At 33.0% G+C, this 54,794-nt stretch overlaps 4 protein-coding genes across 5 annotated transcripts; 1 reads left to right on the top strand and 3 right to left on the bottom strand.

The window, feature by feature from the left end:
* Positions 1 to 21,685: 21,685 nt before the first annotated feature.
* On the bottom strand, positions 21,686 to 24,735 carry LOC107889680 (protein SUPPRESSOR OF npr1-1, CONSTITUTIVE 1). 2 transcript variants are annotated; one of them, XM_016814200.1, is made up of 4 exons: positions 24,388 to 24,735; positions 22,493 to 24,276; positions 22,261 to 22,369; positions 21,686 to 22,106 (listed from the first exon to the last, which is right to left on the bottom strand). In XM_016814200.1, exons 1-3 carry the CDS (start codon positions 24,697 to 24,699, stop codon positions 22,363 to 22,365), a joined length of 2,103 nt encoding a protein of 700 aa, XP_016669689.1. In that variant the 5' UTR covers positions 24,700 to 24,735; the 3' UTR covers positions 21,686 to 22,106; positions 22,261 to 22,362. The 2 variants fall into 2 exon arrangements, with proteins under 2 accessions (XP_016669689.1, XP_016669690.1); XM_016814201.1 differs by having other exon boundaries at positions 21,686 to 22,073.
* A 290-nt stretch (positions 24,736 to 25,025) lies between these two features.
* On the bottom strand, positions 25,026 to 26,956 carry LOC107889681 (disease resistance protein RUN1). The gene is made up of 2 exons (XM_016814202.2): positions 26,259 to 26,956; positions 25,026 to 26,174 (listed from the first exon to the last, which is right to left on the bottom strand). Exons 1-2 carry the CDS (start codon positions 26,876 to 26,878, stop codon positions 25,040 to 25,042), a joined length of 1,755 nt encoding a protein of 584 aa, XP_016669691.2. The 5' UTR covers positions 26,879 to 26,956; the 3' UTR covers positions 25,026 to 25,039.
* A 10,630-nt stretch (positions 26,957 to 37,586) lies between these two features.
* Positions 37,587 to 42,421, bottom strand: LOC107889679 (disease resistance protein RUN1). Its single transcript, XM_016814199.2, has 5 exons — positions 41,693 to 42,421; positions 40,525 to 41,608; positions 39,893 to 40,210; positions 37,927 to 39,729; positions 37,587 to 37,836 (listed from the first exon to the last, which is right to left on the bottom strand). Exons 1-4 carry the CDS (start codon positions 42,307 to 42,309, stop codon positions 37,975 to 37,977), a joined length of 3,774 nt encoding a protein of 1,257 aa, XP_016669688.2. The 5' UTR covers positions 42,310 to 42,421; the 3' UTR covers positions 37,587 to 37,836; positions 37,927 to 37,974.
* Positions 42,422 to 47,696: 5,275 nt separating this feature from the next.
* On the top strand, positions 47,697 to 49,709 carry LOC121208143 (disease resistance protein RUN1). The gene is made up of 3 exons (XM_041078640.1): positions 47,697 to 48,172; positions 48,524 to 48,990; positions 49,081 to 49,709. Exons 1-3 carry the CDS (start codon positions 47,697 to 47,699, stop codon positions 49,644 to 49,646), a joined length of 1,509 nt encoding a protein of 502 aa, XP_040934574.1. The 3' UTR covers positions 49,647 to 49,709.
* Positions 49,710 to 54,794: the final 5,085 nt, after the last annotated feature.

The raw sequence follows: 54,794 nt of genomic DNA, 5'->3' as shown, positions 1-54,794 counted from the left end.
GTTGCAAACCTCGAAGTTTTCTTCTTATTCAAGCAACATTGAATCCATTCGGCTGGTCATATAAATTCCTCTTCCAAATCCCCGTGTAAAAAGCTGTCTTCAATCAAGGCTGAACTAGTTCAAGATCGATTGCGCAAATCAAGGCTAGCAAAATTCGAATAGACGAATGCTTCACAACTGGAGAAACCTGGTCATTGTAGTCTATTCCTTCTTTCTGAGCGTAACCCTTTGCTGACGAATGCTAGCCTTGTATCAGAATTTCATTTTTACGCCAGGAATACCATTCTTCTTCGCATATACCATTTTGCATCCAATTGGCCTTCTTCCCTTTGGGCAGTCTCACAACTCCCAAGTCCTATTTTTATGAAAGAGACTGCATTTCTTTTATTCATAGCTTGCTTCCACTTTACACCATCAGAGTTACTTATTGGCTTCTGTGTAAGTGAGAACATCATCATCTGCAATTGGATAGTGCGTGACTTGGGCTTACGAAATCTCTAGTCTAATTTCATTTGTTCTTTAATATTAGCTGGATCATCATAACTTTTCAACTCCACTGCTGCAGTATACTGGTTTTGTATCCTTTTGTGAATCTCGTCTTCATCATGGTTGATTATCAAAAGTTACATCTCTACTGAAAAAATCTTCCTTGTATCAGGACACCAGAGACGGTATCATTTTACACCACCAGTTATACCCATGAATAATGCTTTCTTTGCTCTTGGGTCTAACTTAGATTCTTTTACATGATAATATGCAGTGGAACCAAAAATATGTAAAGAAATCATAATCAGTAGCAGGTTTACCAGTCCACATCTCCATAGGAGTTTTTCCATTTATTGCAGCTGATGGCAATCGGTTAATTAGATGGCACGCATATGTAACTGCCTCAGCCCAAATTCTTGCCATCCAGATTGACAACATATATCGATTTCTCCAGTATATCCATTCTGCTTCCCCATTCTGCTTGTGTATTACTGGTGTCAAATCCTCTTGAATACTTGTAGAAATGGATCATTTTGTACATTATTATCGAATCGTTTGACTTTCGACTTTGAGTCTCCACCATCTTTCACTTAGAAATGCATCCAAAACTTTTTTTTTTTTTCACCATACTTTTCTTGAATAATCATCAAAAAATGACAAAATAGTGCATACCTCCAAAGAAGCCACTTTGGTAGGTCCCCACACATCACTGTGAACATAGTCCAGAATTCCTTTCGTATTGTGAATTGCTGAACCAAATTTTACCCTCGTCTGCTTGCCCAGAACACAAGTTCACAGAATTCCAATTTGCAAGAATTTGCACCTTTCAACAAGCCTTGCTTCGCCAAAGTCTGCAAAGCTTTTCACCAGCATGTCCCAATCGCCTATGCCATAACCTGGTAGCCTCTGAATCTGCATCTTTCGCAGAAGCTGTTGATGTTGATCCAATAACTGTACTTCCATTAAATAGTACAAGTTATTCTTCTAGTGCCTTTCATCACCGCAATACCCCAGCTACTACTTTAGTAATCCATCTCTCAATGATTGTGAGCCTTTAGATTCTAGGGCCCTAATGAGATGAGATTTTTCTTCAAGCTGGGTACATAGCGAACATCTGTCAGAACTTGGATTGAGCCGTCATGGTTCTTCAATTTGATTGTACTACACCATTGTCTTACAGGCACTATCATTGCCATAAAAACAACTCCACCTTCTAGTTCTTCAAGACTAGAAAACCAGTCCTTATTAGGACACATATGGTAAGTACATCCCGAATCCAATATCCACTCATCCGTTTGACATGCCATTGCCATGCCAACCAAGCTAAAGTCTGACTCCTCATCATGCTCCGCTACACATGCATTAGAAATAGACTTGCCCTTTGTAACTTAGGACAATTCTTTTCCAATGCCCTTTCTCACGACAAAAGGCACATTCATCTTTGGCGGGTCTCCCTTTGGACTTACCCCTTCTACCAGGTTTGCTGCTGTGTGAACGACCTCTTACTGTTAAGACTTCTGCAGTTGTATCTCTGTGATCTCTTTTATCTTTCTTTCGAGTCTCAGATCTATACAACGCACTACAGACTGCATCAAATGTGATTGAATCTTTCCCATGAAGCAATGTGGTGGTAAGATGATCATATTCATCAGGAAGGGAATTCAACAACAATAATGCCTTGTCTTCATCTTCAAATTTCTCATCCAAATTTAGCAAGTCTGCTAAAATTTTATTGAATGAGTTCACATGGTCATTCATCGACATACCGGGTGCATACGTGAACCGAAAAAGTTTCTTTTTCATATAAAGCCTATTTTCAAGACTTTTCGTTAGAAACTTTTCTTCCAATGTATCCCACAGCTTCTTCGCTGATGTCTCCCTCATGACGGAGTACTTCTGCTCTTTGGCCAAACATAGGCGGATTGTACCACACGCTTGTCTATTGATCTTGGCCCACTCCTTGTCATCCATCTTGTCAGGTTTTTCTTCAAGGGCTATATCCAGCTCTTGCTGACATAAGACATCCAGGATCTCACACTGCCACATACCAAAATTATTGGTACCGTCAAATTTCTCTACTTCAAATTTTGCATTTGTCACAGTAGTCCTTGCTGATGACGATGCTGCTGCCATTTTTCTCCTCAATCCCAACTACTGTATACGTGAACAGTACCGTATACGTGAATAGTGCCGTATACGTGAATAGTACTATATACGTGAATAGTGCCGTATACGTGAATAGTACCATAAACGGTCGTATTCCCCAAGTACGAACCTGGCTCTGATACCAATTGTTGCGTGGAAGCGTGTGAAAGAGTAAAATTATTGTACTGAAAAATCACACTAAGTTCAATTTCCAGGAAAGAGAGGTGGATCACGAGGATCGCTTACATACCAGATCTTTCCTAGCCAGAATATCCCTCTATCGTAATTTAATAGCACAATAAATCACTACAATGACACTTGCAAAATATGCAGAACAAAAATAAAGAACACTAGAATTTTAACGAGGTTCAGCAAATTTTGCCTACGTCCTCGGGCACTACCAAATATATTTCACTCCAAAAATACAAGTGAAAGTTTACAAATAGGGAGAGAGAACAATTGCCTTAAGTAGAGAATGGCAAGTGTGGGATGAAGAAAGTAAGAAATGGTTAGGCCTATTTATAGTTGAGGTTCAAGGATCAACTTGCAATGTCCCTATACAATTAGGGACCAAAATTGCAATTATCCCTTGCCAACTTTTAACCCAACTTGCCAACCAATTTTACTTTCTACTTTCGGTGCCCACCCTTTTTGACTTTCAAACAATGTGTGGGTTCCAATAGTTTGGAAAGAAGTTCGTTTCGTAATGATTCCATCCCCTGTGTTTTAAATTTCTCTCTAACATTTAGAACAAAGTATTTACCTTCAAACTCATGACAGATTTCATTGAATATAACATCAGAGAGGGTAGTTTTGCCTATACCACCTTGTCCCCAGAGTCCTATTAGACGACTGTCTTCCTGCTCAATTAGCCTCAAAATCGTCTTTTTCTGATCATCTATTCCAACCAACTCTGCAGAAGCACTTCTAAATTTGCTATTCATCAACTTCTTTATAACATATTCAACAATATCCTTGATGTACTCAGTTTCAGATCTACCAAATAATAAAAAAATATAATTATATACGAAATCTAAAACAATGATTATTAATATAAGATGATGAGAGAAATATAGTTACCTGTCGAATTTGCCTCCTTCTATATGCCATCCTTTTAATTTACCGAGTTCAGCGAAGGCAGTTTTCCATCGTTGTACTTGAGGTAGCCTATTTGATTCATGGCCATTAAAGGATGTTTTGAAACTGCCACCAAGATTCCGCACATGAGAAGGATCAACATGGTAAAATATGGGAAGAACAATATGTCCTTGAGTGTCCTGGCGGTGCATGATGTCATAGAGTTCAGCCAGGCATGATTTTGAAGAAGCATAGTCTACTGACAACACAATTATTGAGAGATTTGAGGCTGCAATTCCTCGAGAAAGTGCTTGCAAAAGTTGCTCCCCTTTTCTAGTTTTTCTTCATCGAAGAAAACATTCATTCCCGTGTCTTTCAAAGCTTTGAGTAGATGAGCGACGAAATTAAGGCGTACGTCTTCACCTCTGAAGCTCAAGAAACCCTGATGCTTCAATCGAGTAGAAGAGGAAGAAGAGGCTATTACTGGAGAAAGTGATTGTGAAAGTTGCTCCGGTTTTTCATCATGGAAGAAGACACTCATCATCGCCTCTTTCAGAGCTTTGAGCAGATAAGTGATGAAGTTAAGGCAAGTGTCTGTTGAGGAGAAGAGGAAGAGGAAGCAGCCATGAAAGAGTATTGATTGTGTGATTGAAGCAGGGGAGAGCAAAATAGATTTGTCAACCTTTGAAGAACACATTCAAAGTATTTTGCATTTCATTTCTTCTGTGTGTTTTTAATAAAAATCTATTTTATAATAATATTTGCCATTACTGGTATGGATATGTGAACCTTTCAGTAAAAATTGTTTACTACTTTATATAATAAAAATGGGTAAAGAAAGGGGGTAGATGCAGTTTATTATTATTATTTTGCTCAGATGGGTTTGTAATCTCGAAGACAATGTTTTCCAATAGGACAAAGAGCATCTAATGGTTAATATAGTTTTTAAGATATAAATCTATCCAATTATTTAATACATTAATAATATGTTTTTTTTCATGTGATAGTATAGTTAAATATAAATTGAAGGGTAAGAAAATAGAAAGATCTAAATATATATATTTATTTCCTAAGTTTGCTTAGCAAGAAATATTAATGAAAAGGAAAGTAGAGTTAAAAAATTAAAGTAAAGAAAATAAAACATTTGAAAAATACATAATTTTGAATTAATATATACGTGATTCTCATTTTTTGTCATCTCGTAATTGGAATGATTAATTTTTGTATGTTAGGATAGAAAATGATTATCTCTCCTATTTACTTTCCTCTCACTTATTTTTTCTACTAAGCACATTCAAAATTTTTTTTTCACTTTTCCATCCTCTCTTCCCATCTTTTTACTTTTCCATCCAACCAAGCACACTCTTAATATGAATAAAAATTTTGTAAATATAAATAAATTTTAATTTTAAAAATATATAAATAAATTTAAAGTATTTTTAATAATATTAAACCTTTCAAAAGCAAATTTAGGTAGGAGATGTTTGAAAACTTAACAAAAAAAAGAAGAAGTCATTTTAATTAAGTCATTGTGTTTTTACCGCTTGAGTGCGGGGGTCTTCTATTACCCCTTAATCAGTTTGTAGAATGTGGAAGATTAATTACTGGACTTGTTTCAGTAAATACTTTAAAAAATCAAAAAATATATATATAAAAGATTTAGAGTTTAAATTCTAATTATGACTAAATCATATTTAAACAATTTTATTCTTATTTTTCTAAAAAAAGAAAAATTAATAAGATAAAGGTGTTTATAGCTGAACTGGGTTTATGTCAATTGTTAGCTTACTTTATATTTGTCTCAGGCTTGCTTGATTTGAAATATGGATTCCACATTTTGCTGAAATCCTACTATATCTGTATATTACTAACTAATAGATTATTTGCAATAATCCAAACTAATTTGTCCAAAACATTAAAAAAATAGATTATTTGCATCACAGTTTTGTCCCCTTGGAAGACCATGACTTTAACTTACATAGCAGTCACCATTTTTCAATGAAATTAAAGTAATGTTTTATAGAACATTTTTCTAAAAAAATTCTTTAGCATCATACCTAACATTACAAGTATGTTTAACGATTCTTCGGTAGTCACCAAGCAAAGCTTCTTAGTATTTTTGCTTCTTCCTTTTTTACTCTCAATCACTAAATCCATTACTTCATTTGTCTAAACACTCTTACCTTTTTCATGGCTTCTTCTTCTCATCAAATGGACCATCAAGTTTTCTTGAGCTCAACATAAGCTTTTTCATGGCTGCTTCATTTTCTTCTCATTTGGTCTTTTATTGGGTTTCTCTATGGGATCAACATAAGCTCACCAATTTATCTTGGATTTATTCCTTTTAAGTCACTTCACCGAGACTAAATTGCCAGAACCCAGAAAGGTTGTTGGTTTAGCAAAGACTTAATTGAAGTATAGAACAAAAGATGAAAATGAAGGGATGATTTAATTCATTATCAATGCAGCCCTTATATACAAGTCTCAAGTAACAACCTCAACAAAAATTCAAATCGCTGCTCCTACTAACAAGCTAACAACTCCTACTCCTACTAACAAGTTAACAAATCTCCCTAGTACTTAGTTTTATTTTTTTAAAAAATAGTTGCAGCCTTGAGATACTAACATTCTCCTCCTAACTCAAGTGCTGCAAACACCAAGTTTATTCTTAAGAAACTCAAAAACGACTAACATGAAAAATTTAGTAAAAATATCCATCATCTGATCTCTGATTTGTAATAAACCAGTTTCTTCAATATTCGCCTTCTATGAATTCCTTCTTGACTAGTGTAGCTTCAAGAGTTGCCTCTAATAGTTTCTTAGCATGCAATGTCATCTAAATCAAAATTCCATAATTCAAAATCATCACAAGCTGCTCCAAAAAAGCCATGAGAGTGGCCAAAGTGCTTTCTCTTCTTCCAAGGTTTTGTGTTGTCACTATACTTGCTATTAATACCATTTATAGTTTGATTAACAAATCTTCTCGCAGCTAATAATTCCTTTTTCAATTTTGTATTTTGCACTGAAAGCTTGATCACCTTACCAACTAAATTCTTAAACTCAACAACATCTACAGATGTCAATTCTTTCACATATGAAGCTTCTTCAGTCGGCTTTTGATTTTGGAAACATAACCCACTATTCTCTTCTAAAAGTTGCACATCACTCTTGATCTCCTGAGATAGATTCTTTTTACGTGGCTCATCAGCATGTTCTTCAGATATTTCATGTGCAAAAGATGATAGTTTATCAGAGAGAGATGTCAACTGCTGCTCCAAGAGAGTTACTTTTGCATGCAACTCCTTATTCTCAAAACACTTGATTTGCAGTTGTCCTTGCACGATACGATTATTTGTCGATTTTATCTCAAGCTCAAAACTCTTTTCATTATATTGTGCCATCAATTTCACAATTGTTTGTTACATTGATGTCATTCCTTCCTGACACTTGGATGCCATTTGCTCCTCCTCAAATGGATTTAATGAGAAAATCTTCTTCTACATCTTGATCCTAAACAATTCATTGCCTGATTAGACACATTGTAACACCCCTAACCCGTCTCCGTCGCCGAATCAGGGTTACGAGGCATTACGAAACCAAGCTCACATAAACATAACTTTAATATCTAATTCCAAATGCAAGTCCAATTCATGAACATATATAATCAAATTCAAGCATGGAAACTAAACTCTTTTCCCATTGCTATTTACACAATAGGATTCAAAACTAACCAAAACATTATCAAGCCTATACATGCCATAAGATCGAGTTTAAATATTTAACAAAATACCAAAAGAAGTCGATAGTGTGATGGACTGTGCTGATGATCCCCGAGCTCGTAACGCGTCTCCAAATCTATAAAAACGAATGAACGAAAGCAAACGAAGTAAGCTTTTATAGCTTAGTAAGTCTCCAGCATAACTAAATGTATAATTATAAACACATAATTATTATAACCTTTTTAATCTATTCTACTGAAATTTCAACTAACACAACCAACTAACATTCATACATTATTCTACTCAGACCATTTCATTTATAGTCAGATATGTATACCTGTCGGATGAATTCAGTTTAATATATATATTATACAAAACAACATTACAATTGAATGTATACCACCGAGCATATATATACATATTATATACATATCAAACCGATTGTATATGTACACTCATGGTATGTTCTAAATCAATTCAAATCTAACACAAATATATATACATCAATCACATCTTATATTTGTTTGTATATAAATATACTCATTATGAATTTATACCTGAATACCTAGGTAACACATACATTCGAAATACACACACATATATATATATATATATATATATATATATATATCTCAAATGCATACATGATTAATTATCAAACACATAGGCTCAACATATATATGTTTAACTACCACATATCACCATATGCATTTATAAATTCAGCAATCACATATATCTAATGTACATATGTATTCATCGATTTCATATAATCACAAATCATAGATATATCCATTGCATATTCTAACACAATTTAAACAGATTCACCGGCATTTTGCCTGCTAGGCTTAAAGCCTGATTCAGTACACCGGCACTTAGCCTGCTAGACATATAGTCTGAAATGTATCACCGGCATTAAGCCTGCTAGACATATAGTCTGAAATGTATCACCGGCATTAAGCCTGCTAGACTTAAAGTCTGAAATGTATCACCGGCATTTAGCCTGCTAGACTTAAAGTCTGAATTACTTCACCGGCATTAAGCCTACTAGACGTAACGTCTGTATTATATTCAATCACTTTATAATAATTCAAACTAACAATTTCATATCTTCACTACCATTCAAAAACTTTTACGTGAATATACATACAAAATCGAAACTTTCACATACATATATAATTCCATACCAAATTTCGATTCAAGATTTTATACATGTGCATTTATACATATTCGAATCTACCATATGAATGTATAATTTCATACTCAATTTCAAAACAAAAACTTGTACATATATAAATGCACAATCAATCCTCGCATACTTATATAATGACATAACTAAATTCAATACACAACGCATACATGTATATTTGCATGCTTATTCGACTTTATATATATATATATACATACTTATATAATCATTCAAACCATATATATATATATACCTATATCTTATACATACCTTTGATTAATCCAATAATTTATACAAGATCATACTTGTATATTCGAACATGTTATATACAATATCTATAGTCCAAAGTTTATTCAACTATTATACTTTAAATTATAGCTCAATCATAAGATAAAATTAGTATGCATGTATAAATATTAACTTAATAACTTTTAGTTGCTAATAGACTTACCTCGGATATCAGCAAACACGATCGACTATTCGATTACCTTCGATTTCCCCCGATCCAAATTCGTTTTCTTCGTTCCTTGATCTAAACATAGTCAAATTTAACCCTTTTATTCATCAAATCATTCAATTTTATCCAAAAACACTTAAATGGGCAAATTACCATTTTGCCCCAGACATTTTACACTTTTTGCAATTTAGTCCCTATTGCATAAAACACAAAATACACAAAATCTCACAACACTATAGTTAGGCCGAATCTTCCTTGTATTCATACAAGTCCATACATTTCATTTATTTCACATTTTAGTCCCTCAAAAATTTATTTTCACAATCTAGCCCTAAATACTCAAATTCATCAAAAATCCCAAGACAAAACATGTTAATCTAAGACATATCTTCCATTATTCATCATCAAACATCCCAAAACACAAATATTCATCAATGGCATAATTCAAAATATTCATCAATTCACAAAATTAAGACATGGGTTTTGAAGTATTCAAAGCAACGATCTCAAAAACGTAAAAATCATCAAAAACCGAAACAATTTCATACCTTAATCAAGCTAGTAAAGTGCCGAAACCTTAAATGCCATGGATGTTTTCTTTCTTTGCAACATTCGGCCAACAAAAGAGATGATAATGGCTTGTTTTATGTTTTGTTTTATTATACTATACATTATTTATTAATTTACTTATTTAACCTTTAATAATTAATAAACAAAACATATATAATAAGGTCATATTAGTCCTTTGCCACCCACTATCTATGTTTTAGTCTAATTGCATCATTAATCCCCCATTTTAAAAAGACAACAACAATTAGGTACTTTTAGATTTAACCCCTAAATTTTTATTTTAAGCGATTTAATCCTTTTATTTAATCGGACACTCAAATGACAAAATTAAAACACGAAAATTTCACACAATTAAATTCACACATAATAAACACACAAAATAATATTAAAATATTTTTTTGACTCGGACTTGTGGTCCCGAAACCACTATGTCCTATTAGAGTCAAAACCGGGTTGTTACAACTCTCCCCCCCTTAGGAATTTTCGTCCCCGAAAATCTTACCAGTGAATAGGTTTGGATAACGCTCTTTCATTGTATCTTCTGACTCCCAAGTTGCTTCTTCAACTCCATGTTTATGCCACAACACTTTAACTAACGGAATTTTCTTATTTCGTAATTCTTTGATCTCACGAGCCAGAATGCTAATCGGTTCTTCTTCATATGACATATCAGGGTTAATTTCAATCTCCGTCGGACAAATCACATGTGAAGGATCAGATCGGTATCTACGGAGCATCGAAACATGAAATACATTGTGAATCTTTTCTACCTCAGGTGGTAACATCAATCTATAAGCAACCGGTCCGACACGCTCTATAATCTCATACGGTCCAATGAATCTTGGACTCAATTTGCCTTTACGACCGAATCTGAGTACTTTCTTCCATGGTGAGACTTTCAAAAACACTTTATCGCCGGTCTGAAATTCTATATCTTTTCTTTTCAAATCCGCATAAGATTTCTGACGATCCGATGCTGATTTCAGACTGTCCCGAATCACTTTCACTTTCTGTTCGGTCTCTTTAATCAAATCAACCCCGTGTATCTTATTTTCACTGAGCTCGGTCCAATACAGTGGTGTACGACATTTACGACCGTACAAAGCCTCATAAGGTGCCATTTTGATACTAGATTGAAAGCTGTTATTATAAGCAAATTCAATCAAAGGTAAATATCGTTCCCACGTACCTTCAAACTCAAGAATGCAACATCTCAACATATCCTCAAGTATCTGAATGATTCGCTCGGATTGACCATCTGTTTGCGGATGGAAAGCTGTGCTAAAATGTAGCTTCGTACCTAAAGCATCTTGTAATTTCTTCCAAAATCGCGATGTGAATCTCGGGTCTCTATCTGAAACGATAGAAATAGGCACACCATGCAATCTCACAATTTGAAAAACATACAATTCAGCAAGTTTATCGAGTGGGAAATCCGTGCGAATCGGAATAAAGTGCGCCGATTTTGTCAACCTATCAACAATAACCCAGATTGCATCTTTCTTACTCGGTGTCAACGGTAAACCGGATACAAAATCCATCGTAACTCTGTCCCATTTCCATTCAGGTATCATGATCGGCTGCAGCAATCCAGAAGGTACCTGATGTTCGGCCTTTACTTGCTGACATATTAAACATTTCGAAACAAAGTCAGAAATGTCCCGTTTCATTCCATGCCACCAATAGTGTTGTTTCAGACCATTATACATTTTTGTGCTACCCGGATGAACAGAAAATCGACTATTGTGGGCTTCATTCAAAATCATCCGAATTAACTCTGGATTTTTCGGAACACATAATCGGTTTCTAAATCTCAAACAATTCTCAGCATCAACTAGAAACTCTGAATCAACATTTAAGTCACACTGAGCTCGTTTTGCAATTAAATCATCATCGACTTTCTGGGCTTCACAAATCTGTTGAATAAATAACGATTTTACTTTCAACTCAGCTACTATCACACCATCGTCAGACATAGCCATATGCGCGTTCATTGCACGCAAAGCAAACAATGATTTTCGACTTAGGGCATCAGCAACAACATTAGCCTTTTCCGGATGATAGTCAATCACAAGCTCGTAATCTTTCAACAATTCCAACCATCGACGCTGTCTCAAATTCAGATCTTTCTGAGTCATCAAATATTTCAAGCTTTTATGATCGGAATAAACATGGCATCTTTCGCCAAACAGATAGTGACGCCATATTTTTAACGCAAATACAATAGCGGCCAATTCCAGATCATGCGTTGGATAGTTCTTTTCATGCGGCTTTAACTGTCTCGAGGCATAGGCTACAACTTTGCCTTCCTGCATCAATACACAGCCCAAACCATTTAAAGATGCATCACTATAGATAACAAACTCTTTACCCGATTCGGGTTGAACTAGGACTGGAGCTTTGGTTAAAAGAGCTTTCAACTGATCGAAACTTTTCTGGCATTTTTCTGACCACTCAAACTTAACGTCTTTTTGTAGTAGCCTTGTCATCGGGGTCGCAATCATAGAGAACCCTTTCACAAAACGTCTATAATAGCCAGCGAGCCCCAGAAAGCTTCGAACTTCCGAAACATTCCTCGGAGGTTTCCAATCAAGTATAGCTGAAATTTTACTCGGATCAACCCAAATACCCGATGCTGATACAACATGGCCCAGAAAACTGACTTCACGTAACCAGAACTCACATTTACTAAACTTTGCATACAACTGCTTATCTCGCAAAGTTTGTAACACAAGTCTCAGATGTTCAGCATGCTCATTTTCGTCTCGAGAGTAGATCAAAATGTCATCAATAAATACTACCACAAACCGATCCAGATACTTCCTAAAGATCCGATTCATCAAATCCATGAAAATAGCAGGTGCATTAGTAAGTCCGAAAGGCATAACAAGAAACTCATAATGTCCGTACCTCGTTCGGAAAGCAGTCTTTGGCACATCAGAGTCTTTAACTCGCAACTGATAGTAGCCTGATCTCAGATCTATCTTTGAAAACACAGTAGCCCCTTTCAACTGATTGAACAAATCATCAATCCGTGATAACGGATACTTATTCTTTATAGTCACTTTATTGAGTTGCCGGTAATCAATGCACATTCTCATCGTTCCGTCTTTCTTTCTCACAAATAGAACTGGTGCACCCCAAGGAGAGAAACTCGGTCGTGCAAAACCTTTATCAGTCAGCTCTTGCAACTGTACTTTCAATTCTTTTAATTCGGTCGGTGCCATACGGTACGGAGCTATCGATATGGGAGTCGTCCCTGGTACTAACTCAATACCAAACTCTACCTCTCGAATAGGTGGCAAACCCGGTAATTCTTCGGGAAATACGTCTGAATACTCACACACTACTGGTACAGATTCAATCTTCTTTTCGGTCACTTTACTATCAAGAACAAATGCAAGGTAAGCTTCACAACCCCTTCTCACATACTTCTGAGCCGACATCGAGGATATTATTGCTGATAAACCATTCAGATCATTAGATTCGATCCGAATAATTTCATCATTCTGACACCGTAGATCAATAGTTTTCCGTTTGCAGTTTACAATAGCATCATGCAGAGTTAACCAATCCATACCCAGAATTATATCGAACTCGTCGAATGGTAACAACATCAAATCAGCTGGAAAACATAAATCTCGAATCATCAACGGACAATTCTTGCACACTTTGTCAACCAAAACACACCGGCCCAGGGGGTTCGATACTTTAATTACAAACTCAGTAGACTCAACAGGCAAAGTCTTACTGAATACTAAAGTCTCACACACATAAGAATGAGTCGAACCAGGATCAATCAATGCAATAACATTAGTATCATAAAGAGTGAAAGTACCAGTAATAACATCTGGAGAAGAAGCCTCCTCTCGAGCACGGATGGCATAAGCTCTGGCAGGTGCACGGGCCTCAGATCGAATTGCTGTGTCCCTGGTTCCTCTCTGACTACCACTTACATTACTCAATTGTCTCGGCGGTCTACCTCGGACTGGCACATTACTCGGTCTGGTATCCTGCACAGTGTTTTGCTCAGCTACCATCGGACACTCTCGAATGAAATGATCTTTTGAACCACACTTGAAGCAAGACCGATCATGGAATCTGCAATCCCCAGGATGCCATTTCCCACAATGCTTGCACTCTGATCTATTTTGTCGAACACTACCAACGCTAGCAACTGAAGTAGCTCGTGAACTCACAGGGGGTCGATCTCGATCATACTTAGGAAACCCTGCAGTAGCTTTAGATTGGCTATGATCCGCTCTGAATTTCCTTGAGGTCGACTGAAATGATTTACTGAATGATCTTTTACGAGAATCTCGAGCTTCATAGTCAGCTTTCCTCTTCTCTTTCCCGAGCTCCTCAGCTTTACAAGCTCGTTCAACAAGTACTACGAACTCTTTTATCTCAAGTATACCAACTAACAATTTAATATCTTCATTCAGCCCATCTTCAAATCTTCTACACATGATAGCTTCAGTTGAAACACACTCTCGAGCATATCTACTAAGTCTCACAAATTTCCGTTCATATTCTGTCACTGTCATACGACCCTGTTTCAATTCAAGAAATTCCTTACGTTTCTGATCAATAAATCTCTGGCTGATGTATTTCTTACGAAACTCAGTCTGAAAGAATTCCCAGGTCACTCGCTCTTTCGGAACCACCGATACTAGTGTATTCCACCAGTGATATGCAGTGTCCCGTAGCAAGGATATGGCACATTTCAAGCACTCATCAGGGGTGCAAGACAACTCATCAAACACTCGAATAGTATTATCAAGCCAGAATTCAGCTCGCTCAGCATCATCATCATCAGTAGCTCTGAACTCTTCGGCCCCGTGTTTTCGAATTTTGTCAACCGGAGGCTTAAGTAATCTCATCGGATCACTTACTTGGGGTATAACAGGAATCGAAGATGGATTAGTCGGGGGTGGAGGTTGTTGTGTAACCGGATTAGTTCGGACATAATGAGTAAACCAGTCATTCATCATTTGGTAGAAGGCTTGTTTAGCCTCTCCCTCCTGGTTACTCGAGATTGGTCGAGAATCTACTGGCTCTGTCCCTTGCGCGGGAGCAGGCGCTATACTCTCAACATCATCAGCTACGGCTCGTTCGGGATCCATTACTATACGAAAACACATTTTTAGACGTCAGCAGTCATCACACTATCTCGATATAAAAATATGGCATGTATAGCTAGACTCATACACGCTACGCTAGTTCCGAGAATCGACTAAACCGTAGCTCTGATACCAATAAAATGTAACACCCCTAACCCGTCTCCGTCGCCGAATCAGGGTTACGAGGCATTACGAAACCAAGCTCACATAAACATATCTTTAATATCTAATTCCAAATGCAAGTCCAATTCATGAACATATATAATCAAATTCAAGCATGGAAACTAAACTCTTTTCCCATTGCTATTTACACAATAGGATTCAAAACTAACCAAAACATTATCAAGCCTATACATGCCATAAGATCGAGTTTAAATATTTAACAAAATACCAAAAGAAGTCGATAGTGTGATGGACTGTGCTGATGATCCCCGAGCTCGTAACGCGTCTCCAAATCTATAAAAACGAATGAACGAAAGCAAACGAAGTAAGCTTTTATAGCTTAGTAAGTCTCCAGCATAACTAAATGTATAATTATAAACACATAATTATTATAACCTTTTTAATCTATTCTACTGAAATTTCAACTAACACAACCAACTAACATTCATACATTATTCTACTCAGACCATTTCATTTATAGTCAGATATGTATACCTGTCGGATGAATTCAGTTTAATATATATATTATACAAAACAACATTACAATTGAATGTATACCACCGAGCATATATATACATATTATATACATATCAAACCGATTGTATATGTACACTCATGGTATGTTCTAAATCAATTCAAATCTAACACAAATATATATACATCAATCACATCTTATATTTGTTTGTATATAAATATACTCATTATGAATTTATACCTGAATACCTAGGTAACACATACATTCGAAATACACACACATATATATATATATATATCTCAAATGCATACATGATTAATTATCAAACACATAGGCTCAACATATATATGTTTAACTACCACATATCACCATATGCATTTATAAATTCAGCAATCACATATATCTAATGTACATATGTATTCATCGATTTCATATAATCACAAATCATAGATATATCCATTGCATATTCTAACACAATTTAAACAGATTCACCGGCATTTTGCCTGCTAGGCTTAAAGCCTGATTCAGTACACCGGCACTTAGCCTGCTAGACATATAGTCTGAAATGTATCACCGGCATTAAGCCTGCTAGACATATAGTCTGAAATGTATCACCGGCATTAAGCCTGCTAGACTTAAAGTCTGAAATGTATCACCGGCATTTAGCCTGCTAGACTTAAAGTCTGAATTACTTCACCGGCATTAAGCCTGCTAGACGTAACGTCTGTATTATATTCAATCACTTTATAATAATTCAAACTAACAATTTCATATCTTCACTACCATTCAAAAACTTTTACGTGAATATACATACAAAATCGAAACTTTCACATACATATATAATTCCATACCAAATTTCGATTCAAGATTTTATACATGTGCATTTATACATATTCGAATCTACCATATGAATGTATAATTTCATACTCAATTTCAAAACAAAAACTTGTACATATATAAATGCACAATCAATCCTCGCATACTTATATAATGACATAACTAAATTCAATACACAACGCATACATGTATATTTGCATGCTTATTCGACTTTATATATATATATATATACATACTTATATAATCATTCAAACCATATATATATATATACCTATATCTTATACATACCTTTGATTAATCCAATAATTTATACAAGATCATACTTGTATATTCGAACATGTTATATACAATATCTATAGTCCAAAGTTTATTCAACTATTATACTTTAAATTATAGCTCAATCATAAGATAAAATTAGTATGCATGTATAAATATTAACTTAATAACTTTTAGTTGCTAATAGACTTACCTCGGATATCAGCAAACACGATCGACTATTCGATTACCTTCGATTTCCCCCGATCCAAATTCGTTTTCTTCGTTCCTTGATCTAAACATAGTCAAATTTAACCCTTTTATTCATCAAATCATTCAATTTTATCCAAAAACACTTAAATGGGCAAATTACCATTTTGCCCCAGACATTTTACACTTTTTGCAATTTAGTCCCTATTGCATAAAACACAAAATACACAAAATCTCACAACACTATAGTTAGGCCGAATCTTCCTTGTATTCATACAAGTCCATACATTTCATTTATTTCACATTTTAGTCCCTCAAAAATTTATTTTCACAATCTAGCCCTAAATACTCAAATTCATCAAAAATCCCAAGACAAAACATGTTAATCTAAGACATATCTTCCATTATTCATCATCAAACATCCCAAAACACAAATATTCATCAATGGCATAATTCAAAATATTCATCAATTCACAAAATTAAGACATGGGTTTTGAAGTATTCAAAGCAACGATCTCAAAAACGTAAAAATCATCAAAAACCGAAACAATTTCATACCTTAATCAAGCTAGTAAAGTGCCGAAACCCTAAATGCCATGGATGTTTTCTTTCTTTGCAACATTCGGCCAACAAAAGAGATGATAATGGCTTGTTTTATGTTTTGTTTTATTATACTATACATTATTTATTAATTTACTTATTTAACCTTTAATAATTAATAAACAAAACATATATAATAAGGTCATATTAGTCCTTTGCCACCCACTATCTATGTTTTAGTCTAATTGCATCATTAATCCCCCATTTTAAAAAGACAACAACAATTAGGTACTTTTAGATTTAACCCCTAAATTTTTATTTTAAGCGATTTAATCCTTTTATTTAATCGGACACTCAAATGACAAAATTAAAACACGAAAATTTCACACAATTAAATTCACACATAATAAACACACAAAATAATATTAAAATATTTTTTTGACTCGGACTTGTGGTCCCGAAACCACTATGTCCGATTAGAGTCAAAACCGGGTTGTTACACACATTCCCTCTTCGAACATCACATTGAATCTCTTCTCAACCAATTGCCCCACACTCCACAAGTTTTGATCAATCTCAGGTACAAACAGAACATCTGAAATCAATTTAGTTCCAGCACAGCTCCTTATTGCTACTGTGCCTCTTCCCTTCACTTCTAGGTATTCTCCATTTCCTATCCTTACTTTCGACTTCAATGACCTGTCAGGGTCTTTAAACAGCTTCTCATCATAAGTCATGTGATTGGTACAACCACTATCTACTAACCAACTGTCATATAAAATGCTTGATGAGAAGTAAAAGATGACAAACAAATGGTCTTCTTCTTCTTTAACTACAGCATGTGCTCCTCCTAGCTGCTGATTTCTCAGTTCCTTTCTGAACCTCTCAATGTGCCCCATCAAGTTATACCTTCTGCATTTCACATCTGGCCTTCTCCAACACCTAAAATGGGGATAATTTCGTTTTCCACAATACTTACATGAAGAATACTTATTATAATTTTCAGTACTATTACCTTTTGCAACAATTTTTGCACCACTATTGCAACCACTCTTCTTCCCATTCCACTTCTATTCCTCTCTCTTTTTCCTTCCTGCATCTTAGCTTTCAATGCTCCTTCTATGCTTCTTTCTATGCTTTCTTCCTGCCTCATTAGCCTCCTTTGCTCTTGTGCTTGTAAAGCACTGATCAACTCCACTACTCTTAATTGAGTCAAGTCTTAATGTTCTCAAAAAAGGCAATTGTTGCTTCATATTTCTCAGGCACAGAGACAAGTATCTTCTGCACCAGTCTAGAATAAGAGAGATCAGTCCCAAGAACTCTTACCTTGTCGGCAATATCTATCAGCTTGTCTGAGTATTCTTTGATTGACTTAGACTCCTTCATTTGTAGCCCCTCGAATTCTCTGATCAAGTTCAACACCTTCATGCTCTTGATCCTCTCATCTCCTTGATACTCAACTTTGAAGTAGTCCCATATCTCATTCGCTGATCCAAAAGCCATAATTCTATTGAATATGGCTGGTGAAACCGAAGCATAAAGACAAGACTTTGCCTTAACTTTCCTGGTGGTTCTTTCCTTGTGCATTTTGATCTGGTTTATAGTTGGATTGTTGGGAAGTGGAGTCACCTCATAGTCTTCCTCGACAGCTTCCCAATAATCACAACCCTCCATGTACGCTTGCATTCTCACGGCCCATGCTTGATAATTCTCTCCATCAAACACAGGTGGGGCCAAGATGGACAGGTTACTTGATCACGATTTCATTTTCCTCAAAAACTCACAAGTGTACCTCTCAAATTTTCTCTCAAAACTCTCACAAAACTTTTCTCACAAGTCCTTTAAGAAAAATGGCTCTGATACCACTGTTGGTTTAGCAAAGACTTAATTGAAATATAGAACAAAAAATGAAAATGAATAGATGATTTAATTCATTATCAATGCAGCCCTTATATAAAAGTCTCAAGTAACAACCTTAACAAAAATTCAAATTGCTACTCCTACTGACAAGCTAACAAATCTCCCTAAGACTTAGTCTTATTTTTAAAAAAAATAGTTGCAGCCTTGAGATACTAACAAAGGTCTTCAAAAAATTACTTCAAATTTGTGTTGAACCATCATGAATAGAATCAATAAGGCAAGTCTGTTAACAACTTGCATTCTCTCAAAATATTAGTTCAAACACTTGTATAAAGTGCTTCATTTTTTATCCTAGGCAATGCAGAAGTTAAAAACTTACTATTAACAATGGTAGAAAAATATGGTAATATCAAAAATGAAATGAGAACCACTTATACAACTGAGCTCTTAGGTTTAGTGCATGGTGCTTTGGCCTTCTAAGTGAACACTACATTTCCTCACCTTCATATAATGGACTTTTTCAAAGAGTTTGGTTTCTTGAGTTTCTTCTATTGCTAGATTGGGATTTTGTATAATTCAAATGAAGCCTCCTTATAATCTTTGTATTTGTTAACCATATTCTTACTAGACATAATCAAAACAAGATAACTTCTTTTTTTGTCTTAAATTATATTCGGTAGCATCATTCACTTGTGATATTTTCATAACCATTATCACCGGCAGCTTTAAGTTGGTATTCGTAGATAAATGCAAGTTTATCATAGTGATGGCAATGTGACTTAATTAAAAACTTTGAATAGTTTAATGATTTAAAGGAGATTTTTTGTGATTATTTTATTACTTTTTGAAGTTATATTATCAAAAACATAAATTTACCAATAGTTTAGTAACCTTATCAATTACATTAAATTAACTGACAAAACAAATGGTTTGATAATAATAATTAAAATACATTTGTTAAGATCCGCTTCTAATCTCAAAGTGAAGGACTTTCAATGGGACAAATATTGTGAAGAGAATAATCTATTTGTTAATATTTTCTGAAATAGAAATCAATCCAATTTTTTATTAGAGCAAATTAAACCATTAATAACATAAAATCTGAATATGTTTTTGTAAGGAAAAAATATAATAATCATTGAAGGAAAATTCAGTGAGTATAGAGATACCATAAATTAAATCGTAACTATCCTTTGATTGCTTAAAATTGAAGCCTATGAGCTGAATTGAGCACCAAATCTGGAAGCTTTTTTATGAACTCTTAACTTGAAACCCCTCCAACTTTTTTTGCTAATGCATTCAAATCTCCAAACACCATAATTGAAATTTTCATTGCAATATTCAACAGCACTATCTCTGCAAATCCCAAATAGATAATGGCCTCAAAATCTCAGTTCAAGCACAAAGTATAAAGCAAGCATTCATTAGAAGAAATTAAAAGCTTACTTGTTCCTCCTATTATGTACAGTTAAAGTTCCAACTATAATGGCCTTTCCGAAGACGTACCATTAATTCCCTATGAATTAAAACCAATCCACAAGTAGTCAGTATGAACCGTAAATATCTTAATATCTCCTCACTACAATGCTCAAACAACTTGAGAGGCAGTTAGTACAAAGAAATTTAAGCCCAAATTGATAAGAAAAGAAAATATTAAGTTGCAGCAGGTTGAATAGAATCAAGAAGGCAAATCAGTTCAGACACAGGAATAAAGCAAGCATTAAGTCAAAGAAATTGAAGCTCTTACAGCTTACTTCTTCCTCCTTGTATGGCTAAAACTCCAATTCAGCAGTGGCATTATTAAAGCTCTAAAGATCTTCATTCCCTATTGTCTCTGTCTTATGTTATCTTCATTACCTTCATAGAATCAAATTTAGAATGTCAAAGCTTAATCTATAAAATCACATGCACCATGGTCTCTAAGTCCAACGGGTCTACCATGCAGGTGTGAAATGTTTTCTGGGTTTGTTTCGAAAATAAAAGTCAAATTTCAATAATTAATATTTTTGAATGATTCAATAATTATTTTTAATCAATATTAATAAATATGTTTATTTATTTTATGTAAATAAATTTGTATTTATTATGAACAATTATTATATTTATTTTGTGTAAATAAATTTGTATTTATTATGAACAATTATAATTGTTGCACGTTACTTCAGCTAATTTTTTTTTATTTTTTAAATTAATATAGTTCTAAATTTGTATATTATTTAAAACAAATGTAAATTATCATTTTCAATGATAACAATTAAAAATGTGTTATTTAAAAACTAATTCCAAATTAAATAAATAAAATATGAAACTAAAATAGGACATTAGAAACTACTAAAATATGAAATATGTACTATATTAAATGAAAATAAATTTAATTAAATTGTGAGTAAAAATGAAATTTAAAGTACAACAAAATTAAAATTTATAAAAAAGTATTAAAATAAAGCTTTGAGTGATAAATTTAAGATTTTTTTAATACAATTAGTATGGCTTCAAATCCTACTATATGCATACTTTTTATTTTTTAAATATAAAATTATGGTAACATCGAATAATTTAGTTTATTTTAAATACAAAAGGATATTTTAATAATTTTCTTAACTGAATTGATGTCCAATAGACCCATAACACCAATTTAATCAAGTGTTTAAATAACAATATAGATAACATGTTACTCATCTGTTTTTGTTTTTAAAAACTCATCCTAAATTGATATTTAGTCTAATTATCATTGTAAAAACGAAGCCCCAGCTTCTAAAGCTGAATAGAATGGTGTAAGCTCTGCCGTCATTATAGATCTTGTTGACCGAAGTGAATGACCTGTAATTCCTCAGCATATGCTCATCCCCGACGACCCTGAAGCTCAATGCACGCTTCACGTAGTCAAAATTATCGATCCTCTCGGTACTCGTCGAATCTGGAAGAGTCGATACGAAGGTGACTTCCCCAACGCTCCCCACACTTCCGTAGCCTGCGCTCATGTTGTGGCTCTTGATTAATTGATCTGATAATCAAAATCCAAGAAAAGAAAATATTAAGTTGCACCATGATGAATAGAATGAAGAAGGCAAATCTGTTGACAACTTGCGTTGTCTCAAAATATCAGTTCAAACACTTGTATAAAGCAAGAATTCAGTAAACCAAGTTAAAGTTCTTACAGCTTAATTGTTCCTCCTTGTATGGCTAAAACTACAATTAAGCAGTGGCATCATTAAAGCTCCAAAGATTTGTCACTCACTATTGTCTCTATTCTGTCATCTTCATTCCCTTCATAGAATCAAATTTAGAACGTCAAAGCTTAATCTCTAGGTTATGGCTAACTTATACTACAAAAACTACAGATGAAATAAAGCTCACTTATGCAACTGAAGAATTAGGTTTAGTGCTTACGTGTGCCTAGGACTTTTATGTTGTGGGGTGGTGCTGGGTTCTTCATCCATATAAGATACATGTACACCACATTTCTCCACCTTTATATATTCTTCTTCAATTTCTTCTCCTTCTACATTGTATTTGGGATTTTCAATGTAGAATTCAAATGAAGCCTCCTCATAATCCTTGTCTTTTTTAACCATATCCTCTCTAAACAGAATCAGCACATGATCACCCATGTACTTCCACTCCGTCTCATCCTCTATAAAGGAACTCCACTCACTTGTGAACTTTTCATTACCACCACCACTGGCGGTTGTCAATTGGTATTTACAGATAAATTTAAGAGATTCATGGTGGTGGCAGCGCGTGAGATCAACCACAAGGCAGATGGAAAAGACCAAGGATCTGCTCCCACTGGACTCGTTTGGGGCTATCTTCAAAACTAATGAAGAACTCATGCTCTGACACTCGAACTTATTTGCCGAAATTTTGTTTCCTGGGAAACAACAAAATAATATGATTGGACCAAAAGCATCTTCCCATGTCAATCTAAGTTTCTCTGCTAGGTATCCAATTTTGAGTATGGCATTTGCCTCAATGTTGTCAATTGAATCTTGATTCAAGCTGAAGCAATTACAGAATAACATGTAAAACCAATCGACAACATCATCATCTAAAGGATCGAGTTGATATGAATTTTTATCTGTAAATGATACTTTTTCTAATGATGTACAACCATGTGCATCCAAGTACTGAATATATGGTGGAAGCTCTGAGAGTAATTTAAGACTCTCGCAATGATCCATTTCCAACCTATAAATGCTTTTAGACATCAAGATTGGTGAGGACACATCAACTATTGGAATCTCTCTTGAACCGAACATGATGATATTGCATTGTAGCTTTTGAATACTTGAGCAGCTCATCTTTAACTTCTGAAGATTATTTAGAGAGTCTAAAGACAAGTTCGCTTCCTTAATTTGAGTCCCAGATAAATTTAATTCTCTTAAGCTTCTTGGGATTTCTGGGAATTCGATCATTGGGCAATGACTAAGATTCAGATCACAAAGGGATTCCATCTTGATCGATAAACTTTTTACCCTTGAGCAACTCATATCTAACGTCTGAAGATTAAATAAAGAGTCGAGAGACAAGGACACCTCTTCAATTTGAGTTCCGGATAAGTTTAATTTTGCTAAGCTTCTTGGGATTTCGGGAAATTTGACTATTGGGCAATGACTAAGATTCAGATCACGAAGGGATTCCATCTTGATCGATACAATTTTGACCCTTGAGCCACTCATATTTAAGCTCTGAAGATTACTTGGAGTGGCAAGAGACAAGCACACCTCTTCAATTTGAGTTTCAGATAAGTTTAAATCTGTCAAGCTTCTGGGAATTTCTGGGAATTCGACCATTGGACAATGACTAAGATCCATATCACGAAGTGATTCCAACTTTGAAATATTGCTTGATACAATATTGACGTTTGAGTTTTTCAAGCACAACTTTCTGAGTCCGACCAGATGCTCAATTGAAGCAGGCACTTCTTCTATTTTAGTTCTATCTAATTCTAAAATAGAAAAGTGTTTTGGGACCTCGGGAAACGTCTTGAGATTATTACATCCTGTAAGTCCAAGTTTCTTAAGTGATGCCAAATGATTGAGGCAAGGAAGTTCAACCAAACTTTCACACCACCTACACTCAAGGATTTCAAGGTTGATTGCTCCTAATAGACTAGGAATCTTCCTTAATTTCTTGCAACCAGCAACGTCAATTTCCCTTAAATTAACAAGACTCTGTGCAAAGAAAATATAAATAGTTATATTACTTCTACACATCATATAATAATCCATCATATTATTAGTTAACATATCAATTATAAACTATTTTTTGAATTTCAAAAGTACCTTCGATGAAGAAAGTACGAAAGAATACACCTGATGATCATCATCATTCCAAAGACGTTCTATATGGCCATGTGCTAATTTCAGCACAACAAGATTCTTTGGATTAAAACCTGATAGATATTTGAAGGGATAATAATCCCAACAAAGATATCTTAGCTCATCAGGAAGAGATACACTATCAACTTGGTCTTTGAGAAGCTTCTCTGCTGGACACTTGCCCCAAAAAATCCCAGGAGTGTAAAAGAAGATAATTCTAAGATTAATCATTCCCTCAAAAATAGAATGTAGCTGTAAGTTATCAATTTGAGACATGTCTAACTTTATTCATTGAATTAGATTAATCCCCTAAGAACAAAAACCAATTTATAAAGTATCAACACAAAGAAATTTATGGGCATTCCATTAAACAATTATATTAGGAAAAAAAAGTAATTATAATGTATTAGATACTAACTCAATAAATCATTGTGAAAATCTCATGTTATATATCCTAAGACAATGCTCATTAATTGTGAAAATCTCATGTTATGTATCCTAAGACAATGCTCATTCACAGTGATATGTTCAGTAAACTTAAACTCTAAAAATAATTTCAAATAATAAAACTTGTTAGCATTTGGCAACACATAATTAATTGACTTTCTAATTAGAATCAAACAAAGATATGAAAAATAAAAAGAATATAAATACAATTAAGACTTACTTTATTATATTTGAGCACTTGATATACATCTTTAGCACTCCATAACCTACTACGCTTTCCAGGGTCTATAGATTCCTTGCGAACAATATCTTTGCCCATCTCTTCAAGCATATCATGCATACAAATCCATCCATTGTAAGATGTGTTATCAAGTAGGCACTTGTCAATCAAGTTGCTTATTCCACAGACAGCACCCTTATAACAACAACTTAGAATTTCTTCTACATCTTTTTTGAGTGTTCCTTTAAAGAAGATTGCAATATCAAGGAATATATTCTTCTCTACTTCATCCAAATCATCATAACTACTCCTCAAAATATGTGAAATTTTTGGTTGGTCATATTCTTTTAGTTTGTCCACCTCACTTTCCCACTCTGTTCTAGACTTTTTATATAGTTTAGAACCCAAAACTCTAAGAGCAAGCGGACTTCGTTGGGCATACTCTACAAACTTATTCGATAGATCTCGAAAATCAGCAGCGGGATTCAATTGTTTAAATGCAAATGTAGAAAATAGTTGAAGGGAGTCATTGTCATTTAACTTCTTTACCTCATGTATTTTGTCAACACCTCCATTCTTAAGTACTTGCCTATCTCTAGATGTTACAATGATTTTACTTCCATCACCAAAATGTTTAACACCAAAACAATCTATTTGGTCTGAATCATTAACATCGTCAAGGACAACAAGTACTCTTTTATTGTTTAGCCTCTCTTGGATTAAAGTTGACCCAATTGAGGGGGTATCTACATGAATTGCTTGGTTTAAGAGTTCGGAAAGAAGTTGGTTTCGCAAAGATTCCATCCCCTGTTTTTTTAATTTCTCTCTAACATTTAGAAGAAAGCAAGTATTTTCGAAGTTATGAGAGATTTCATTATATATAACATCAGAGAGGGTAGTTTTGCCTATACCACCTTGTCCCCAAAGTCCTATTAGACGACTGTCTTCCTGCTCAATTAGCCTCAAAATCGTCTGTTTCTGATCATCTATTCCAACTAACTCTGCAGAAGTACTTTTAAATTTGCCACTCATCAACTTCTTTATAACATATTCAACAATATCCTTGATGTACTCAGTTTCAGGTCTAGCAAATAAAAAAAAAATATAATTATATACGAAATCTAAAATAATGATTATTAATATAAGATGATGGGAAAAATATAGTTACCTGTCGAATTTGCCTCCTTCTGTATGCCATCCTTTTAATTTACCGACTTCAGCAAAGGCAGTTTTCCATCGTTGTACTTGAGGTAGCCTATTTGAACCATGGCCATTGAAGGATTTTTTGAAACTACCACCAAGATTCCGCACATCAGAAGGATTAACATGGTAAAATATGGGAAGAACAATATGTCCTTGAGTGTCCTTGCGGCGCATGATGTCGGAGAGTTCGGCCAGGCATGATTTTGAAGAAGCATAGTCTACCGACAACACAATTATTGAGAGATTTGAGGCTGCAATTGCTCGAGAAAGTGCTTGTGAAAGTTGCTCCCCTTTTTCTAGTGTTTCTTCATCGAAGAAAACATTCATTCCCGTGTCTTTCAAAGCTTTGAGTAGATGAGCAGTGAAATTAAGGCGTGTGTCTTCACCTTTGAAGCTCAAGAAAACCTGATGCTTCAATCGAGTAGAAGAGGCACTTGCTGGAGAAAGTGGCTCCGGTATTTCATCATGAAAGAAGACATTCATCATGGCGTCTTTCAGAGCTTTAAGCAGATGAGTGATGAAGTTAAGGCATGTGTCTGTTTGAGGAGAAGAGGAAGAGGAAGAAGAAGAAGAAGAAGAAGCCATGAAAGAGTATCGATTGTGTGATTGAAGCAAGAGAGAGCAAAATAGATTTGTGAACCTTTGAAGAACACATTCATAATATTTTGGATTTCATTTCTTCTGTGTGTTTTTAATAAAAATCTATTTTATAATAATATTTGCCATTTAGTGATATCGATGTGAGAACCTTCGAGTAAAAATTGTTTACTAGTTTATATAATAAAAATGGGTAAAGAAAGTGGGGTGGATGGAGTTTATTATTATTATTTTGCTCAGATGGGTTTGTAATCTCGAAGTCAATGTCTTCCAATAAGACAAAGAGCATCTATTTGTTAATATTATTTTTAAAATATAAATCTATCCAATTATTTAAGGGTTATTATTTAATAAATTGATAATATAGTTTTTTGTTCATGTGGTAGCATAGGTTATTTAATAGCAACATTATTTGATTTATTTTTATTATTTTTAATTTCATTTTTATACAGCCCAAAATAATTATACAATGCATCAATTTTTTCTTTGAGCAGGTTGTTGTTAATCCAAGGGAAACTGACATTAGTTCTTGCAAGAATTCAAGGAAGATCCCTAGTTTATTAGGAGCCATTAATCTTGAAGTTTTTCTGTGTAGGTGGTGTGAAAGTTTGGTTGAACTTTCTTGTCTCAATCATGTAAAATTCACTTAAAAGGCTTAGACTTACCGGATCTCATATTCTCAAGAAGGCTTTTGAGATCTCAAATTACTTTCCTATTTTAGAATTAAGTGAATCAAAAATAGATGAAGTGGCTAATTCAGTTGAGTATCCCATCGGACTTAAAATGTTTCAAGAAATATTTCAAAGTTGTAATCTTTTAGTAATCTGAACTTCAGTGATTACCCAATGGTCAAATTTCCAGAAATCCCAAGAAGCTTAATAAGATTAAACTTATCTGAAACTCAAATTGAAGAAGTGTGTCTGTCTCTCAACCCTCCAAGTGATATTTAGACTTTAGTTATGAGTGGCTCAAGGGTAAAAATGTATGGTTCAAGATGGAATCTTTTAATAATCTAGACCTCAGTCATTTTCCAATGATTAGATTCCCAAAAATTCCTGAAAGCGTGACTCAAATTAAATTTGATTAACATCTTTGAGTCAAATCTCTCCTGTCATTACACTGCCCACAATTCTTTCATATAAGTAAGATATGATGTTATATTACTTATGTATGAAATAATCAATTTTTGTTGTCTACAGTAACTATTTGAATACTCCTTTTATGAATAATCCTTCGCTTGGTTGAAAAACAGAGCAACAATACTATCTTATGCTTGATTGTTTTTTGACGGTTTATTATAAGAAAAATTCCTTTCTTAAATAACTTTAAAAACTTTTTGTTACCAATCATGAATTACCCTTTGATGGAATTCCTTATAAATTATTGATATATAATGTCCAGTTCAAGAAATAGGATCAACTCAACTAGGCTCAACTATGCCAATTTGTTAGGAATTTGTTGGAAGCGGCAGCACGAATTACAAGTATAGATCATAGAACAGAGACGAACGATATAATAAAAACTGATAATCTTCCTGCTAAAATATGTCATAGGTCCTATACTCTACACAAATTTAGAATTTAGCCCATGTCCTTTTATTTTAGAAATTTAGTCCCTTTACTTTTTAGATTTCAAAATTCAGGTGTAACTATTAACATTGTTAAAATTATTTTGTTAAATTCAGGTTCATTCCAACATCATTTTTTTAGTTACATGGTTATAAAGTGAATTTTTTTTTAATTTCAAAATGTCACACCAATAAATTTGACAAAAAAAATTAATAATGTTTACAATTGGACCTAGATTTTAAAATCTTAAAAATAGAAAGACTAAATTCTTAAAGCAAACTCTACACTTCAAACTAAGCCCAAATGATTCATTTGGATTTATTATAAGTTTCTTCTCTAGTTTTACTGGATTTCTCTATGGGATCAACATAAGATCACCAATTTACCTTGGATTTATTCCTTTTAAATTACTTCACCAAGATTGAATTGCCGGAACTCAAAAAAAGCTTTAAGAAATTACTTCAAATTTGCGTTGACAACTTACTGTTAGTTCAAAAGCATGCATTCTTTCAAAATATCAGTTCAAACACTTATGTAAAGTGCTTCATTTTCCATCATAGGCAATGCATAAGTTAAAAACCTACTATTAACAATGGTAGAAAAATATGGTAATATCAAAAAAGAAATGAGACCCACTTACGCAACTGAGTTCTTAGGTTTAGTGAACATCACATTTCTTCACCTTTATATAATGGACTTCTTCATAGAATTTGGTTTCTTGAGTTTCTTCTACTATCAAATTGGGATTTTCTATGCAGTATTCAAATGAAGCCACCTCATAATCTTTATCTTTGTTAACCATATTCTCACTAGATAGAAACCAAACATAATTACCTATATACCTTTGTTCTTTCTTAAATTGTATTTCCTAGCATTATTCACTTGTGATCTTTTCATAACTATTCTCACAAGCGACTTTAAATTGGTATTTAAATGTAAGTTTATCATAGTGGTAGCAATGTGCGACTTAAATTAATAATTTTTTAATAGTTCAGTAATTTAAAGAAAAACTTTTCAAATAGATCAATGATCATTTTGTTATTTTTTGAAATTAAGTTATCAAAACATAAATTTACTAGTAGTTTAATAACCTTGTCAAATACTATAGATTAAGTGTTTGATAATGATAATTAAAATACATTTGTTAAGATCTACTTGTAATCTTGGAAGTAAAGGACTTTCAATGGGACACGAACCGTGAAGAAAATAATCTATTTGTTAATATTTTCTTAAATAGAAATCAATCCAATTTTTTATTAACGCAAATAAAACCATGAATAACATAAATTTTGAATGTGTTTTTGTGAGGAAAAAATAATAATCATTGAAGGAAACTTCAGTGAGTATGGAGATAAAATATTATTAAATCTCAACCATCATTTGATTGCTTAAAATTGATGCCTATGACATGAATTGAGCACCAAATCTGGAAGCTTTTTTTTTATTTTATGAAATCTTAACTTGAAACCCCTCGACCTTTTCTGCTAATGCATTGAAATCTCAAAACTCCATGATTGAAATTTTCACTGCAATATTCAACAGCACTATCTCTGCAAATCCCAAATAAATAATGGCCTAAAAATCTCAGTTCAAGCACAAAGTATAAAACAAGCATTCAGAAAAAGAAATTAAAAAGCTTACTTGTTCCTCCTCTTTTGTGTAATTAAAGCTCCAACTATAATGGTCTTTCCAAAGAGGGGCAGTTGTTGTAGTCCAATTTAACCCAACTTAAAACCCATTTACAATAACCCCATTTACCAGCCCAAATATTTAACCCACATAAAACCCGAGAGGCCCAATTATCTTACCCAATACCCCTGACCCATTTACATTACAATACCCATTACCCAATTACCAAACCCACTAATCCCTAAAACCCAGCAGCCCAATTACCCCTAACCCTAATCAGCTCTAACCCGAAACCTTGGCTCCCACTTGCCTCTGCCTTCTGACACCAGCCCCTGTAGCACCGCCCCCAGTCATGTCCTCCACCCACTGCACCTGCAAGCCATAGACAGAGATAGGACAGAAAATATAGAAAAATCAAGTTGTAAGGCTATAAAAGCCATAAAAAAAAACAAATGTAAAGGTCGGCAATTCAAACACAAAAAGAAGAAAACATTCGATTTCAGAGTAGAAATAGCCATTCAATCGACATTTAAACACAGGAATAACTTCCAAGCAAACAAATACCACAGATCGGAGAATCAAAAGTGGTAAAAAACCCAATTTATTCTATTTTGTTTTAACTACTGTTTTAGATTGATTTTTGCACAAACATATATTAAATAAACACCAAATATTTAAGAATATAATACAAAAAATATAATAAATAAAAAACAAAAAAAGAAGGAAATTTTACCTTTCCGGCCACCTTGTACGGTGGCCGGCTCCTGCACCGGCGACCGGCCGCTGGCCGAAATCCTTCCCCTCTCCCTATCATCAACATCATATCATCACAATTACATAATTCACTTCAAACAAATTAACATACATGATTATGTTACATGAACTTTTCAATTATCTATTTCAAACTAGTGTACTTAAACATACATTCCATGAATTTTGAGTAAATTTACTCATAGCATTTACTTAACCAAACAAGTCAGACACATAATATCATATGAATGCCACACAAACATAGATAAGTTTATCACAATATAAACTTTCATTTCATTCACGTTTCATCATTTCTCAACTTTTGATTATCTCATTTCGTACATTGTCACATACATATCATGAACTTCTATTCTTACATTTCTAAGTTCCTTCTCATCATAAACACATTTCAAATATCTCAATATCACTAACTCATACTTCTCTTACCATATACATAATTTAAATTTAACATTTAATAATAAATAATTTGAATTATAGTACTACAATCGTACGTTGAGTATGTTTGTACTCAGTGGTATTACCATAATTCAAATTATAAATACTATAATAAATAATAGACATCAAACATGTAACAATATAAGTCATATATGTTAATTATGCTTTAATTTCATATCTCGGCAATAGTCTTTCATCAAATGGCATCATATATCATCTATATTATCTTTAATCAATTCATGAACCTTTGGTTCAAGCTTTCAATCTCATATCTCTGTTTCAATTCACGATTCACATTTCTTTTCATAATTCCACATTTTCACACTTTCAATAGTTTAATCGATCAAATTCATTTGATTTTCTCATTTCATTTACTCAACCCTATTAACATAACTCGGACTTAGACGGATACAGGGATCCAACCAAACACACCAGTAAGGCACATTGTGCCTAAAACGGTACATAGTACCTGATCAGAATACTACACAAAAGTGCCTGAAACGACACACGAGGTGCCTGCTGTGGCACACAAGGTGCCTGAAATACGACAGATAAAGTGCCTGATCAGTAAAGTCGACAAATCCTGTACACTTCCAGTTCCTATGGCATGCCAATTATATCCGACTAGTCCGAAAAGTTAATAGGGAATTCAATTCTCATTTCAATTTCACTTAATATTCATATTTACCCCTATTAACAAGACTCGGACTTTGGCGGATACACGGATTCCATCCAAACACACCAAAATGTCCAACCAAAACACACCAGTATAATCCTCCAAAACACACCAGAATAATATAATCCATCCAAAACACACCAGAAAAGCACAAAGTGCCTCTTCGGATAAATCCAAAGGATATAAACATCAGTATATCCAAATCTCATCTCCAAATCCCTTCTCAAAATCCTATGGCATGCCAACTATATCCGACTCAGTCCGGTACAGTTAATAGGGTATTCAATTCACTTTCCAATTTCCAATCAATTCACATTTCAATTAACCACATATTCATATCAATTTCATCACATTCCCAATCAATAAAATTTTCAAATATAACATATATCCAAAATTCTATTTCCACATCAATCACATATATCCATAAAAATTTAATTCAATATTAATACTTACCTTAAAATTTTACTTACTATACACATAAATTTAAATATAACATTTATTCATACCTCTATGAGTTCCGACTCATCATAATCTACTTTTGCTCACATATTTGAGTATCGCTTTCAACATTATCGTAATTAGCTCGGTTGGGAAAGTATCTCTATCTTTAAGTAAAATAAATCTCATCAGAGCTGGAAGATATTCAATTATCTTATCACAAGTTATATAATGGCATGTATTTCTAGACTACACATATGTTACGTTCGGTCCGAGAACCGACTAAATCTTAGCTCTGATACCAATAAATGTAACGCCCCTAACCTGAATCCGTCACCGAAACAAAGTTACGGAGCATTACCAGAGTTACCGATTCATTTATCAGATATTTCATTAATCCGATATCTTTTTTTTTTCACGTTCAAGTCTCGTATTCAAGTCATCCGGATCTTTATAAAGAAATTTGATCGTCGTTTTCATTTATTTCATGTTATAATACATTCAACTAATGCTCTAAACAAAATTATTATTTTACCCCTAAACTTTTAATTAATGACGATTTCATCCTTAGGTTAAAATAAAATAAAATTATTGCAATTTAATTCTTATTTCCAGCCGTTATTCTCACACAAATTGATAACAACCTATGAATTCTATAAAATGTCAGAATTTTCCATAATTTCAACACTTTTCAATTTAATCCTTAAAACATGTTTTTCCCTGATCTTGAGCTAAATTAATAATTTCATTCAATTTTTTAATTTAAATAATAAAATAATCCATTTCATGCAAATTGGTCATTTCTAACATTTTTTTACAAAATTGCCCATAAAATTTTACTTTTATTCAGTTTAGTCCATGAGCTTAAAACATACAAATTAGCCATGCTAGCTGAATATTCATACATATTTTCCTCCTCCTCCTCTCCATTTCACATCCTTAATTTATATAACATGCAACAAGTAACATTATCAATAATTTCACTATTTACTTATGTATATTCAAACTGTCCATTTGCGTCATAGTCACTAAATTATTTATATCTTAAGCTACAGAACTCGAAACTAAGATCCGCTAATTTTTCCTAAAACTAGACTTACTTATCTTATTACCATAAAATTTTTAGAATTTTTGGTTTAGCCAATAAGTACAGTTTATTCTTTAAAGTTACCCCTGTTCTGCTGTCTGACAGTTCCGACCCTTCTTCACTAAGAATTAATTATCTCATCGTACGAGATTCGGATGATGTTCCCGCTTATTTCTATTGAAAATAGACTCTTTAAGGATTTTAAACATATAAATTTAATCCCTTAATTAGTTTTCTCCAATTTTTGATGATTTTCCAAAGTCATAACAGGGGAACCCGAAATCATTCTGACATTGTCTCACAAAACTTATTATATCTCATGATTTACAATTCCATTGCTTACACCGTTTCTTCTATAAGAAACTAGACTCAATAAGCTTTAATTTCATATTTTATTCATCCTCTAATTATATTTCTACAATTTTTGGAGATTTTTCAAAGTTAGACTATTACTGCTGTCCAAAACTGTTTTAGTGCAAAATGTTGATTTTCATTTTGTCCCAAATTTCAAAGTTCATACAATTCAGTCCTTACTTAATTAACCCCTCAATTAAACTAATTTTCTCAATTAATACTTTTCCTAGACATTATAAGTTATTTCATAACTATTGAAATTCAGAATTTCCACATAAAATTCTAACTTCAAACTCTTTTACAATTTAGGTCTCAAACATTCACTTTCTATTCAATTCTTTCAATAAAATCAGCATATAAACAATTTAAAGCTCTAATTCTATGTCAAATCATCATATACTTCCAGCACATATTCATAGAGACTTTCAATTTCTTTCACAAAAACACAAAAATTTCAAGAAATAATCAAGAATTGAACTTACTTGCAGTAAAAATATGAAAAACCAGCTTAAGGGAACTCTTCCATGGTGTTTTTTATGATGAGAATGCAGAAAAATAAAGAGAAATCTAGATAATTCCACTTTAGTCCTAGCTTTATTAAGTAAATTTTATAATTTCCAATTTTGCCCTTATTTTCTTGGTGATTTCATGCTCTTGCCGTCCGGCCCAAATAGACCTTGGGTCTATTTCCATTTTAAACCCTATTTCTTTTATCATTTAAGCTATTTAATCATTTCTCACAATTTTACATTTGATACAATTTAGTCCTTTTTGTTCAATTAGCTATCAGTACTTTAAAATTTCTTGACGAAACTTTAATACTAAATTATTAACACTCCATAAATATTTATAAAAATATTTATGGCTCGATTTAAAATTCCCGAGGTCTCGATACCTCATTTTCAATTCTAATTATTTTAATATATATATATATTGTACATTTCACTATTTCAAAATTTTTCCTAACTTCACATTTAACTTATACTCACTAAATTAATAATATTTCCTACTTATTTGTCGAATTTAGTGATCTCGAATCACTGTTCCAACACCACTGAAAATTAGGCTGTTACATCATTACTGCTATTATACTTATTATTCCATTATTATATATATAATTACTATCTATCCCCAATTTTACTATAACATTATTACTATTTTATTTTATTATGTTCATTATTATTACTAAATCTATTGTTTACTAAGTATTTTGCCATTCTTAGTGTCTGTGTTATTTTTGCTTAATATTTATACATGTATATATTTTATATTTCTTTTAATATTTTATATATCATGTACATATACCTTTTTTATATATAATTATTATCTCTAATATATATATATACTTTTATACCATCATGTATGATTTTTATGTATACACCTTTTAACATTAGTTCATTGTATGTAAATATCTGTATATTAATAGTTGTTTTTAATATTCTAGTATATATTATGTATTCATACTTTAAGTATTATATTATATGTGTATATATATCATGTATGAATTTTAATAGCATATTGTACTTATTATTTTCACTATTATTATTTATTATTATTATCTACATATATATAGATATGTACTTAATTATTAAAAACACCGTTTTTCTTATTACGGTGTTATATAGGTGTTACGCTTTTATACCGTGTTTCTAATATTATATTACATAAACTTTCATCCATATTATTATATTTTAATGTGTTCACATAAATACATGTATATAAATATATAGCATTATCAATGTTTTAATATTATATTTTTTTGTCACTTTGCCTATTATTATTATTATTATTATTATATTTATTGTTATTATTATTATTATTATCAGTATCCTTATTGGCGTTATACCTTAGCATTTTATTACTACCATTGTTGCTTATATACTATACGTTTATGTATTACATGGTGCTATTAGTATTTTTCTTTTAACATTATTTCAATGTCATGTACGTTCTGTTATATATATATATATATTATTTTAATCATACATTACGTACATATTGCATTTGTATATGTATATAGGCATATATGTATTTCGATATTCTAGTTATACATTTTTTATACCATCTTACACATATACTTTAATACTTTATGTATATATTCTTATATATATTATGTATATACCTTTAATACCATATTATTTGCATATTTTTTATATATTCTTAAATACCATTATATTTATATAATTCTTTTTAATACCACATCATGTATATATTTTTAATGCTATGTGTACATTTTGCAATGTTATTATTATGTATACATTTTAATATCATTAGTTACACATTTTTGTACTATTTCGTTTATATACTTTCTATATTATCCTTATATTTATACCTATTTCCACTATTATCGCTTATTATTTCATTTTAATATTATATGTATATATTTTTTTATACATTTTACGTACATACATTTTTAATATTTATTTTATATATACGTATATATCATATATGTGTTATATATTTTGTATATATTATTATTTTATTTATATTTAGTATTAATCTTAGTACATATATTTTATTATATGTATATATATATACTTTTTTTATTTTCGTATTATTCATTATTATACTTATTTCCACTATTGCCACTTATTATATTATTTTAATATTATGTATTATTTGGTGTACATACATCTTTTTATTATTATTATTATTATTAGTATATAAATATATTTTCTATGTTATTAGTACTCCTAATATATATTGTATATATTCATTTATACTATATATATATTTAGTATGTATATATTTAATATTATTATGCGTATATTTTTCATTCCTGTTATCACTTATATATATATATATAGCAATATAGTGTTTTTTTTTATTATGTTTGCGTCACTTTATTTATTGTTTATATATAACCATGATTTTATTTCGTGTTTAATACTATTATTATCATGTTTAGTATAATATTCCATTATTTTTTTTTATTCTATTATTATCGCATATACATTGTTAATGTTTTACATATTATTTGCTTCGTATATCATTAACTTATTATTATTATTTGTCTGTTCCGAATTAAGCTTATTTGTTCGCATCTTATTTCCACATCAATATAGTTTCCTTTCACTTTCTTTATCTAGAAATATTTTCATTTTTGTTTTTAACTAATTTTAATAAATAAGGCAATATACCGATTTAACATTAAACCATAGATTTCATCGCTATGTTGGATGAAATTTGTCGGCTCGTATTAAAGACGAAACACCTTCAAAAAAACCGAAAAACTAAGATTTCTCTCGGATCACGATTAAATCTTACATTGAACTCGTATTTTTGAAAATCAAGATAACGCGTGTTTTACAAGATACCAATTTTGGGCGTTGCGAGGGTGCTAATGCCTTCCTCGCGCGTAACCGACCCCCAAACTCTAATTCTTCTCTGGCTTTTCGCATAGACCCAAATTTGGCCTTCATTTTTGTTCAAGAATCAATTTTCTTTTCAAAAAAGATGATTTATTAGATGTCCAATCACACCTAGAAAAAGATCGGTGGCGACTCCCTCTTTGAAAAAAATTAAACTTCAGTTTTCAAGTTTTCACTAAATCGCCACAATTAGCGACCGAAACCAAAATTTTTACGTCGCTACAGTACCATTAATTGCCTATGAATTAAAACCAATCCACAACTAGTCAGTATGAATCTTAAATATCTCCTCACTACAATGCTCAAACAACTTGAGAGGCAGTTACATACAATGAAATTTAAGCCCAAATTGATATGATAATCAAAATTCAAGAAAAGAAAATATTAAGTTGCACCATGTTGAATAGAATGAAGAAGGCAAATCTGTTAACAACTTGCGTTGTCTCAAAATCTCAGTTCAAACACTTGTATAAAGCAAGAATTCAGTAAAACAAGTTAAAGTTCTTACAGCTTAGTTGTTCCTCCTTATATGGCTAAAACTCCAATTAAGCAGTGGCATCATCAAAGCTCCGAAGATTTTCCATTCCCCATTGTCCCTGTTCTGTCATCCTCATTCCCTTCATAGAATCAAATTTAGAATGTCAAACCTTAATCTCTAGGTTATGGCTAACTTATACTAGAAAAACTACAGGTGAAATAAAGCTCACTTATGCAACTGAAGAATTAAGTTTAGTGCTTAAGTGTGCCTAGGACTTTTATGTTGTCGGGGTGGTGCTGGGTTCTTCATCCATATAAGATACATGTACACCACATTTCTCCACCTTTATATATTCTTCTTCAATTTCTTCTCGTTTTACATTGAAATTGGGATTTTCAATGTAGAATTCAAACGAAGCCCCCTCATAATCCTCGTCTTTTTTAACCATATCCTCACTAAACAGAATCAGCACATGATCACCCATATACTTCCTCTCCGCCTCAAGGTCTATACAGGAACTCCACTGACTTGTGAACTTTTCATAATCACCACCACTGGCGGTTGTCAATTGGTATTTACAGATAAATTTAAGATATTCATGGTGGTGGCAGCGCGTGAGATCAGCCACAAGGCAGATGGAAAAGACCAAGAATCTGCTCCCACTGGACCCATTTGGGGCTATCTTCAAAACTAACGAAGAACTCGTGTTCTGATGCTCGAACTTATTTGTTGAAATTTTGTTTCCTGGGAAACAGCAAAATAATCTATATGGAAGATAAGGATACTCCCATGTCAATCTCTGTTTCTCTGCCAGGTATCCAATTTTGAGCATGGCATTTGCCTCAATGTTATCAATTGAATCTTGATTCAAGCTGAAGCAATTACAAAACAACATGTAAAACCAGTCGACAACATCATCATCTAAAGGATCAAGATCTGTAAATGATACTTTTTCTAGTGATGTACAGCCATGTGCATCCAAGTACGGAGTATATGGTGGAAGCTCTGAGAGTAATTTAAGACTCTCGCAATGATCCATTTGCAACTTATAAATGCTTTTAGACATCAAGATTGGTGAGGACACATCGACTGTTGGAATCTCTCTTGAACCGAACAGGATGATATTGCATTGTAACTTTTGAATACTTGAGCAGCTCATCTTTAACATCTGAAGATTATTTAGGGAGTCTAAAGACAAGGTCACTTCCTTAATTTGAGTCCCAGATAAATTTAATTCTCTTAAGCTTCTTGGGATTTCTGGGAATTCGGTTATTGGGCAATGACTAAGATTCAGATCACGGAGGGCTTCCATCTTGATCGATACATTCTTTACTCTTGAGCCCCTCATATCTAACGTTTGAAGATTGCCTACAGAGTCGAGAGACAAGGACACCTCTTCAATTTGAGTTCCAGATAAGTTTAATTTTGTTAAGGTTCTTGGGATTTCGGGAAATTTGACTATTGGGCAATGACTAAGATTCAGATCACGAAGGGAATCCATCTTGATGGATACATTTTTCACCCTTGAGCCACTCATATCTAACTTCTGAAGATTGCTTGGAGTGTCGCTAGACAAGCACACATCTTCAATTTGAGTTTCAGATAAGTTTAATTCTGTCAAGCTTCTTGGGATTTTTGGGAATTCGGCTATTGGGCAATGACTAAGATCCAGATCATGAAGTGATTCCAACTTTGAAATATTGCTTGATACAATATTGACCTTGGAGTTTTTCAAGCACAACTTTATAAGTCCGACGAGATGCTCAATTGAATCAGGCACTTCTTCTATTTTTGAATCACTTAATTCTAAAATAGGAAAGTGTTTTGGGATCACAGGAAACGTCTTGAGGTTACAACATCCTGTAAGTCCAAGTTTTTTAAGTGATGTCAAATGATTGAGCCAAGGAAGTTCGACCAAAATTTCACACCCGCTACACTCAAGGATTTCAAGGTTGATTGCTCCTAATAGACTAGGAATCTTCCTTAAATTCTTGCAATCAGCAACATTAATTTCTTTTAAATTAACTAGATCCTGTGCAAAGAAAGTATAAATAGTTATATTACTTTCGGCCGTATAAAAAATGATACATTATAACTATTAATAGACTCGATACTATTATTCATTAACATATCAATTATAAACTATTTTTGAATTTCAAAAGTATCTTGAATGAAGAAAGTATAAAAGAATATACCTGATGATCATCATCATTCCAAAGATGTTCTAGATCGCCACATATTAATTTCAGTACAACAAGATTCTTTGGATTAGAACCAGATAGAGACTTGAAGGGATAATAATCCCAATGAAGATACCTTAGCTCTTCAGGAAGAGATACACTATCAACTTGGTCTGCAAGAAACTTCTCTGCCGGACACTTCTCCCAAAAAAAACCATGAGTGTAGAAGAAGATAACTTTAAGATTAATCATTCCCTCAAAAGTAGAATGATGTAACTGTAGGTTATCAATTTGAGATATATCTAACTTCATTCCTTCAATTCGATTAATTCCCTAAGAACAAAAACCAGGACAAAGAAATTTATGGGCATTCCATTAAACAATTAAATCACCAAAAAGAAGTAATTATATTAGAAAATGTTTAATTTTATTGTTTTTCTAAAGCAATGGATTAGATACTAAGTCAATAAACCATTGCGAAAATCCCATGACATATATCTTAATAGATTGGTCATTCACAGTGATTTGTGTAATAAACTTAAACTCAACATTTGACAACACATAATTAATTGAATTTTTATACTTTCTAATTAAAATCACACAAAGATATATAAAATTAAAAGAATATATATATAACTAGGGCTTACTTTGTTATATCTGAGCACTTGAAACACCTCTTTAGCACCCCATAACCTACTACGTTTTTCAGGGTCTATAGATTCTTTGCGAACAATGTCCTTGCCCATCTCTTCAAGCATATCATGCATAAAAATCCATTCAATATAAGGTGTGCTATCAAGTAGGCACTTGTCGATCAAGTTGCTTATTCCACTCACAACACCCTTATAACAACAACTTAGAATTTTTTCTACATCTTTTCTGAATGTTCCTTTAAAGAAGATTGCAATATCAAGGAATATATTCTTCTCTACTTCATCCAAGTCATCAAAGCTACTCCTCAAAATCTGTGAAATTTTTGGTTGGTCATATTCATTTAGTTTATCCACCTCACTTTCCCACTCTGTTCTAGACTTTTTATATAGTTTAGAACCCAAAACTCTAAGAGCAAGCGGAATTCCTTGGGCATACTCTACAAACGTTTTCGATAGATCTTGAAACTCAGAAGCGGGATTCAATTGTTTAAATGCAAATGTAGAAAAAAGTTGGAGAGAGTCATTGTCATTTAACTTCTTTACCTTATGCATTTTGTCAACACCTCCATTCTTAAGTACTTGTCTATCTCTAGATGTTACAATGATTTTACTTCCATCACCAAAATGTTTAACACCAAAACAATCTATTTGGTCTGAGTCATTAACATCGTCAAGGACAACAAATACTCTTTTATTGTTTAGCCTCTCTTGGATTAAAGTTGACCCAATTGAGGGGGTGTCTACATGAATTTCTTGGTTTAAGAGTTCGGAAAGAAGTTGGTTTCGCAAAGATTCCATCCCCTGTTGTTTTAATTTCTCTCTAACATTTAGAAGAAAGCAAGTATTTTCGAAGTTATGAGAGATTTCATTATATATAACATCAGAGAGGGTAGTTTTGCCTATACCACCTTGTCCCCAAAGTCCTATTAGACGACTGTCTTCCTGCTCAATTAACCTCAAAATCGTCTGCTTCTGATCATCTATTCCAACTAAGTCTGCAGAAGCACTTTTAAACTTGCCACTCATCAACTTCTTTATAACATATTCAACAATATCCTTGATGTACTCAGTTTCAGGTCTAGAAAATAATAAAAAAATATAATTATATACTAAATCTAAAATAATGATTATTAATATAAGGTGATGGGAAAAATATAGTTACCTGTCGAATTTGCCTCCTTCTATATGCCATCCTTTTAATTTACCGACTTCAGCAAAGGCAGTTTTCCATCGTTGTACTTGAGGTAGCCTATTTGAACCGTGGCCATTGAAGGATTTTTTGAAACTACCACCAAGATTCCGCACATCAGAAGGATCAACATGGTAAAATATGGGAAGAACAATATGTCCTTGAGTGTCCTTGCGGCGCATGATGTCGGAGAGTTCGGCCAGGCATGATTTTGAAGAAGCATAGTCTACCGACAACACAATTATTGAGAGATTTGAGGCTGCAATTGCTCGAGAAAGTGCTTGTGAAAGTTGCTCCCCTTTTTCTAGTGTTTCTTCATCGAAGAAAACATTCATTCCCGTTTCTTTCAAAGCTTTGAGTAGATGAGCAGTGAAATTAAGGCGTGTGTCTTCACCTCTGAAGCTCAAGAAAACCTGATGCTTCAATCGAGTAGAAGAGGCACTTGCTGGAGAAAGTGGCTCCGGTATTTCATCATGAAAGAAGACATTCATCATGGCGTCTTTCAGAGCTTTAAGCAGATGAGTGATGAAGTTAAGGCATGTGTCTGTTTGAGGAGAAGAGGAAGAGGAAGATGAAGAAGAAGAAGCCATGAAAGGGTATTGATTGTGTGATTGAAGCAAGAGAGAGCAAAATAGATCTGTGAACCTTTGTAGAACACATTCATAATATTTTGCATTTCATTTCTTCTGTGTTTTTATAATAATATTTGGCATTTAGTGGTATGGATATGTGAACCTTTCAGTAAAAGTCAGCAATACTTAATTGCTGTTCACTCCAACATTAATTGCTTACTTTTTTTTTAATCTTATAAAAATACCAATGTTTCGTGTGATAATATAAATTTTTTTCAATAAAGCCAAAGCATAATTTTGTCTTTTAATTGGTTTTCTAATACAAATTTAATTTTTAATATTCGGGTGAGCTGTCATTTAGTAGTACCAATCTGTGAACCACCAGCTACAATTTTGCTATATTAAATTGCTATTTAGTTTAAGATTAATTACTTACTTTTATGATTAATCTTATAAAAAGATTAACTACTCAACTAGGCTCAAATATGACTCAAATTAAAGAAGTGTCTTTATCTTTAGACTCTCTATCTAATCTTCAGTACTGAAAAGTTAGAATGCAATTCTACACTTACTAGAAACATGTATTGTATGTTGAATATGCGTATGTATTATCCAAATGAACTTCAAGCAATGTGAATGATAATATACTATTATATACTCTTATTTGCTTTTAAAATAATAAAGTTTTGTCACGTTGAGATTCCCATGGGTCGAGCTGCAGCCCTATCTTAAAAACTATTCCAAACCCATGCTTGACTTGTCTAAATAGTCAGTTTTATTGTTTAAAATATAAGAAAATATTATTTTTTTATTTTTTATAATTAAATTAAAATATATATTCTTTTAGAATGTTAATATATACGAAGCTATTTAAGCTTATTTTTAGACTTAACTAATACTTACATTTGAAAATTATAAGTCAACTTGATATTTAATTGACTACCGTTCAAATTTTTTTATCTTATCTAATCATATTGCACAATGTGTATTTATAAAACAATAATATCATGCCATGTGTACTAAAAATATTTATTTTAACTTTAATTTTTAATTATTAAAAACAAAACTTCTAATTAATTAATTAATTCACTTTTTTTAAATTCCTTTCTTTTCTTTTAATTTCTCATTAATGGTTTCTTCTTTTCCCAGAACCGTACGTCCTCGTTCACCATCACCAATGCCAAATTATAATCGAGCCACCTTGCTCCACTGCTGAAGCCCCAACCCAATACCTAACCTAATGCAGGGAAGAAACTAGGTGAGGGGGTTGGCAGGCACAGTCCCCCTTAAATGAAATATTTTTCATTTAAACTTTTTAAAAATTTAAATTATTAAAAAAAATTTACACTTTAATCCTTTAAAAATATAAAAAATTAATTTAATTTTTAAAAATTTATAAAGATATAAGTTATTAAAAGGATGAAATGTACTTTTACTATCATAAAAATTATAATTTAAGTTTTTAGTTTGGTCCTTGACCCAATGCCGTTCATAGACCTCCACCATCATTATTTTTCAAGCTCTTTTTAGTATTTTCAAAATCCATTCATGTTGACCACCACCATCGTCATTCAACCAATTCAAGAATGCATTTTTTCCCCTTTCTTTGTATTTTGAAATTTGGGTTACCGAATTTTTGATTATTCGAGTCACCGTTCGAGAATCTTAATGGTGAGAAGGCAGGGAGGACCTACGGGAAGCCATAACTAGATTTCCAAGACATTCCCAATAGCCAACGACGTAGATATAATTATTTAAGGTAGTTCGAAACTTACGTTAGGTGGATGATGACTATGAAGTTGAACATGTGCAGTGCAGAGGCAGGCAGTTAGCCTCTTTATTCCCAACACTACCTGATTTGTGATTTGATTCTTCTATGTAATCATCATCTCCAGCAACAATACCATCTTCAAAGATAACCACATCATCTTCTCCATCCCAATACTCCTCCTCGAGCTCTTCATCATCGTCAACTTCATATACATCATCACCATCATCATAATCTTCATCATATACATCATGCGCAAATAAAAATTGATTAGAAATTAAAAGGTGTTAGGTGGAGCAAAGACCGTAGCATAATTATAAGTTAGATGTGCTACTGCTTTTGAGAAGATGCATAAGCTTAAAAGTGATATAATTATTTTTTTATATTTTTCTTTTGCACAGGACCTTATTAATTTAAGAGAAATTGACATTTCAAATTACAAGAATTTAAGGAAGATACCTAATCTTTCAGGAGCAATCAACTTTAAACTCCTTCGACACTCCAAGTGTGAAAGTTTGGTTGAACTTCCTTGCCTCAATTATTTGGCATCTCTTTTCAACTTTGGTTTCGACTCCATGGATAGTGTAGTCTCGAGAAGTTTCCCCGAGTCTCCATCCCCTTGTTTTGTACATACAACTCAATCATTATTCATTAAATATTTCCACTACAAATCTTACACACATACTTTGATTAAATCTAAATACATGCCATAATCTATTACCAAAAGATTAAAACCATATCTTCTTCCAAATTTTAAGATATGATTTAATGAGATGAGATTATATCTTCACTCTAAAATTTCAAGTCAAGCCTTTACCACCTACACGTTGAAAAAAAAACATGTTAAACTTATAAAAGCTTATTAAGTATATTAAGAATTAAACTTATCATTACCTTTATTAAATTTAACATATTAAAACTTTAAACTTAATATAATGAAAAGCAGAAGTCTGCATCTCAGAAACGTAAACGTTCGGGCCAGAACAACACTACTGGGGCACACTACTGGGACTCCTCGTACGGGAGCAAAAGATATTGCTCTTTACTCTGAACATTAATTGCTTACTTTATTTTTAATCTTATAAAAAGACCAATGTTTCATATAATAATATCCATCGTTTTTTTTTTCGCAATTCTAAAAGCTTGGCTGCCTTCCTTTGTTTTTTCTTCAAATTTTTTAGACTAAAAATAAGTCAATAAAGCCAAAGCGTAAGTTTTTCTTCTCATTGGGTTTTTTTAATACAAATTCATTTTTTAATATTTAGATGAGCTGCCATTTAGTAGTATCAATCTGTTATCCACCAACTACAATTTAATTGAATAGACTAATTGAGGAAGCAAATGGTTTAATAAATAATAAACAGGGTAAACTATAAAAATAATCACTTTTGTTTAGCTCAGATTACATTTTAATCACTTATGTTTGAAATGTTATGTTTTAGTCACTTATGTTATCATTTTGTTATGAAGTGGTCACTCCACCGGTAAGTTCCGTTACCTCCTAATGGCGGTCCTATGTGACAGTCCAAATGGGTTTAAATACCAACTTAGATGTCCAGATGCTAGAATGAAGATAGGCTTTTAATTAAATAAATTTAATTTGGATTGCCACGTAGGACTGTCGTTAGGGAGGTAACGGAGTTTAACGGTAGAGTGAGCCACTTTGTAACAAAACGATAACATAAGTGGCTAAAACCTAACATTTCAAACATAAGTTACTAAAATATAATCTGAGCCAAACAAAAGTGGTTATTTTTATAGTTTACCCTAATAAGTACAACTAGTTTATATAATAAAAATGGGTAAAGAAATGGATCATGATAATTTTTATTTTAAATTTTTAGGTTCTGTATGATAAGTTAAAAAATTAAGTGTTAAAAAATTATATATTAAAATATTAAATGTTAAATTTAATTTATAAATTTTTTTTGGTATATTAGTTAAAATTAAATAATGAATATAATTAAATTGTTTGATAAAGTGTAGCATAATCTTAAAAGAAAAAATAAAATAAAAATTGAGAAAGGATAATATATCTTAAAAGAAATAAAGTAAAAGATGCTGAAGTATTCTCTATTAAATGATAAGTTGCACTACAAGGAATTAAGGTTTTAGCGGCGTTTTTAGTGGCGTTTGGACCGAAAACGCCACAAATATTATACATTAGTGGCGCTAACGAAAAAACACCGCAATAGGTAAAGCAGTAGCGGCGTTTTTCTCATAAACGTCGTAAAAGGTAAGCAATAGCGGCGTTTATGAGAAAAAAGACACAAAGTATTATTTTATTTTAAACAAAATGGCACCGTTTTGCTCTGCTTAGTTTTATCCCCAAATCATTTTCCCGAAATCCCTTATTTTTTCGCCTAAAAATTTCCCCAAATCCTTTAATTTTTCCCCAAATCAAAATCCCCAAATCCCTTAGATTTCCCCAACCGTCTGCTGCATTGCCGTCTACTGTCCCCTCTGCTGCATCGCCGTCAACACTCCTCTACTGCATTGTCGTGTAAGTTTTTCTGTTTAGGGTCTAGTTTGTTTGTTAATTTATTCTCATCTTTCAAATTCTAACCCACAGTAATGCAGAAACATCTGTTCTGTATAAACAACAACCCAGAAACAGAGGCTCAAAGAAAATATGACGAACTCCAGCAACAGCTTTAGAATATGATGAAGATGTTTCAGCAGTCGTAGAATCTGCCATCTTAGACTTTTGTTTTCTTATTGTGAGAATAACTTAACAATATAACTTTTGAATATAATATATTTTGTTATTTCATTTATTAACTTAGATTATATACATATTTCTTTCGTGATAGTATCATTTAGATTGAAGTTTTTGGTTGGATTTGATGTTTATGTTAAAAATTCGGGTTCTATATAAACTAAATTGGCTTGGTAAATTTGCTAAAGTTAGTGGCTTTTTCCCGCAAACGCCACTAAAGAACATTACATTTAGCGGCGCTTTTACTAAAAAGGCTACTAAAGAACATGACCTTTAGCGGTGCTTTTCCCATAAGCGCCGCTAAAGATCATGTTCTTTATTAGTTTGTGGGAAAGCGTCGCTAAAGATCATGTTCTTTAGCAACTTTTTTGTGGCGCTTATCAAAACGCCGCTAAAAACCTATTTTGATGCATGTAGTGTTTTTTGTAATACAATGTTTAGAACTACTCATGACTTCTCCCCAACCCTTAAATAAAAGGATAATATGCTTTAGCGCACTCGAACCCATATCTTCTTGCATTGATAATAATTCTGATGCCAGTTGAGTTAAGACTTAATCTGCAATTTTAGAATTCTTTTTTAAGTGTTTGATTGTTAACATAAATCCACTAAATTGCATGGACATAATTTTGTCCCACTAGAAGACCTTGACTCTGGACTACACGGCAGTTTCCATTTGCCAAATAAATTAATGTTTTAAAGGACATTAAGAAACATAAATCTTTGGCTTAAAGAAAATCAGGCCAAGAAAATCTTAAAGAAAATCAGGCCAAGAAAATCTTCCTTGGTATGTTAAACTTTTCTTTTGTAGAATACTTAAAGAAATAAAGCCAAGAAAATCTTCCTTAGTATATTTTGCTCTTTTTATTTTTCTCTTCACAAAATCCTTAGGTTATTTTGTTTGAATACTCTTTCTTTATGGCTTCTTCTTCTCGTCAAATCAGGCATCAAGTTTTCTTGAGCTTCAGAGGTGAAGACACGCGCCTTAACTTCACCAGTCATCTACTCAAAGCTTTGAAAGACATGGGAGTGAATGTCTTCTTCGATGAAGAAAAACTGGAAAAAGGAGAGCAACTTTCAAAAGCACTTTCTCAAGCTATTGCAGCCTCAAATCTCTCAATTATCGTTTTATCCGTAAACTATGCTTCCTCAAAATCATGCCTGGCTGAAGTTTCTGACATCATAGACCGCAAGAACACTCAAGGGCATATTGTTCTTCCCATCTTTTACCATGTTGATCCTTCCCATGTGCGAAATATTGGTGGGAGCTTTCAGATATCCTTTGAAGAGCATGAATCAAAGAGGTTAGTTGATGAAGTGAAGCGATGGAAAGCTGCTTTTGCTGAAGTTGGTAAATTAAAAGGTTGGCATATAGATGGTGGGAAACTTGATAGGTAGGTAACTATATTTTTTCTCTTCTTATATTTATCTTTGTATTAGATTTCATGAAATCTACACCATCCATATTTTTTTCTAGAGCTTTTTCTTTTAATTTCTTTTTAAGATTTAAGAAAAAATTTAGTTATCATTTAATATTTTTTTTTATAAATTTCTAAAATCTTAACTCCTAGATTCTAAAACCCTATACCTTGATGCTTAAATTCTAAACTCTAAAATTATATTTATCTTAAATTAAAAAACAAACAAACAAACAAACTTTATAACAGGAGAAAAACCTTGTCTATAAGTGCCATTCAAACTTACAAGCTGTCATCTTACTATTTTCTTTCTTTATTATCTGCTAGACCTGAAGCCGAATATATCAAGGATATTATTGAATATGTTACGGAAAAGTTGACAAATAGCAGATCTAAAAGTGCTTCTGACGAACTGGTTGGATTGGATTATCAGAAAAACATGATTTTGAGGCTGATTGAGCGAAAAGACTGTCGTGCAATTGGACTTTGGGGAATAGGTGGTATAACCAAAACTCCCCTTGTTGACGATGTACATAAGGAAGTCTCTCCGAAGTCCGGAGATTGTAATGATTTTCATCAAAATGTTAGTGAGAATATAGAAAAGCAAGAGACGAGATCTTTAAGAAATGATCTTTTTTCCAAACTATTAAATGAAGAAATATGCATAGACACCCTTTTGATTGGACCTAGTTTTATCCAAGAGAAACTAAACAATAAGGAAGGTTTCAAGAGGAAACAAGACCGAGTTTTTACTGGGTTAGTGACACTACAAGTTGGGAAATGGAATACCTCTTGTAAGTTTCTTGTCTTTGCAACTTATCTTAATATAGATTCATCATATGTGCCAAATCCAGCTTATCTAATTGCTAATTAATTTAGTACAGTACCCATCAAACAAAATCCACATATGCTATTGTTGATGCCTTTTCAAGCCAAAGGTGATGACATCGAGGGTAACCGAAATGCTGAAAGCATCATGTTGGATGAACAAACCTTACAAAGGGACCTGCAGATTACCATCGAGGAAGAAAACTATGCTGAAGCAGCAAAAATCAAGGATGATCTTCGAGTCCTACATGAGGATAGTAAGGCTTTGGTACTGATAGCAAATTTTGGGTTTTATGATGCTTTTAGGAGAGGGGATCTAGCCATGATGCAAAACCTTTGGGTAAAAGGAGATGATGTCTGTTGTGTGCACCCAGGGGGGAATGGGATATCTGGTTATGATTCCATAATGAAAAGCTGGAAAATTGTGTGGATGAACTTCGAATTTCCACTAGAGATAAAGCTGAAAAATGTTCGAGTTCATGTTAGAGGAGATTTTGGGTATGTTACGTGCATGGAATTTGTCAAGACAACAAAAGGTAGCAATTGGGGTTCGCAGTTTGTAATAAATGTGTTTGAGAGGATTAATGGCCAATGGCATATATGCATTCACCAGGCTTCTTAAGCATAGTTACTAGTATGTTTTGTAGTCTTAGTCAACTTATTATGTGTGTATATATATGGACTTGAAAACATTTTGGATAATCATTTAGAACACATTGTTCTTCTTTTGAACTTTTCCTTTTTGATCTTTTGAATTTTTTGTTTTGATAGAATTTGGTTTTTGCTGGAACATTGTTCAAAATATAGATAATATGAATTCTAAGCAGAGACTTGTTGGAGCAGATATCACCTTGTCTAATCCTATTCAAGTTTCACACTGTTAAGGATGAGAATTGTAAAGACAAGGAAAAAGATGCATCATACCATCCGAGGCTCAAAAACTTCGATCATTTGTTAGGGCTAATATTCAAAACATCACAGATCAGTCCTCTAGAATTGATGAGATATAAAGGCTAAAGTGTGGTGGTTCTACTCATGAAGTTAGTATCATCGAAGTGGAACCCTCTGTCCTTTCGAAAAATGCCCCACATGAAGGCCAAAAAGTTAACTCATAACCGAAAATTGATTTTGATTCGTCCTCTCAACCGAGGTATTCTGTTGGAGATTGCAAGATGGTTAAGGAAGTTGAGCGATCAGGCTTGAAAGGGCCCGTTGAGACAAATGATAGAGTTGACCGACAATTGCATGAGAACCTGTTTGTTGTCGGCTCACACGCTAATAGTGGTTGGCAATGGCTTGTGAGGATGATGCAATATTAGACTTAGATGCTGTCAGTAATGGTAATAATGATGATGTAGGTGGGGGATTTTCAATAGAGCGGGATGCCGCCAATTCCAATCTATTAGGCAGGGATATAGTAATCGTTGAAGCCATAGATTTTCTCTTAAGGAGCAACTGATTGATGACGCCTTTAGGGCTCATGGGAATCGCTTGTTGCCGCTGGGCTATAAACCAGATATTGCAAGCCCTTCTGAGTTGCGGGCTGAGTATACAGAAAACGAGGATAGTCTTGCTTTATCTAACATTGCTGGTTCTGGTATTGAATTGATGGTCTTCATTATTTTATCAGGTTGGGCTGAAACTTGAATCAAATTTGTGTTTTCCAAGATTATCAGAATTTGGATTTTTGTAATCAAAATTCCAGAGTTTTACTCTGTTTTTGGATTAAAAGGATGCAATATTGGAATTAGTAATCAGTGACATATTCACTAAGAAATAACTACTCTATCACCTTATAATTTTGTATTTAATCCATTTAGTTCATACATTCGTTTTTATGAGATGATATCCAACAAGTTTGAGATTCGAACCTTAGTATACAATCACTTTCTCTAATCCTAAACTATGATCTACTATTAAGAAAAAACACAAAGCATCCTACTGTGATTATTTTATATTGCAGTATTTACACAATTTTGAAGGTGTTTATTTTAGCTGAACATGTTATGCGGTTGCAGTGTGGTGTTTGTGTTTTGAGACGAACTATGCAATTTTCCATAACGGTTTGCTGCATACGGTACTTCTTCTTTGTGAATTTACAGTCACTGTTTCCGGAGAATGATGTTAATGTTGTTCCTATAGGGTTGATAGTGTGTAAATTATTGTACTAAAAAATTACATAAAGTTCAATTCTCAGGAAAGAGAGGTGGATCATAAGGATCTCTTAAGTACCAAGTTTTTCCTTAGTCAGAATATCCCTTCTATCGTAATTTAATAGCACAATTAAATACTACTATTATACCATCAAATATTGAAAGAAAAATAGGACAAGAAAGAATACAAGAGTTTTAACGATGTTTGGTAAATTATACCTACGTCCTCGGGCACTAACACCATATGATAACTTCACTATCTCCAAAATATTACAAACAAATAGAATTCCTTAAAAATTCTCAAATGGGAGAAGAGAGAAAACTAAGTGAGAAAGAATAGTTAGGATGATTTGAAATGAGAAATGGGAGGGCCTATTTATAGTTGAAATTCAAGGACCAAACCATAAATAGCTCATTATCTCAATGACCAAAAAAGAAATTATCCCATGCCAAAATTTCAAGTCAATTTTAGGTGCAAAATCTGCACCTCCTATTTATTACATTTTAGTCAAAATTGATGGCTACCATGCAATTGTCAACAAACTGCCATAAATGTTAACAGTTAAGGGGGTGCCGGAATTGTAGCAGTCGTAAAACATGGCTGTGATTCGAGCTATCATACTGTGCTTGAAGCTTCGGACTAGAGCATGACAGTTTGTTGAGCTATATCAGCATCCAAAGATCAAAACAAAGAAAATTTGTGTTTGAAAGATGAAAGCCAGAAGCAAAAACAAATCGGTTGAGAGAAAAAATTGACAACTCTCATTACTATAATTAGTAGCAATACAATTTGCATAAATAGCTCGGACTAGAGCATGACAGTTTGTTGAGTTATATCAACATCCAAAGATCAAAACAAAGAAAATTTGTGTTTGAAAGTTGAAAAACAGAAGTAAAAACAAATCGGTTGAGAGAAAAATTGACAACTCTCATTACTATAATTAGTAGCAATACAATTTGCATAAATAGCTTCATTACATTGGAAAAAAACAAAGCATAACTTGTGCTAGCATCCAAGCTGTAAAATCAGCTTAATGACAACTTAAGAAGCTACTAAATCAGCTAAGCAGCTGACTAACCTTAGCAAAAACAAAATTACAATCACACAAGACTTAGTTTACATATTAAAAAAAATTCAAACATCCAAATTACACATTGAGCATTTCCTTGCTGCTGCCTTGTTGCCAACTTTCAACACTCCTCCTTAGCTATTATGCAGTAGACACCAATGCTTCTCCTCAAATACTCAAACCTTGTATTAGTTAATACCTTTATTAAGATGTCTAGAAGCCTAATCTCTAAACTGCAACGACTCAAATTAACTTCTCTTGATAGCTTAGCTTCTCTAACAAAATGGTACTTGATCTTAAAATGCTTGGTCTTGCCATGAAACATAGGATTTTTGGCAATAGCAATAGCTGACTAGTTTTCTATCTTGATCTCTATTGCTTCTTCTTGATCAACATTCATGTCACTCAAAATTTTTCTAAGACAAATGGCTTGATTAATAGCAATGGTAGCTGCAATGTATTCCGCTTCTGCAGTAGATTGAGCTACTGTTTGTTGTTTCGTAGAACTCCAACAAAAGATCTCTGAACCTAGAGTGAAAAAGTACCCCATTGTGCTCTTCATATCATCAACTGAGCTTGCCCAGTCACTATCTGAATAGCCAATTAGTTTCAACTCCTCAGTCTTCACAAACTTCACCCCATAGTTTAAAGTCTTTTTGAAATATCTCAAGACTCTTTTAGCAGCCTTGAGATGAGCAACATTGCAACAATGCATGAACCTTGATAGAAAGGCTGACTGCATACATAATGTCTAGCCTTGTTGCTATCAGATAGAGCAGACATCCTATAAGGCTTTTATAGCCCTTCTCATCCACCCTATCATGGTCACTCTTGCTGGAAAGCTTTTTACCTTGTGCCATAGGAGTGTTAGCAAGTTTGTAGTTTTTCATGCAAAACTTACTTAAAATCTTTAGTGCAAAAGCTTGTTGGCTTATGAAGATGCCATGTTCAATCTGATTCACTTCCATGCTAAGAAAATAAGTCATCAAACCTAAATCAATCATTTTAAAAACATCTTACATCTGTTGGCTTATGAGGATGCCATGTTCAATTTGATTCACTTCAAAGCTAAGAAAATAAGTCATCAAACCTAAATCAATCATTTCAAAACATCTTGCATCTATTTCTAGAACTCTCCAATCAGTTCATTCCTACAACCAGTAACCAGCAAGTCCTCCACATATAATGATACAATCAATAAGATTTCTTTCTCAAATTTCTTCACATAGAGTGCAGGCTCATTAATGCTCTTTTCAAACTACAGCTTTGATAAATAAGCATCAATTCTGTCATACCAGACCCTTAGAGCTTGTTTTAGGTCATACAAAGTCTTCTTGAGCTTGTAGACCTTGTGTTCTTTACCTAGAACTTTGAAACCATTTGGCTGCTGAACAAAGATTTCTTATTTGAGAAAACCATTCAAGAAGGCAGATTTAACATCCAGCTGGTGCACTTTCCACAGCTTTTGAGCTTTTAAGGCAAACAAGAGCCTTATGGTATCTAACCTTGCAACCGGTGCAAAGGTTTCTGAAAAATCAATGCCATATTTTCGGATATATCCCTTTATAACTAGCCTTGCTTTGTGTTTGTTTAGTGACCTATATGTATTGTGCTTGGTCTTGAACACCCATTTCACACCAATATTTTTTCTCTGTGCTAGTGTATTAACCAGCTCCCATGTACCATTCTTGTGAATCATTTCGATTTCTCTAAGAGATTCAAATTTTCTCCCGGGCAAAGCTTTGGTAAATATATTTGGTAATTGAAGATAAGTTTTGTAGTACTTTAATTCAATTGAACCTTCCTTTTGCACATATTTGAGAAAGAATAATTTGATATCGAAATGCTTGGTTTTTCCATAAAAATGGAATTATTTGAGATAACAATAGCTGCTTGATTTACAAACACTTCTGTGCATTTTTTTCCTTATGGTAAAATCCTTGCTCTCACTAACTCTACTCTGTTGTGAAGTATATGAAGCAATGAGTTGATATTCAATGCTAGCTTCATCACAAAAAAAGTGAATGATTGAATGTGTATTCCTTGCCATTATCAGGCTTTAAAGCTTGAATCTTACAGTCACTTTGAGTTTCAACCCGTTTGTTGAATTTCCAGAACATGCCAACAACATCTGAGTTAAATATGGGGAAATAAATCTAGCACATCCTAATATGATTCATCAATGAAAAATATTTAATACTTACTCCCTTTGAGTGACGAAGTTTTTTGAGCTCTAGCTAGGTCTATGTAGATTAATTTTAGTTGTTCAGTAGTTCTTCAGGTTGCTTTTTTGAAAGGAAGCCTTGCTAGCTTACCAAATTGACAAGTTTTGCAGTATGATTTATCAACTTCAAGGTGTGCTAGCCCCTAAACTAGATCCTTCTTTTGTAGGTTTATTACAACAACATGATTGAAATGTCCAAGCCTTTTTGTGTCACACTTCTGCATTGATCTTAGTTGTAGCATAGACTTATTGCTCCTCTAAAGAATCTAGAGTAAAGCTCTTTCCCTTCATCATTGCTTGGAATACATCTTTGCCTTCTGCAT

This window comes from Gossypium hirsutum, chromosome A10 (assembly GCF_007990345.1).
Source record: "Gossypium hirsutum isolate 1008001.06 chromosome A10, Gossypium_hirsutum_v2.1, whole genome shotgun sequence".
Lineage (NCBI taxonomy): Eukaryota > Viridiplantae > Streptophyta > Magnoliopsida > Malvales > Malvaceae > Gossypium > Gossypium hirsutum.
The sequence above is the reverse complement of the archived record's forward strand: the minus strand, read 5'-3'. Positions and strand labels throughout refer to the sequence as shown.

Excerpts from the sequence above, each read along its gene's own strand:
- LOC121208143 (XM_041078640.1), top strand. The coding sequence starts at position 47,697 with ATGGCTTCTTCTTCTCGTCAAATCAGGCATCAAGTTTTCTTGAGCTTC. Across the intron at positions 48,173-48,523 it reads GATGGTGGGAAACTTGATAG|ACCTGAAGCCGAATATATCA; the intron begins GTAGGTAACTAT and ends ATTATCTGCTAG. Across the intron at positions 48,991-49,080 it reads TGGGAAATGGAATACCTCTT|TACCCATCAAACAAAATCCA; the intron begins GTAAGTTTCTTG and ends AATTTAGTACAG.
- LOC107889680 (XM_016814200.1), bottom strand. The coding sequence starts at position 24,699 with ATGTCTCAAATTGATAACTTACAGCTACATTCTATTTTTGAGGGAATG. Across the intron at positions 24,277-24,387 it reads TCGTACTTTCTTCATCGAAG|AGTCTTGTTAATTTAAGGGA; the intron begins GTACTTTTGAAA and ends TTCTTTGCACAG.
- LOC107889681 (XM_016814202.2), bottom strand. The coding sequence starts at position 26,878 with ATGGCTTCTTCTTCTTCTTCTTCTTCCTCTTCCTCTTCTCCTCAAACA. Across the intron at positions 26,175-26,258 it reads GAAGGAGGCAAATTCGACAG|ACCTGAAACTGAGTACATCA; the intron begins GTAACTATATTT and ends TTTATTTGCTAG.
- LOC107889679 (XM_016814199.2), bottom strand. The coding sequence starts at position 42,309 with ATGGCTTCTTCTTCTTCATCTTCCTCTTCCTCTTCTCCTCAAACAGAC. Across the intron at positions 40,211-40,524 it reads AAGTGCTCAGATATAACAAA|GGAATTAATCGAATTGAAGG; the intron begins GTAAGCCCTAGT and ends TTTTGTTCTTAG. Across the intron at positions 39,730-39,892 it reads GGAATGATGATGATCATCAG|GATCTAGTTAATTTAAAAGA; the intron begins GTATATTCTTTT and ends TTCTTTGCACAG.